Below are 71,742 nucleotides of genomic sequence, written 5' to 3'. Positions count from 1 at the left end.
TGCCAAGACAATTCAATGGGGAAAGAATAATCTTTTCAACAAGTTGCACAGGAACAGCTGGATGACCCCTCCCTCACACCATACACAAAAATTAACTCCCAGTGGATCACAGACCTAAATGTAAGAGCTAAAACTACAAAACGATTAGAAGAAAACATAGGAGTAACTCTCCATAACCTTGGGTTAGGCAAATCCGTAGATATGGATTCAAATAGCATAAGTGACAAAAGAAAAAATAGATAAATTGGACTTCATCAAAATTAAAAACTTTTCTGCTTCATAGGACACCATCAAGAGAGTGAAAAGCCAATCCACAGACTGGGTGAAAATACTGACAAATTGTCTATCTGATAAGGGACTTGCATCCAGAACATATAAACTCTTACAATTCAATAAGAAGAAGACAAATAACAGAATTTTTAAATGGGCAAAAGATCTGAATAAACATTTCTCCAAAGAAGATATACAAATGGCCATTAAGCACAGAAAACATGCTCAAAAATGTCTCGTTAGTCATTGGGGAAATGCAAATTAAAACCACAGCAAGATATGACTTCACATCCACTCAACAAGTTTAATCAAAAAGACAGATAACGGGGCCAGCTCCAGGGACCTAGTGGTTAAGTTTGGCACGCTCCCCTTCGGTGGCCCAGGTTCAGTTCCCCGGGCACAGACCTATAGCACTCGTCTCTCAGTGTCCATGCTGTAGTGGTGACCCACACACAAAAAGAGGAAGATTGGCAGTGGATGTTCACTCAGGGTGAATCTTCCTCAGTAAAAAAAAAAAAGACGGATAACAAATGTTGGGGAGGAGGTGGAGAAATTGGAACCCTCATACACTGCTGGTGAGAATGTAAAAATGGTGCAGCCACTTTGGAGAACAGTTTGGCAGTTCCTCAAAATGTTAAACCTAGAGTTACCACATGACCCAGTGATTCCACTTGTAGATACATACCCAAGAGAACTGAAAACATGTCCACACAAACACATGTACATGAATGTCCATAACAGCATTATTCATAATAGCCAAAAACTGGAAACAACCCCCAACGTCTATCAACTGATGAATGGATAAATGAAATGTGAGTATATATACAATAATACCTGCTGCAACATGGATGAACCTTAAAAACTTTGTGCTAAGTGAAAGAAGCCAGACAAAAAAGACCTCTTATTGTATGATTCTATTTGTTTGAAATGTCCAGAATAGGCAAATCTATAACGACAGAAAGCAGATGGTGATTGCTGAGGGTTTAAGGAATGGAAGAGGGAAGAGACTGCTAGTTCACACGGGGAGTTCTCTGGGGTTTTGAAAATGATTATGGTGATGGTTGCACAACACTGTGAATACACTGATGCCATTGAGTTGTACACTTTAAATGGGGAATCATGTGGTCTGTAACTTATATCTTGACAAAGCTGTTAAAAAACAAACAGAAAATTCAGTCAGTGGGATCACAACTGTGAGTGTTGAATGACTGTCTGCGCCAGCCAGGACCTGGACTCTTCCAGCAGGACCCAGACTCTTCCTGCCAGGACCCGGACTCTTCCAGCAGGACCCGGACTCTTCCGGCCAGGACCTGGACTCTTCCGGCTGGCCGGACTCTTCCGGCCAGGACCCGGACTCTTCCAGCAGGACCCACACTCTTCCAGCCAGGACCCACACTCTTCCAGCCAGGACCCGGACTCTTCCGGCCAGGACCCACACTCTTCTGGCCAAGACCCGGACTCTTCCTCCAGGACCCACACTCTTCCGGCCAGGACCCACACTCTTCCGGCCAGGACCCGGACTCTTCCTCCAGGACCCACACTCTTCCAGCCAGGACCCAGACTCTTCCAGCCAGGACCCAGACTCTTCCAGCCAGGACCCACACTCTTCTAGCCAGGACCCAGACTCTTCCAGCAGGACCCACACTCTTCCAGCCAGGACCCACACTCTTCCAGCCAGGACCCGGACTCTTCCGGCCAGGACCCACACTCTTCTGGCCAAGACCCGGACTCTTCCTCCAGGACCCACACTCTTCCGGCCAGGACCCACACTCTTCCGGCCAGGACCCGGACTCTTCCTCCAGGACCCACACTCTTCCAGCCAGGACCCAGACTCTTCCAGCCAGGACCCAGACTCTTCCAGCCAGGACCCACACTCTTCTAGCCAGGACCCAGACTCTTCCAGCAGGACCCAGACTCTTCCAGCAGGACCCACACTCTTCCAGCCAGGACCCACACTCTTCCGGCCAGGACCCGGACTCTTCCAGCCAAGACCCGGACTCTTCCGGCCAAGACCCGGACTCTTCCTCCAGGACCCACACTCTTCCGGCCAGGACCCACACTCTTCTGGCCAGGACCCACACTCTTCCTCCAGCACCCACACTCTTCCAGCCAGGACCCACACTCTTCCAGCCAGGACCCACACTCTTCCAGCAGGACCCACCACTCTTCCAGCCAGGACCCACACTCTTCCAGCAGGACCCACACTCTTCCAGCCAGGACCCACACTCTTCCAGCAGGACCCACACTCTTCCAGCCAGGACCCACACTCTTCCAGCCAGGACCCACACTCTTCCAGTAGGACCCACACTCTTCCAGCCAGGACCTAGACTCTTCCAGCCAGGCCGGACTCTTCCTCTTCACCCTGTGGAGGGTGGACCCGCAGCATCTCAGGCCTCATTCCAGACCTGTTAGATCCAAATCTGCATATTCAAACATCCCAGATGATTCACATGTGCACTAAAGTTTGAGAGACATTAAAAGGCTTCAAACTCTAAGGAAACAAGATCTAGAATGAGTTAGGAATTGATAAAAACTGAGAGGATGTACTTAACTTGAACTTAGTTTTTCTATTTCTTTATTACTTTCATCTTTTTTACTTATTTTGTGAATCAAGGACAGTGCTTTGAGATAGTTAAATGTCTGCACTGTTATTCAAACATAATAGACATACTCCTATCTGACCTCCATTTAACCAATCCATCTGGCCCCCTGCTCTCCATTCCTGCTGCAGTGTGCACCATCTGGGTTCGGAGCACCTTGAACCTCTCTGTTGCAAGGTTTGCTCTTCTGGACACCATTGCATATCTGTTCCCATCAGCTAGGAGAAGCATCCTTGGCTGATGTAAATTATTTGCTTGCAAACATCCAATTTTGGGGCCGGCCCCGTGGCTTAGCAGTTAAGTTCTCGCGCTCCGCTGCTGGCAGCCCGTGACGCACGGCTTCTCCAGCCATGCTGAGGCCGCGTCCCACATACAGCAACTAGAAGAATGTGCAGCTATGACATACAACTATCTACTGGGGCTTTGGGGGGAAAAATAAATAAATAAATAAAATTATTAAAAAAAAACATCCAATTTTGTTGCTCACAAATTTATTTATACTAATTTCACTTGTTATTACTATGTAACCTAAAAAATGTATGTAAACAAATAAAACAAAGGCAAAAAATTTCTATGTAGACTAAGTGGAAAGCTTTGGAAAGACTAGATATAGATGAGTTACTTCTTTAAAAAAAAATGCTATCTCTGGGAAAGAAACCTGTCAAAAATTAGAGGAAGAAATTGTGATAATCTGCAAGGATTTGGCACTCAGATTGTTTACCATCTGTCTAAACTCTTGCTCCACTTGTGTAACCAAAACTGGACACTGTTCACAATGAATTACAAGTGTGGTTTACACAAGCCCACTCATACAGAGCTCCAATCACTGATCCATACTCAGAGAGACGGCCTGCCCTGCACTGAGACCAGCAAAGCGATGTTTGCCTCGTGTTTGAGGTTAAAATGTTTGCTATAGATCTTTTTCTTTTTAATTCACACTTTGACTTGATCAACTCAACAACTACGATCCCGGTTGTATTGGAGAAGAGGGCTTCTCCTGCAGCTGTATTTACTTTAAAAGAAATCATTAGCTGGCTCTTACATTTTCTTGTTTTTCTCAAATTTGTCTGCCTCAAGAAGCCTCTGAGGGCACCTCAGTCTTGTTAAAAGACATCACCATTCACAGAGGCAGGTACAGAGGGGAAACTAGCCTTCACAGGATGGGCTTCAGAGTTTTCAAAATTAATTCTGTGGTATTAGTTAAAAAGAAGCTCACACCCCTATTCATAGCAGCATTACTCACAGTAGCTGAAATGTGGAAACAAACCCAAGTGTCCGCAGACCGATGAATGGATGAACAAAAAGTGGTATATCCATACAATGGAGTACTATTCAGCCTTAAAAAGGAAGAAAAGTCTGACACATGCTACAACATGAGCGAACCTTGAAGACATTATGCTAAGTGAAATAAGCCAGTCACAAAAAGACAAATACTGTATGATTCCACTTAAATGTGGTATCTAAAGTAGTCAAGCACGTAAATACAGAAAGTAGGATGGTGGTTGCCAGGGGCTGAGGAGAGGGGAAATGAGTTGTTTAATGAGTATAGAGTTTCAGTTTTACCAGATGAAAAAGTTCTGGAGATCAGTTGCACAACAATGTGTATATACTTATCACTGCTGAACTGTACACTTAAAAATGGTTAAGATGGTAAATCTTATGTATATTTTACCACAATTCAAAATAAAAATAATAAAATAAAAGAAACTCACTTGAAAAACTGTACTGCCAACTTAAGGCCACCATATCACACGTAGCGACCACGAAAACTTTTCCAAAGGCCACTGACAGCTCATGATCCCTTCGAGCTCATCTTATCTACCTCTAGGGTCCAGGAGTTTAACACTAAAATTACGTTGGTGGTATCATAATTTCCCTGAAATGAATGAACATGAACTCAGACGCTAACACCAGAATGTGCCCAATGTGACTCTGAAAAGGAGTATGATGGAATCCAATATGAACAGCAGCAACGGCAAAGTGTAACATCCAGTTCAGATAGTGGAATGCGTAAAATCAGGCAATGCTGAGAATTGGAAATGACTCTCAAATATTTTGTTTACAGATGAAAAGTCAGAGGCCCATATGGGGAAGATTATAAAACTTTGAAAGGCTTAAAAAATACCTAAGTAGGGGCCAGCCCAGTGGTGTAGTGGTTAAGTTCACACGCTCCGCTTCTGGTAGCCCGGGGTTCACAGGTTTGGATCCCTGGCGTGGACCTACGCACCGCTCATCAAGCCATGCTGTGGCAGCATCCCACACAAAGTAGAGGAAGATGGGCATGGATGTTAGCCCAGGGCCAGTCTTTCTCAGCAAAAAGAGGAGGATTGGCAACAGGTGTTAGCTCAGGGCTAATCTTCCTCACCATTAAAAAAAAAAAAAAAGGACAAATAACTTAGTAGGGGAAAAAAGGGGCAAAAGACATGAGCAGGCATTTCAGAGAAGAGGAAACACACATGGCCAATAAACATGAAGAAATGTTCACCCTCATTAACAATCAAGGAAATGCAAATCAAGACCACAATGTAGGGCCGGCCCCGTGGCTTAGCGGTTAAGTGCATGTGCTCCACTGCTGGTGGCCCGGGTTCGGATCCTGGGCGTGCTCCGACACACCACTTGTCTGGCCATGCTGAGCCCGTGTCCCACATACAGCAACCAGAAGGATGTGCAACTATGACATATAACTATCTACTGGGGCTTTGGGGGAAAAAAGGAGGAGGATTGGCGCTAGATGTTAGCTCAGAGCTGGTCTTCCTCAGCAAAAAGAGGAGGATTAGCAGGGATGTTAGCTCAGGGCTGATCTTCCTCACAAAAAAAAAAAAAAAAAAGACCACAATGTGATAAATTTTAACTGTATTCAAAGGACAAAAATTATAACTGACAATGCTAAGCGTCAGAGAGGATGTGGACCAACCGTGTTAGTCATTGCTAGAGGAGCCGGTATCGGTAGAGCCATTTTGGTAAACCATTTAAGATAATCTTGTAAAGCTAAACATTAATGTATCCCGAAACCCAACCATTCCACCTTTAGATATATACTCATGGAAACTCTTGTACTTGTACACCAAGAGGCAGGTACAAAAATGTCCCTAATAGCAAAACTATGGAAACAACCCAAAAGCCCACTAACAGGAGAATGAATAAGTAGTCTGTGCTGTGTTCACACAATGGAATAGCAGTATACCAACTTCATGCATCAGTATTTTCCAGTTATTTATTGCTGTGTAACAAACCACCCCAGAACTTAATTGGCTTAAAATGTAATGGCTTAAAACAGCCATTTTATTATATTTCATGATTTTGTGTGTCAAGAATTCAGACAGGGCTCAGCTCCACGTGCTACTGACTAAGGTCACTCAGTGGCATTCAGCAGTGGGTAGGCTGATCTGGAGGATCCAAGGCGGCTCCATTCACATGCCTGGCACCGTGGCAGGGAAGGTTGGAAGATGGGGCTCAGCTGGGAGCCTACATGGGGCCTCTTCAGCACAGTGGCCTCAGAGCAGTGGGATGCCTTCCTCATATGAGGGTCCCTGAGTGCTCAAAGAGACAGGAAGTAAAAGTTGCCAGTTTCTTAAGGGCTGGACCCAAAACTGGCATGGCATCACATCCACCATATTTTGTTGGTCAAAGCAGGCACAGAGCCCGCCCAGATTCAAGGAGAGGGGCCACAGACGTCCCCTCTCAACGGGAGAAGTCTTAAAGAATTAGTGACCATCTTTTATCTTCTGCAAATATAGACAAATCTTTACATTAATTATGAGTGAAAAATAAGTACTAAAAGATCTCCCACACAGGATGCCCTTTTTATAAAATTAAAAACAACTAGAACAAAAAATATATACTTTTTAGGGATAAATGTAAATGCGATAAAGCTATATAAAAAGGAAAGTGAGAGAATGATATATGTGAGATTTAGAACGGTAGTTTCCCAAGCTGGTGGGAAGCAGAGAGAAGGGAGAAAAGGTGGGGGAGATTGGCAAGGTAATTGTAGGCAAATGTCAATGACCTGGTTTTTGTGTTGGGTGGTGTTTTCATAGATGGTAAAATAGAAATGAACTAATGAATGAACGAAAAAGAGCCTCGCAGGGACGAATGACTAAAGTATGTCATGAACAAGGATTATGATTAAGCCAATTCTGTGCACGCGAAGGACATTTTTTCTTTTTAAAGGAAGAAGAAACCACAGCAACCGAGGCCCAGGGAAGTTATTTGGTTCATCTTCCATCACACAACCAGTTGGAGGTAGAGCTGAGACTAGAAGCCAGGTTCCCTGTCTCTGACTGTCCAGTTTTGTTTCCTTTGAGCCATAAGACCTAGTAGAGAATCCAGCTGAAAGCAGGATGGGGCCAGGATCTAGGGTGTGGTTTCCTGTGGTGCTTTTTGCCCTGTGCCCTGTTCAGAGTCAGAACTGGGGAAGGACATTGTGGATTTGCCTCAGGGCACAGAAATTTGACCAGAGCAAACATTTTCAATAATCATCTTAAAAGACTGAGTAGAACTTAAAATATTCTCCCCACTCAGCAAAAGCCTTCCCCACCTCTCAAACCAAGTTGGCCCTTAGCCTCTTGGACAGAGATGGACAGAGCCCAGCATCCACAGTCAGCTGCCAGGCTCAGGCCCTTGGGATTCTCCTCTCTCCCATACTCCTGACCCTAGCCAAGGAGCAGGTCCTAGTTACGGGTGTAGCCACTAACTGGTAGAATGCCAACATAAAGGGTATAAGCAAATTTTCACTCCAAGTTACATCAAGAACATCGCCTATCTTTGTAAGTGAATACGGAAATGTTGACACTAAATCAAAATGACATGCCTTGAGTATTACTGACACTTTATGCTGCTAAGATAGATGAGTGATCACAGAATCATTGGTCAGTCACCAGTTCGTGGATGCCATGAACATAAATGACATGCAAGTAGGCTATTTGACCTTGCAAAGGTCAAGACCAAACCAAAGCCAATTAGCAGATTTGGGCCAGATGCTGAAACCAAAGCCCAACTTGCACACATCTCTAACCTTTTGACCTAGAGATCCCATTTGAAGGAGTTCATTCTAACTGGAGTGGGCAAACGTTGACGCTCTCAGCATTCATCCTTGGGGACAGCACTTCCTTCCCTGGGTGAATCTTCCCTCCTCCTCTTCAGCCACATGGTTCTGGTGGAAGCTGCTAATTATAGTGCCCACCGCCTGGACACAGAGGTTAGTCCAAAGTGGATGTCTACACATACCCCAAGCCAGGGAATCAGAGCCCTTTCCAGGGATTTTTATGTACTGAGGTGGAGATCAAGTATTTTCTTCCCTCTGGGGTTTATGATTTGGATGACTTAACCTGGAGCTGCCTCAGGGCATATCCCTGAATCTATAGGAAGATGATATAGAATAGGAGAAAAGGAGACCAAGCTCAGAGGGAAATGCAGAGGACAGAGAGGGGACCAGACAGTCATCCCTGGGGCAGCTCTCCTCTGTCCATTTTGTAGCAAATATATTCTGTGTTTTGGCTTAAGCTGGTTTGAGCTCCCACTTACAACTGAGAGGTTCCTATTAATATACTAAGGAAATTATCAGACATGCATGCAAAAAATGTTCATGAATGTGGTATATATAATTGCAAAAAAAGCAAAAGAAAAGCTAAGCCCTTGATAAGGGGAACAGTTAAACAAATTATGGTTTATCCATTGATGGAATATTATGAAATCTTTAAATATTGTGTTTTTCAAAAATATTCAATGACATGGAAATGCTTATGATGTGAAGTAAAAAGCAAGGTACAAAACTGAGACAATAAATATGAGTCTAACTTACATGTATGGATGTTACACACATGTAGATGAAAGTGGAATATTGCTGGTGATTTTCATTTTATTCTTTACCCTTTTGTGTCTTGTCACAATTTTTAAATGTTAGTATATACTATCTTTATAAAATTTAAAAATAAACAAGTTCTTTTTCAAAGCAGCAGTAAATGCTTGCAGTTCATTTTCACATTCTCCAGCATGTACATTATCTCTGAACCCAAAAGGGGTGTACGTGACTCATACGATCTGAAATGGCTGAGTAGAAACCACGGCTGCTTCTGAGACTGGTGTGATCTCTCTAAGACATCACTGAGTCAATAACAATTGTTTCAAGCCGGGAAGAAATAGCAAAACATTACACCACTTACCCGCGGTGTTCCAGCAGCAAGAAATAGGACTTGAGGAAGCAAGTCAGAAGCTAGAGGTCCTGTTTCTTGTAACCAGCCAGTTGCAAAGTCAGTTTTCATCTAGAGGTAGCAACAGCTGGAGCCACTGAGGAAGTGACAGCCTTAGAGACAAACTGACAATCTTCCTCTCCTCCCTCCTGCTTCCCGACTGAATCCACCCTCCACACAAATGAGCAAGACAAGATCGCTCATCTTCAGGGGTCTCCTCTGACACACCTGTCCCTGCCTGTCTCTGGATCTTCCTGTATCTGATCCCCTCCTTCTGGAAGGCCCTTTTTTTCCCCTCCCATCTGAGTCCACTGCCCTCAGAAGGAGCTTTCTCTATATCCTGCCACCATAGCTCTGGCCCTCCCATGACAACTTCTGATGGTACGTGGGGGACACTGTGATGTCCCCACTGGATCCTCAAGGGCAACTCATTATCCCAACTCTGCTCAAGTGCTGTGGGACTCTGCCACAGAGAGCCTCCTAGTCCAAGATGAAAACTCCCCAAGGGATGGGGGCGCTGTCCCCACAAGGATGGATGCAGGACAGAGTCCACAACTGTCCACTTCAGTTATAGACTCTGCTAGGGTTTCTAGATCAAAAAGTTAGAGATGTATGCAAGTTGGGCTTTGGTTTCAGCATCTGGCCCAAATCTGCTAACTGGCTTTGGTTTGGTCTTGACCTTTGCAAGGTCAAATAGCCTACTTCCATGTCATTTATGTTCATGGCATCCACGAACTGGTGACTGATCAATGATTCTGTGATCACTCATCTGTCTTAGCAGCATAAAATGTCAGTAATACTCAAGGCATTTTGATTTAGTGTTAACATTTCCATATTCGCTTTTAAATATTTTTTAAATATTCACCTCTTTTCTGGGATGGCCCACATCCGCTGCTGAAAAATGCAGGAGTGTAGAGGTCTACCCATCTCGGCCCAACTCAAGAAACCTCTGAAGGGCCTTTCTAGTGCCAGAGCTCCCATGGTGTCGGCCGAGGCTGTCGGTGGACCTACATCCCAGCTTGACTTCTCCCTCTGCCCAATCCAGCTTCTGACCCCTCCCTTTCGTAGACGTTGATTCCAAGGGCACTCCTTAATGAATATTCTGCACATCAAATTCTGTCTCAGAAGTCGGCTCTCCATGGAACCCAGCCTTCAACACAGTCTGTATGATCTGAAGTCATTTGGGTCCTGGATCCTAAGTTGCCTTGTATACCTGGTTTTCACAAGGGTATTTTTATCTCCATGGGTAGACTGTAAGCTTCTTGAAAATAGAAACTGCCTTACGTCTCTTTAGCATCCATCCCACATTTCCCCCACCCTCCATCTTAGTACTCTTTGTTTTGAATTAAACTCAAGTATTTAGTAATCCAAAAGTAATGTGTAAAGAGCCTTTAAAAAAATTTGTATCTACTTTATTTGAAAATCACAATGGGGAAAGTATGATGAATACTTGTCTTAGTCAGCTCAGGCCCATATAACAAAATACCATAGACTGAGTGGCTTAAACAGTATGAATTTATTTCTTACAGGCTGGGAAGTCGAAGGTCAAGGTGCCACCCAATTCATCTCCTGGGGAGAGCTCCCTTACAGCTGGCTGCCTTCCCGCTGTGACCTCACAGGGCAGAGGGAGAGAAACATCTCACAACCCTTCCTCTTTCTATGCAAGCATTAGTCGCATCATGAGAGCCTCACCCTCACCACCTGGTCTAATCCTAATCACCTCCCAAAGGCCCCGCCTCCAAATACCACCATTGGGGATTAGGGATGCAAAAAATGAATTTGGGGGGACACAAACATTCAGTCCATAGCAAATCTTTTTCTAAAAAGAATTATAGCAACCAAGGTCAAGCATCTGCCTTCCTCTCATACGTAAAGCCAACTGCAGACTAGAAAAATATTCCCTCTCACCACGGTTCCTGTTTCATTGGTCTCCTCACACATCGCCCTCTTCACTTTTTTAATCCTCATTATGCTCTTTGGGCTGTTTCGAGCTGCATGATACACTTATTTAAAATTAGCTGAAATATCAACCCTTGGAGAATTTCATGTCTCTAATTCACAGTGTGAATGTACTGGGGCGACACCTGGTGGTGAGATGTGCAACAACACCAAGAGCCTCCTGTAATGGCGGACTCCTGGTGTGGATGGAGACTTGGAGAACCATTCTGTAGAGTTAGCGACAAGAACAGGTGTCTGTGTGAACACGCATGTGTGTGTGTGAATTTCTCCTTGTGCATCACAGAGAGAAATGATCCATGACAGGTCCACAAAGATGACAGCTTGACCCAGAACGTGTCATTTATTCTGCTGCTTCCTGCTCTTCTGACCTCATACAAGATACTGGGCCACTTTGGACCTCACTTTCTGGTCTACAGAATAGAGAGATTTAGGGCCTGGCCCATGGCTGAATGGTTAAGATTCTGTATGTTCTTCAGAGGCCCGGGTTCGCAGCCCGGATCCTGGGCACAGACCTACTCCACACACCAGCCATGTTGTGGCAGTGACCCACATACAAAATAGAGGAAGACTGGCACAGATGTTAGCTCAGGGCTAATCCTCCTCAGGTAAAAAAAAGAGGAGGATTAGCAAGGGATGTTAGCTCAGAGCAAATCTTCCTCAAAAAAAAAAAAGGAAGATTTAATAATCCCTACAGAGTTCACTAGACAGTGTAAGTGCAAAGTGTTGTCTGAATTGCATGAATATTTTGCTATACAAATGTTAGCTATTAATATAATGGAGGTAATTATTACAAAGTTAGCTCTCAGCCACAAATTGTCCTTTCAAGAAATTTTAATATTGCCTAAAGATGAGACAGCATTGGGGCCGGCCCCGTGGCTTAGCTGTTAAGTGCATGCGCTCCACTACTGGCGGCCCGGGTTAGGATCCCAGGCACGCACGGATGCACCACTTGTCTGGCCATGCTGAGGTGGCGTCCCACATACAGCAACTAGAAGGATGTGCAACTATGACATACAACTATCTACTGGGGCTTTGGGGGGAAAAAGGGAAAAAGAGGAGGAGGATTGGCAATAGATGTTAGCTCAGGGCTGGTCTTCTTCAGCAAAAAGAGGAGGATTGGCATGGATGTTAGCTCAGGGCTGATCTTCCTCACAAAAAAAAAAAAAAGATGACAGCATTATTCTGGGCTTCATACTTACTTTCACTCAGGGGTTAACTGCTTAAAATTACAGTGTGCCCAATTCATGAGGGTCAAAACAGCAATTCCTTGGGCAGTGTTTCTTCACCAGGGGTGATTTTTCCCCCAGGGGACACTTGGCAATGTCTGTAGACATTTTTGGTTGTCACAACCCCGGGGAGGGGGGGTAGGCAGGGACAATGTTACTGGCGTCTAGTGAGTAGAGGCCAGGGATGCTGCTGAACATCCTACAAGGCACACGATAGCCCCCCAAGCAAAGAGTGAGTATAACTCCTAATGGCCATGTGCTCTGACAATGTAGATATAGTACAGCTGTTTTTTTTAATGGGCAAAGAACAGGGTGAGGAGGCATACAAAAAAATGTATTTTTTTAAACTATTTTTAGTAACCATATTGGCAATGGTAGTATTAGTATTGTTGCTTTGAGACTGTAGCGTGAGTAATATAGGATAAAGCAAATGAGTAACTATGGAATATTCTAATCCTATTATCTATTTGTGTGTGTGTGTGTGGGTGTGTGTGGGTGTGTGTGTGTGTGAGGAAGATCAGCCCTGAGCTAACATCCAACGCCAATCCTCCTCTTTTTGTTGAGGAAGATTGGCCCTGGGCTAACGTCTGTGCCCATCTTCCTCTACTTTATATGGGACGCCACCACAGCAGGGCTTGACAATTGGTGCATCGGTCCACACCAGGGATCCGAAACTGCAAACCCCGGGCTGCCAAAGCAGAGCACGTGAACTTAACAGCTACGCCACCAGGCTGGCCCCTATCTATCTTGTTTTTGAGGATCATATTCTCAATTTGGAAGAAAAGGTATACAGGTGTAAGATAGAAGAGGTTAAGTAAAACCTTGTAGTCCTGAGTTGTCTATATCAGTTATGAACACATGGGGTGTTTATCTTATATTATGTTACATGTTATATCATATCATTATATATAATCTCCACTGAAAAGGCCCAGAAACAGAACAATGACCAACACAGTATCAATGAACATCTTTAGTACCAATTATTATTTTGAAAAACCATTTCCCACTAAAGGAAACCAAAGCTTCTTGAAGAAATGGCTGACTCCTGGTTCGGGGCAGGAAATGTACACATTGACCCTTGTCATATCAGATCGCAATGAAGCTATGGAAGACCACTAGGTCTTGTAAAAAAGATTCAGGAGGCAATGGGAAGAGGTATCCACTTGCCAAAGATGGGGCAATTTCTGTCTCAATAATTCCAAGGCATTGAAATTGTTTAAATCTATAAGTTTATAATTATATTTTTTTAAAAAACTATATCATCACATTTGGAGTATGTTAGGAAACCAACCTTTTATCTTGGAAAACTGGTACATAATGGGAAAGAATCAAGCATTTTTCCTGCCTTTCCTACATGAATTGTACCATGGGGAAACCAAATGGTAGATGAAGGGAGGCATCTCTTTATGAAAGTATTATAACTAATAAGGGAAAAGGAGTGATAGAATATTACCATTTTGCAATCCCCAGTGAATTAATGGATTTAGGCATTAACCATCAACGGTCCCTAAATCACAAAAGGGAGTCAACCAGACGTTTTGTGCCTCCTGATTCAAGACCACGTCACCACCTACAGTCTTGTCAAAGGGATCGAACCTAAGTCTCCTCAAGCCTCACCTTGATCCAGCTGCCAAATGGTGGGAAATCTGGAACATGTTGAACTGCACCGAGAGTGTGTCATCAGCAACACCCAGACTGGAGGAAATCTCACAAGTCAAAGGGTTCAGGTGTTTCAACAGATAAATTGTAAGGCTGAGCAAGGGCTTGAGGGGAAACTTGAGGATTTAGAGACAAAATCATATCAAAATTTTTAAATGGGGGCCAGCCCAGTGGTATGGCAGTTAAGTTCACGCATTCCGCTTCAGGGGCCAGGGTTCACTAGTTTGGATCCTGGCCGCGGACCTACTCACCACTCATCAAGCCATGCTGAGGCGGCATCCCACATAGAAGAGCTACAACTCTACAACTATGATACACAACTATGCACTGGGGCTTTGGGGAAAAAAAGAAAAAAGAGGAAGATTGGCAACAGATGTTAGCACGGGGCCAATCTTCCTCAAAAAAAAAATTTTTTTTTAATGGACAACTACAGAGTCCCAGGGTATTTATTTGGGTGAAAGAAAGATAAAGAAACACAGGCAAGTCGCTGTCTTACCTGTTCCTTGTGGGGGAAGGAGATTATTGGAAGGGGGCACGTGGAGGGTCTTCTCAGTGGCTGGCAAAATTCTATTTCTTGACCTGGGTGCTAGTTATAAGGATGTTATAATAATTCATTAATATATGCCTTATAATTAAATATTAAAACATTAAATATTAATATAATATAGCAATATTAAATTAAGTGTTAATTTAATAACAATACTGAATTTAATATAAATATTAAACTAAATATCAATATATACCTTATAATGCTTCATTAAGGTATACATTCGTTTTTGTGTGATTTTCTGTATCTGTGTTTTATTTTCCAATAAAAAGTTTTAAAATAGAGTAAAGAAATTGAATGGCAGAGATTTGTGGAATCTTCTCACAGAGACACAAATACACACTGGGGTTTTCAACTGTTTTGACGCTTACCTTTCGAGTTAATAATGTCAGGATAATTGCTCGGGTCGGCCACAAGGGTGCGCTATTTGTCGCCCACAACACCTGCGCCTGCGCAGATAGAAGCGGGTTTTAAATGTCACGAAAAGCCGCGTGAGCGTTGGGAAAGGCAAGCGATCCTTCATCTTCCTTTGATCCTGATCTGCAGAAGTATCAGCGCCGGCAAATTCCACTGGAAAGTTAGATCCCACGTGTACATACAGTGCACATACTGAAGATGCTGCGGCTCTCTCCCCCTTTACAATGTTTTAATTTATTCAAAGCTGTTATAATAAAACCTCATAAGCCATCGTAACAGGAGAGCGGGACCCGGAATGTGGCGAGTGAGAGGTGACGAGTTCTCGGGGTGGTCTTCTGATGAGAGTGGACGGAGAGCCCACCGGTGGCGGGAGGGGAACCCTGGAGGCTGTCCAGACCCCCCGTCCCCGGAGTGTCCCCTCGGGAGGACGGAGGGCGACGGCACAGGCAGCCGTGGAGGGCAGCGAGGGCGGGCGGCGGCCCCTGAAGCAGAGGGCGCGGCGGGGGCGGGGACCCCCGCGCCGTGGCGGCCTCCCCGCTGCACGGCCGCCCGTCGGGGGGCGGCCCTCCTGCCCTCGCGCTCGTCCTCCTCGCCGGGACCGGCCGCACGACCTCCTTCTAGCAAACCTCGGCCCGGGTGCCCCACTGCTCGGGAAACGAGGGGCTGGGCAGTGGTTCACGGCTGACGGACAGCCCGACGGGGAAGCTTGACCACGAGCCGTTGTGTCCTTCGCCACGCCTCTCCGGCCATGCCGGGGCGTGAGCCAGTCCGCGGGTACACACGTGTCACACTTGTCACAGTGGGTTAGGCACTCCGCGTTGCTCTTTGGGACCTCACGCGTCCGCCCATCGGAGGCACGGCGGGGTGCCCCTTGCTCGCCGCGGTGGCGGCGTCTGGCGGAGGGGACGTGGGACGCGGAGGGGCAGTGCGGGAAGGGAGGCTGGGGAGTCTCCCCCGGGGCGGACGCCCGGGCTTGTCTCTGATCCCTAGCGCTCTCTGGGGACCCGGGCCTCACCCCCAGAGCCAGAGCCAGGCTCTCTGATCCTAGGGCACCCCCGGAGCCTCAGGGACACGCCTTGTTCCGGGCCTGCCCCTGGTTCAGTGACCCCGGAGCCCCAGCTCGGGGCGCCCTCCCGCCGCGCCAGCCGCACGCCGCGGGGCCCCTCGGCCTCCAGGCGCCGCCCTGCGCCCCTCGTCCCTGCACACGCGCCTCGCGGGGACCCGAGTCAGAAGCCCCGTGCAGCCACTTTTACGTGACCCCGGGCAAATTCTGTCACCTCCCTAAGCCTCGGTTTCTTTTTCCATTAAATAAGGACGGTAAGGATGATAATATTGACCGAATGCTGGTTGTTTACAAAGCAAACACCGCCCTGTAACCAACACCCCAGTCGAGACCAGAAGAGCCGGCTGCCAGCGCGGCCGCCGCCTGCGTTCGCGGACCCCGCCCCCCAGCCGCTACACCCTGGGTTTATTCCGTCTTTGAACTTTATATAAACGGTAACCTGCAGCGCTTTTCCGTCCTGCTTTTCCCGCTCAACCTTTTGTTGCTGAGATTCACCCAAGTGGTCCCACTAGTAGTAATTCCTTCGTTCTCCTTCTCCGGCTGATGAGCGCTTGGGCTGTTTCCAGTTTGGCTTGTTACCAAGAGGGCTGCGGGGACCACCCCGGATGTCGCCTTAAGCAGGAGAAAACAAACATGCGAAGCCTCTTGTGAACAGGGGGAACAAAGTTCTAGATTTAAATGTTACACATGTTACAGAGTTGTTACTGACGGGTAGCAAGGCAGAATGGAAAAGAATATAGGGTTTTAGACAAGACCCACTTGTGATTGAATTCTGGGCTTTCCACTTAGTAATTGTGTGACTTCGGCAGTTACTTGACGTGAGAATCAGTTGCTTCATCTGCAAAATAGTAATAAAAATATCTCCCTCCTTTGGCAGCAGAGATGGTTACACAAGAAGGGGTCCGCAAAGGCCCTGGCGCGGCGCCTGGCACGCAGAGGGGTGGGTTGAGCATGGCCTCACAGCATGGCAGGGCCAGGAGGCCAGAACAGGGGCAGAGGGAGGATCCTCTTCCTCCTGGATGCATTCACTCAGGTGTTTATTCAAACATAGCTCCTGGAAATATTTTTACTATAAAATTAACAAAGGGCACAGAAATTTTTAAAATTTCAAAATGTTTGAGTGACTGAAACAAAAGAATTTAACTGCATCTCAAGTTGGTGGCATATCCCCACAGAAAGACTAAAACAGTGTTGACTGCACACCTAGCAGAGTATACTCTATAGACAAAAAGTAGATAGATGATAGATGGATAGATAGATGATTGACAGATAGATACATACATAGATATAGATGATAGATAAAAAGATGATAGGTATAGATAGATGATTGATACATAGATATAGATGATAGAAAGATGTCAGATGATAGATAAATACGTAGGTAGATAGATGAAGCAAATCAATGTAGTAACATCTTAGGAACCAAGATTTTTAGCACAAAAGAAAAGAGACAGGAGTATAAAATCCAGAAAAGTTAAGTAAAACCCTGTAACCCATTATGTACTATCATTTAGTAAACAGTAACCGTCTACTGAAAAGGCCGAGAGGCAATGACACCTAATAGCAATGAGCAGCTCTGTGCCCAGACTGTAAACGTCCTACTTTGAATATCAATATGAATTCATGATTTAACAAAACTTCTTTCCACCTCTGCCCACTGAAAAAGCCTAGGAGAAAAGGTACCCCCAGAACAGTGAGGTCACCTAGCAATCAGTTCTTGGTTTTCAAATACTACACCCAATGGAAAAAAAAACAACAAAAAATAACAGCCAAACAGGGCTCTTTGGAGAAACGGTGGAGCACTGGTCCCTGGCAGAAAGTGTACCAGATGTTGCAGGGACGTCTTCTGTGTCAGAAGGTAGGAAACTATCAAAGACCTCTGGGATCTTACCAAAGATACAGGAACCAACTTACCAGCCAAAAGCGGAGCAATCTGAATGTCAAAAAGAATAATGGCTACAATGGATTGAAAAACAACAAAATTATAAAAATCCAAGTGTTCGTAATGACACTAATCATCCTCTCTCCCCCCTCAAAAATTTGCTTGTCTTTGGAGGTTACTGTGGTTCCAACGCATTTTCTAAAAAATGGTAAATGAAGGAAAAGAGCCAAGCATTTATCCTGTCTTCCTATTCAGCCTATACCTCAAGGTAACCAAACAGTTGATAAAGGAAAATTCTTTATTAAAAGAAGTCAGTTAATAACTCCAGAAGGAATGAATGATGTATTTTGGCCACAATTATCAATAGCTACTAAAACCATCAGCTGGAAAGTTGATGAGAAACTTCAAAATGGAGGGATCAAACTGACACCACTTCAACCACTTGACCCATCTTTGAAGAGAGAAAGAGGAGGTACAGGGCACTGTACGGAGTGTTCTTGGCAGCAAACCTGAATCTAATCAAGCTACAGAGCTCCCTACAAGTTTACAGGAAACAGGAGGGTAGAGGAACAAGTTAGATGACACAACAGAAACCAGTCAGCCACACCCAACACAGGGGGAATTCTACAGGCAAATGACCCGGGCTCTTCAGCAAATAAAGGTCATGCGGGAAAAAAAGGCAGGTAAGAGGGGTGATTAAAATAGACTGAAAAGAGAGAGCAACCAAAGGCAGTCTGTGAAACTTGTTTGGGTCCTGACTTGAACAAATCAACTGTAAAAAGACATTTTTGAGACATTCGGGAAAATGTGAATATGGACTGCATTCTAGTTGATGTTACTGGTAATTTTATTACACGTAATAATCCCATAGGAGTTATACATATACGTATATATATGTATATATATATTTAATGCCCTTATCTCTCAGAGATAGCTACTGAAATACTCATGGTAAAATAATACAATGTCTCTGATTTCCTTTAAAATATTGTAGCCAAAAAAGGGGGAAGTGATATAAATGAAATGAGATAGGTCAAAGATTGATTGTTTTTTTATAGAGATATAATTGACATAACATTATTTTAGTTCCAAGCGTACAACATAATAATTCGATATTTGTATATGTTGCAAAATGATCACAAGTCTAGTTAACACCTACTATCATACATAGTTACAAATTTTGTTTTCTTGTGATGAGAACTTTTAAGATCTATTCTCAGCAACTTTTGAATACACAATACAGTATTATTAGCTATAGTCACCATCTGTATTGAAGCTAGATGAAGGATACTTGAGAACTCATTATGTTATTCCCTCTATTTTGGGGTATATTTGAAATATTCCAAAATAAAAAAAATTTTTAATTTTATCTAGAATTTAAATTCATGCCACTGGTGTAAATTACATTAAATCTCATTAATTTGGACTAATGGAAATCAAGGCCAGACTAAAGTATTTTTTTTACTCTAATTTTAGAATAATTATATCTCATTTTAACAGACTGTATCTTTATTACTTATAAATTGATGTAGTAACTTGGACTGGAAAAGTTTCAAAGCATTTGTAAACAAAATATCAATTCTTTTTTTTTTTAATAATTTTATTTATTTATTTATTCATTTCCCCAAAGCCCCAGTAGATAGTTGTATGTCATAGCTGCACATCCTTCTAGTTGCTGTATGTGGGACGCAGCCTCAGCATGGCCGGAGAAGCAGAGCGTTGGTGCATGCCCGGGATCCGAACCCGGGCTGCCAGCAGCGGAACGCGCTCACTTAACCGCTAAGCCATGGGGCCAGCCCCAAAATATCAATTCTTGTACCCAGATGTTAAATGTAATCCTTTTCATTGTCAGAGTTTCAGCAAGGCCCCCAAAGGCCACATAGTAAACAATAGGTACCAAGTTCCCCACTTTGTCAGTTGAGAAGTATCTGGAGAGACTAGACTGTCTACACCAGACTTGAGGAGGGGTAAATCCAGGCCAGTTCCAGCAGCATTAGATGACCACCCTCTTCCAACCTTATGAAAGCTCTAGAGACTTTCTTTGGAGCTGTGCTGTGTGTCCCCTCCCCATTCCACCACGGGGGGTTGGTTCCTCCTCAATCAAGCCTATGAAGGGGGCCCCCAAAGGCCCTTGAGAGAACTTAGAGTTGGGGGGACATGAAGGTGGGCATTTGGAAGGTGAGAGGCCATGCAGAACTGCCCTTGTCTACAGGCAGGGCGAGGAGAATCACTTGGGAATAAGCTGTACTTCCCCTGATGGCAGGGCAAAGGGAAATGTTTCCAGGGACCATCCGTGGACCCCGGGATGGAGTGTTCCCTGGAGTCATCTGAGGACTTCATCTAAGGAGGCGGAGTCAGAAGGTCATCTAAGAGTACCAGGAGGTGGGACCACCTAGAGGCGGGGTCAGAAGATCATGTAACAGCACCACCTATAGGTGGGGTCAGAAGGTCATCTAACAGCACCACCTAGAGGTGGGATCAGAAAGTCATCTAAGAGCACCTGGAGGTGGGGCCACCTAGAGGCAGGGTCAGAAGGTCATCTAACAGCACCACGTAGAGGTGGGGTCAGAAGGGCCCCATTCATGCCCAGCGCCTCCACACACGTCCATTGCCAGGTTACACCCCTCCAGCCATGCGACACGCTGCTCTTGCCCTCCTTCCACTCTCCCCTTGACCCCACCCCAGGGGGGTCAGAAACTGCTGCTAGTTTCCCAGCCTGAAGTAGGCCCAAGCTTGGGAAGAGGGGAAATTTAGAATTTAAGTAAATTCAGTGTTTCAATATAATTCTTAATGGGACTTTAAAAATTTCTGAAATGAGGCTATTCATATGACAGGTATAGAAACCAAGAGAGCAATGAGACATAGCCATAATTTTACCCAAGAGAGAGACAGAATGAGTCCACAGAGTAAGTTTAACAATTAAATTTCTTTTATACTTACCTACTAAGTCCAGCTTTCTCATAAACCAATGAAAATACTTCTACAATCTTGGCAATAACGTAGAGAGCAAAGAGGGAAATGGGGCCAGATGTTACTGGAGAATCAGGGGGCCAGGTGATAAGGGGCTCCCAGGGCCTTGTTAAGGATTTGGGTCTTTATCCTAAAACAGTGAAGAGCCACTGAAAGGTTTTAGGTAGTGGATTACAGGATAGGATTTTGTATGTTGTGGCTGCAGTGGGGGAAATGGTTTAGGGTGGGGTAGATGGGAGGGGGCTGGAAGTTAGGAAACTATGGTTACTATGGAAATCCAGCTGACTGAGGATGGTGGCTCTGATGGAGATAGGGAAGACAGAAAGTGAGTAGATACTAGATTTATTTAGATGATCAAATCCATAGGGCGGGCCGGCCCTGTGGCTTAACAGTTAAGTGCGCGTGCTCCGCTGCTGGCCACCCGGGGTTCGGATCCCGGGCGCGCACCGACGCACTGCTTCTCCAGCCATGCTGAGGCCGCGTCCCACATACAGCAACTAGAAGGATGTGCAGCTTATGACATACAACTATCTACTGGGGCTTTGGGGAGAAAAAATAAATAAATAAAATCTTCAAAAAAAAAAAATCCATAGGTCTGGTTGGTGGTTAGCTATAGGGTAGGGGTGGGGGAAATAAGGGGGAAAAGAGAGGATTCCTGTGTTTCTGGATTGAGCACGTGGGTGGGTGTTGTGCCTTTTAATAAGGAAGAACACAACAGGCGAGGTTGGGGGGAAAGATGATGAGCTCAGTTCTAAGTGTGTGAAGTCGAAGTACCCGTGAGGTCCAGGGAAGCGGTCAGGCAGGGAGGTGGTCGCAGAGCCTGGAGTTCAGAACAAAGGATGGGCCCCAGGCCTACCCTGGAAGTGGATGGTGAGTGCAGCCTTGGGAGGCAGTATGTGAAGTGGCATGAGGGCCAAGGGAAGAGCCCCAAGGGGATGCGGAGAGAGTGGGTGGGACACCTGACTGGCCACGAGCTGTTAACCAAGGAAGCTGGGTACTCAGCTCGGGAGGGTCCCTGCGCTGTGCTTTCTACTTATGCATGTGTTTGAATTTCCCAAAACAAAAAGTTTTTATTATTTTCCCCTAATAAAATGTAGCCTTTGGACTCATCATCACGGAGATCACGAGTAACCTCTGCATAAATAGTTTTCGTGAAGGCAGAAGCCAGGCCCAGTGGTTCAAGCGGTAACTGAAGGTTTGGCTATCAAGACTGTGTGTAGACGACAGACAACTTACTGAAGAAATCTAGCTGTGGAGGGGAGAAGGAGAAAGGGAGGAGACAGAGAGGGGTGTGGGTTTGAAGGAGGGTTTTTCCTTTTTCAGACTGGAGCTTGCTTATATCCTGAAAGGGCTGGGCCAGCAGACAAGGAAGAGCCGCTGAATAAGGAAGGAGCCTGAGAAGGTTGGAGGAGAGGGAGTGAAGGTTCCAGCTGAAGAAACTGACCTTAGATTTCAGAGAGAACGGCTTTTCCTCCAGGGCAGAAGGAAAGGAGACGTGGGGGAGGGTGCAGGCCAGAGATGACTGACAGGAGGCATCTGGCTTCCATTCTCCCTCAACTAGATGGCAAGGGCACTACTGAGAGTGGGAGTGGAGGCGAAGGGCTCTGAGGTTTAAAAACAGAATGATTGGGGGCCAGCCCCATGGTGTAGCGGTTAAGTGCTTGCGCTTGGCTGCTGGCAGCCCGGGTTTGGATCCTAGGAGCGAACCGAGGCACTGCTTGTCATGCCATGCTGTGGCGGCGTCCCACATAAAGTAGAGGAAGATGGGCATGGATGTTAGCCCAGGGCCAGTCTTCCTCAGCAAAAAGAGGAGGATCAGCGTGGATGTTAGCTCAGAGCTGATCTTACCAAAAAAAAAATAAAAATTAAAAAAAACAGAATGATTGAAAATGAGAGCATTCCCTAGGAAAACCTCGTAGGTCAGTGTTGAGGGTCCAAATGACATTGATGAGCATGAAAGCTGTGTGCCCTGTTTTGTGGGGTTTTTCAGCAACGTCAGCCAGGTTCTGAGCTCACAAAAGAAGAATGTTCAGGTTCGTCCAGTTGTTGGAGGTTGGCCAAGGTTGCAAACAGAAGAACAATTGACCACGCGAGTTTAGGACTGCAGTAGTTAACTATTGTTGCAGAGCAAATGACCCCAAGACTTAGCGGCTTAAAACCACAAGCGTTTATTATCTCACACAGTTTGTGAGAGGCAGGAATCCGGGAGCAGCTAGGCCAGGTGGCTCTGGCCGCAGGTCTCTCACGGGGGTGGCAGCCATCTTCAGACCGATGGGCTGGAGAGTCTGCCTCCCGGCTCACTCATGTGGTTGCTGACAAACTTCTGTTTACTGCGGACCTGGCTCCAACCTCTCACCTCTTGGTCCTCTCCATAGGGCTGCTTATAACATGGCACTTTGCTTCCCCCAGAGCAAAAGGTCTGAGAAAGAGAGAGAGAGTGCTAGAGAGGGCGCCAGCCTGAGACAGTGGCATTCCATAGCACTTGGCACTGTCTCAAATTATTTTACTTGCTGTTGCTGTCTCCCCTCACTAAAAGTGATACTGAACCTCTTAATCTCAAGTTCGTGTGCCCCATGCACAGTAAGCCAATCACTGAGACATCAGTGCTTGGAGGTAGAGAAAGGTTTATCCAAATTGGCCAAAACGAGAAGGTGGGAGGATAGGTTCTCTCAAATCTGCCTTAACAAAAAAAGAAAGCCGGGGGTTTATAGAGCTAAGGGGCTTGGGAGGAGGAGTTTCAGAGAAACAAAGGGGTAATCCATGTTTCTTTCACTTTAGATAAGCCCTTGGGCAACCAGACTTCTGGGCGTCCACAGCTGGGGGCTGGTTATCTAGTGGTCTGGTTGTAACGTCCTTAAAGGTGTTCTTTTTCTTCTGCAAAACAAGCTCATAAATCCTTATGACCCTTGAGTCACCCCTCAGGTTAAACAAGAAAACAGCAAATTAACAAGTTTATAATGAGGCATGGATTAACTCCTTTCCATCAGTGTCTGTGCTGGGAACAAGGTCGAAGGTCAATTATGTTCTTATTGAACATTTACAGTAACCCTCAGATACCCAGCTTCAGAAGTAAGCTTCCTGAGAGAGGGACCAGGTCTGGCTTGCTCAGGGCTGTATCTTCTGGGCCTAGAGGAGTCCCAGGCCCAGAGCAGATGATCAAAAGGAAAATGAGTGAGGGAGTGAAACCCACCGGAGAAAATTTTAGTTTCAACTTAGTGACAAACTTTTTTTTCTGGGGCCAGCCCAGTGGTGCAAGCGGTTAAGAGCATGTGTTCCGCTGCGGCAGCCCGGGGTTTGCCAGTTCGGATCCTGGGCGCGCACCGACGCACCGCTTGTCAAGCCATGCTGTGGTGGCGTCCCATATAAAGTGGAGGAAGATGGACATGGATGTTAGCCCAGGGCCAGTCTTCCTCAGCAAAAAGAGGAGGATTGGCAGATGTTAGCTGAGGGCTGATCTTCCTCACAAAAAAAAAAAACACAACTTTTTTTCTGAGGGAGAACTGGAGTTTCCAAGGGCTGGTTTCACAGTTTGCACAGAAGTTCCAGGGCTCTCTAAACGCTGCTATGTTTTAGCCTTGTCTCCTTTTGTCTTTCTGTTTTCAAATGTAGTTATATTGCTGCCAGTGAAACCGTTCTCAGAGTTATGACCTAACATCTTCTGCCTTTGAGAAATCACCCTCAAATCCAAATACAAATATCCCCTGGGCCGGCCCGTGGCTTAGCAGTTAAGTGCGCATGCTCCGCCGCTGGCGGCCCGGGTTCGGATCCCGGGCGCACACCAATGCACCGCTTCTCCGGCCATGCTGAGGCCGCGTCCCACATACAGCAACTAGAAGGATGTGCAGCTATGACATACAACTATCTACTGGGGCTTTGGGGGAAAAAGAAAAAAGAAGAGGATTGGCAATAGATGTTAGCTCAGAGCCGGCCTTCCTCAGCAAAAAGAAGAGGAGGATTAGCATGGATGTTAGTTCAGGGCTGATCTTCCTCACACACACACACACAAAATACAAATATCCCACTCTACATGTAAAAGATAAGTTCCAGGTTCCACAAAAGATTGCTGTAAAGAAAATGTCCACTTAAAATCCTCCTTTTCAATTTAAAATTAGAAATGTCTTGACAGGGCCGGCCCCGTGGCTTAGCGGTTGAGTGTGCGCACTCCGCTGCTGGCGGCCCGGGTTCGGGTCCCGGGCGCGCACCGACGCGCCGCTTCTCCGGCCATGCTGGGGCTGCGTCCCACATACAGCAGCTGGAAGGCTGTGCAACTGTGACATGCAACTATCTACTGGGGCTTTGGGGGAAAAATAAATAAATAAAATTATAAAAAAAAAAAAAAGAAATGTCTTGACAAAAATAAATGTTGGCCCCTGGATGAATAAAAGTATACTTAATGATTCCAACAAACTTTTCGAAAACTACATATCTTAAGGGAAAACTCCTTTTTGAAATATTAACATTCAAAATGTTAACCCTAGTGGAAAGAAAAAGTAATACTTTACATTTTATTAGCACTGGGGTTTATACACTCCTGCCACCACACAGCGTTGTTTGGGACGGCAGGTGGTGAGGCCACCGAGGGGCTGGGGGCTTACAGTCCCAGCTCGTTCTAGCTGTGTGATCCTGAGCCAGTCACTTGACCTCTCTGGGCCTCAGTTTCCTCCTCTGTAAAGTGAGGTATTAATGTCTCCCTCACAGGATTGTGAGGGTTAAATGACAAGCCCATAGAACACCTGAGATGTGGAGTTGGCTGATATTGGACATTGTCTCTATTTCTACAGATTAGAAAACTGAGAGTCAGAAAAGTTCAGAGATTTGCTGAAGGTTACACCACCAGTAGGCATCAGAGTTTTGACTCATCCCCAGAATTTCTGACTCCAAATTGAGTGCTCTTTCCGCCTTACGACAATTATCTCCCATTTTAACAATGAGAGTGTACGGCTGTGCTTAGAAAAGGTCAAAAATAAGAATACTAAAATTGTAGCGTGCAGAGATTGGCAGTAAGAATAGCTTTTTTTACACGCCCCGTGTCCCCCTTCTAGACAGAGCCATCACTAAAGCTTTAGAGATCTCACTAAGGTTCTCCCAGCAACAAAATACCGGAATACTTTTAAATTACAGCTGAGCAGCTCTCTTGGGATTGGGCTTTTTACTTCCTTTTTTTTCCTGACATCCCTCCTCTTACTGGCCTCTGTAAGCAGATGCAACTCCACGGCATGTTACAAAAACAGTCGATTCTCACTATTCAGAGTTTTGTTCTGTACAGTCTCTGTGAACGCGGAGCTAGCCAATTCCGAGGGGAAATACAGGTGAGGTTCCTGCGAGCCTCTGGTGACATTTTTGTCAGCCAATCAATACACAACCTTATTTTACGTGTGTTTCTGTTTACAGTCACCTTGTTTCATATATGCTGTTGACATACTAACATTGAACTCACGGCCGCAGCACCTTAACTCACGCCTGCAGGAAGCTCGTCTAACACACGTATTTTCTCTGCAAGGCACGTCACAGCCTTCTTGTGCTCAGGGACAGTAGGCAGCATGCCAGCACTGGCTTGGGGGGCATTCTAAACAGCAAAATCACCAACAAAAAGCACAAAATGCAAAAAAACATGGCATTGAAGAGACCACAGGGCGGGCCTGAGGGCGTAGTGGTTAAGTTCCTGTGCTCCACTTTGGTGCCCCAGGGTTTGCAGGTTTGCCCAGGCACAGGCCCACGCACTGCTCATCAAGCCGTGCTGTGGCAACAACTCACATACAAAATAGAGGAAGATGGGCACAGATGCTGGCTCAGGGCCAATCTTCCTCAGCACAAAAGGAAAAGAAAAAAAGAGACCACGAAAGGGACACTTATTTACAGTTTTAGAGCTAACACAAGAAGGCAGAGCGCCACCTTGATCAACCTCCATTGGGAATGTGCGTGTTGGGCAACTCAAAATTTTTGCCACCCTGTGTATAGCTGTAAATGACCATAAAAGTGCCATGGTTATTGATTTGGGAGCTACAAATAAATTTTAACAAGGGGGTGAATTCGCAAATATGGAATCTGCAAATAACTCTAGGAAAGGCTGTACATACTTGGAACAGAAAGAGGCAGAGTGCCACGAGCTTTGAGACTGGCTCTCCGGGGGTAGCTGAGAGGACAAGCACCCTAGTCAATCTTAGTTCTCTGGCCTGTGGAGGGAGAAGGCTGGGTTAAATGACGTCTAAATTTCCTCCCAGCACTAACATTCAATGATCCATTCAATGACTCTCATATAAGCGTGGAATAGACAACTTTATGTAGACTATAACACTGCATGGATTATAAAACCAACTTTGTGACTCTAAACAAATACTTAACCTCTCTGAACCTCAGATTTTTTCTTTTTAAAATGAAAATATCTATCTCATAGAGTTGCTAGAGTGAAAAATGAAATGGAATAATAAAGGAAATCACAATATATGCAAAGTGCCTAGAACAGAGTGAGCACTAAAATTCTTGTTTCCTAAAAATGTATAAACTCTGCTTATTAATACAAACTCATTCAACTGTGTGCTGGGAAAAAGGGCTATTTAATAACTTTATAATGTCCAAGAATGATCAATGACCAACACGTTTTATCAAGTACCGATTGGTTTCTAAACTGGTAATAAAGTATGTCAAGGTTATTTCTGAGTTATTGCCAACTAATAGGTTAAATGTGGCAGCCAGCCACAGCAGGTCGTCAACATTCCCTGGCTTGCTCACTCACTGATTCACTCATCCATTTATCCCACAACCATTTATGGACTACCTACTATGTGCCAGGCACTGTTCTAGGTCCTGGAGATAACACAGAGAACAAAACAGTTAAAATATTTAAGTCCCTGCTCTCCAAGAGCTTATGGTCAAGCATATGTGGGGGCAGACAACAAACCAATATCTAATGTAATGTCTGGTGACAATCAGGGTTAGGAAGAAAAATAAAGTGGGCTAAAGGGATAGGGAGTAATGGAAGGGGGAGTGCTTCCTTAGATAGGGTGGTCAGAGAAGGCCTCTTTAAGGAGGGACATTGGAGTGGAGACCTGCATGATGGGAAGGAGAAAACCAAGAGAAGATCCAGGCAGGGGAAGGGCATTCCAGGCCTTGAAATAAGAATGAGCTTGTGTGTTGCATAAACAATATGGAGGCTGGTGGGGCCCGGGTGTGGGGCCAAGAGGGGAGAGCAGTAGATGAGATCAGAGCACCAAGAGAGGCCAGCTCATGGGGGCCAGTACGCCACACCAAGGACTTTGGACTTCATTCTAAATGCTGTCGTGAGCCAGCCACTGGCGGTTGGGAGTAGGTGAATGACTTTTCTGGTTTGTTTTGAAAGAATAACTCTGGCTGTTGTGCAGGAAAAAGACCATATGAGGATCAAGAGTGGAAGCAGAAAAGACCAACCAGGAGGCTGCCCAGTGACCTAGGCTGGAGACGGTGTGGCCTGTACCAGGGCAGTCAGCTGAAGGGGAGGAAGAGTATCCTCTACCCACTCTGGGTCCTTTCTGGCTGGGCTACAAATTAAATTGAATAAGAGGCCGAATAACAGGAGAAAATCAAACAAAGCTTTATAACATGTATACATGGGAGAGACCCACTGGATAACTCAACAAGATGGCGGAGGTTCTCCCCTTAAATACTACCTTCAGCTAAAGACAAAGGAGGATGCTGGGGGTGGGGGAGTCAGCTATGGGAGATGACCAGAAAGCACAGTAAACAAGAGTATGTAGATTTAAGTCCTCGCCTTCTGCACTGATAAGAGTTTCTAGAGATGAGATCATCCCCCCTTCTTCCTGGTACAGAGAGGGAGATACCTTTACAAATGGAGATTTCCCTTATAAATGTAAATGTCTCTTACAAACAGTAACTTCTACTTTTACTTCCAATGGGCTTAGCAAGGACCCTCCCAGTCTCTCTAGACCCAGAGTTAAATTCTTTTAGGCAGTTAGTTGAGGGGGGAGGTGAGGTCAAAGTTTCTTTCAGAGAAAATAAGGTAAACAGACATATTTTGAGGTGGCCCATTCTGATCTCCCACACAGCTCATGTGCAGTAGAACCGGTGCTAGATTAACCACACTCATTAAGGGCATGGTGCATGAATTATTTAGTAGCAGCTGGTATGGTGATTAGGAACCCTGTACCCGAGTTTCACTGTAACTGGCCCTATACAAATCTGAGGGAGGAAACAAAGCACAAGTTCTCAAAATCACCCATTTTTCTCTTTCAGATCTCTTTTCCCAATTTAAAGGAGCTCTTCTCCTTCTCCACTATGCCCTCACCCCACAAGACTTTGAAAAAGTATAGAATATGGGGCTGACCCATGGCCGAGCGGTTACAGTTCCAGTGCTCTGCTGCAGCGGCCCAGGTTCACAGGTTCAGATCCTGGGCATGGACATACTCCACTCATCAGCCATGCTGTGGTGGCATCCCACATATAAAATAGAGGAAGATTGGCATAGATGTTAGCTCAGGGCTAATCTTCCTCAATCAAAAAAAAAAGGATAGAATATATTTGAGACTTATTTCATGAATTCTTTTAAATTGGGTAAACATATTGGATAAATTTAAATTGCCTTTTATTTTCTTTTTTTATTGAGGTAACGTTGGTTTATAACATTATATAAATTTCAGGTGTACGTCATTATATACATTTTTTTCTTTTTTGTGAGGAAGATCAGCCCTGAGCTAACATCCATGCTAATCCTCCTCTTTTTGCTGGGGAAGCCCGGCTCTGAGCTAACATCTATTGCCAATCCTCCTCCTTTTTTTCCCCAGAGCCCCAGTAGATAGTTGTATGTCATAGTTGCACATCCTTCTAGTTGCTGTATGTGGCACACGGCCTCAACATGGCCGGGATCTGAACCCGGGCTGCCAGTAGCGGAGCGCGCTCACTTAACCGCCAAGCCACGGGGCCGGCCCCGTCATTATATTTTGATTTCCGTGTAGACTACATCATTTTCACCACTCAAAGACTAATTACCATCCATCACCACACACATGTGCCCTGTCACCCCTTTCACCCTCCCCCCTCCCCCCTTCCCCTCTGGTAATCACCAATCTATTCTCTATATCTATGTGTTTGTTGTTGTTGTTTTTTTTCCACGTTTGAGTGAAATCATACAGTATTTGTCTTTCTCCCTCTGACTTATTTCACTTAGCATAATGCCCTCAAGGTCCATCCATGTTGTCACAAATGGCAAGATTTCATCTTTTTTATGGCTGAATAATATTCCATTGTGTATATATATATATATATATATATATATATATATATATATATACCACATCTTCTTTAGCCACTCATCCCTTGATGAGCACTTAGGTTATTTCCAAGTCTTGGCTATTGTGAATAATGCTGCATAAACTGCTTTATTTTGTGATTGTGAAATATTTAAAACCTTTGAAAAATGTAAACTACAATTACCTATTTATCACCCAGCTTAGGTAATAAACTATAAAGTAGAAAGAATCCTCTTAGTTGCCTCTCCCCAGTCACACACCCCTCCCTCCCCATAAGAGGAACTTGCCTGAATTTCGTATGTATCATTTCTAGGTGTATCTTTTTTTTTTTTTTTCCTGAGGAAGATGGGCCCTGAGCTAACATCCATGCCTATGTCCCTCTATTTTGTATGTGGAATGCTGCCACAGCATGGCTTGATGAGTGGTGTGTAGGGCCAGACCCGGGATCCGAACCCATGAACCCCGTGCCACTGAAGTGAAGTGCGCAAACTTAACCACTATGCCACTGGGCCTGCCCAGAGGAGGTATTTCTTAAGAAGCTCTACTGGTTTCTTTGCTGAAATCTAGGTATCTAGAAAACCTCTCTGGTTTGTGGCATCCCTTATTCCCTGCCCCCATCCCTAACCCACGCTCCACAAAGCAGCCAGAATCATCATTTTCAGATATAAATCTCACCATGTCACCTAGCTCCTAAGGCCCTTCCGTGGCTATCACACTTTGAACAACATCCAGACTCCCTGCCTGTGGTCCTTGCCCTCCCACCTCTCCAACTACATTCTCTACACGCACTCTTACCCACTTTGCTCTCACAACACCAGTCCCCTCTATTCCTCAACACAGCCAGTTTATTCCCACACAGGGCCTCTGTAGCAATTTTTCCTCTCTCTGCTTTTTTTTTCTGCAACCAATTTTCTAAGGCTGGCTCCTTCTTGTTATCTGTACCTTCAAAGCCACCTCCTCAGAGTGGCCTTCTCTTACCACACAATAAGAAGTCACCATGAAGCGCTGTAATTTACAACCACATTTTAATACTACGCAAGCCCTCAGATCTTTTTTTTTTTGTGAGGAAGATCAGCCCTGAGCTAACATCCATGCCAATCCTCCTCTTTTTGCTGAGGAAGACTGGCCCTGGGCTAACATCTGTGCCTATCTTCCTCCACTTTACATGGGACACCACCATAGCATGGCCTGACAAGTGGTGCCTCGGTGCACCCGTGGGATCTGAACCCAGGCCAGCAACAGAGCGCACGCACGTAACCGCTATGTCACGGGGCCGGCCCCAAGCCCTCATATCTTATTAGATTAACTTGCTTATTGTCCAACTGCCCACACCAGCAGATACGCCCCGTGAAAGTGAGGACCTTGTCTGTATTGCTCAGTGCTGTATCCTCATGTCTGACACTGCCAGACTCAAAGGTGGCACTCAGTACATGTTGTATTGATAGTGTAGCACTGTTTGAGTTTCTAGAGGTACTCAACCACCTAAACAAAACAGCATTGCATTGGATGTATGTTGAAGAAAAAGGCAAAGATATGGTTCCTGCCCTCAAGACAACTGGGAGATGACAAATTCATGGTAAGCAAACTAACAATTCAAACTAGCAAATAATCCCCAAGTCAGTGTTCAGACAGTAAGTACTATGGGAGTTGAGACAATAATTTATTGAACATTTAGCTAACACTGGGCACTCTGCTGGACACTTTATATCATTTGATCCTCACAATAATTATAGAAAAGGAATTATTATTATCCTCATTTTACAGCCAGAAGCATCAAGAGATTCAAAAAGTTCAAAGTCAAAGAGCTGGTAACTTGTAGTCACCAGAGTGCCCACTCTCTACTACTGCTCAGGAAGAGAAGGGCTCACTCCAACTTAAGTGATCTGGGAGGCTTCCTGGAGGAGGGTGATAGAGCTTGCCCTGGAGACTGGGCAGGATTAAGTGTAACAGGAGGTAGGCGTCTGCCTGAGGAAAGATGGCGGAGCAGGTAACATTTGTCAATCACCCATTGCAGAAGCAGTTTTCAGGAAACTTGTAACTGATGAACACGTTTCAGATAATTGGAGGGGAGACAGTGCAGCAAAGTCCACATGTGAAATAGGGAAGTTACAAAAGAAGGCTTTGCCTCATTTGATTATATACTATGTATGGATGAAAGCAATCTGAAAGATTTGAGTAGAAAAAGTAATCAAGTTAAAACCAGTAAAAGGAAAATTGAACTACGTGGGAGCTATGATCCACAAAAACAGCATATTACTGAAGATCTCTACTATGGGAAGGACAGCAGTGGTTTTGGTGCCTCTGCATCCATCCACTCACTGCCGAAGCCAACAGCGATCAGAGCCCAAGTGCAGCTCTTCATTTATCAGCCCCGGTGTTCAACTGCGATAATGTTCCACAGCTCAAGGCCACAGATGTTTCTTCAGTTGACTTACTGTTTCTTATCTTAAAAAATAATTGTATATGGAAGTCAGTTGTCATGTTTGACAGAAGAATAAATGAAAATCTTTGACTCAGACAGTTTATGGAGAACAGTAAGTGTTCTTGGACCAGCTGAACCTCCCACTTTGCCCCAGTTATAAAAACACTGGAACAAACTGCAGGGGAGAAAGAACTATTCCTCTACCTTCTAGGTCCTTCTGGCTGGCCCAAGAATTAAATTGATGTGAGACAGAAGAATAAGGAGAAAATCAAACAAAGTTTAATAACATGTATACATGGGAGAACCCCTGAAAAACTGAGAAACTCGCCAAAATGGCCAAAGCCACCACCTTAAATACCATCCTCAGCTAAAGACAAAAGAGGATGTTGGGGGCAGTGGTTTGGGACTTCAAGGAGGAAGAAGGTAATTTACATGGAGATGGAAATGTAAATGTTTGGTAAACAAAGGTTTGCTGGGCCATGTATAGACAAGGTGATCCAGAGAGAACTGATAAAAATGGGCCTAACAAGGTTCCTCCCAGTCTACCACACCTAGAGTTATCTATGGTGATTGCTCCTTCCTGGGACAGGCTTTCTATTTTAAATCCTTTCAGGCAGTTAGGGGGAAGGTCAAAGTTTCTTTCTGAGTCTTCTTAATAATCATGCCAGAGAGACACATTTTGGGGTGACAAATTCTGATCCCCCACAAAACAAAATAGTAGACCAACAAAATAGAACACAATGAAATAAAACAGCATGTTAAGGCCCAGGACAACTTCTGAGCCCACTGAGACAAATAATCTCCTCCAAATAATTTACCTCTTCAGTAAATGTACATAGATAACTTCATGAAGAACAAATGCCTTCTATTCACCTATACTACTTCTCACCTCTTTACCTCAGGGCCTTTTACTGAATAAGAACAGCCCCCTCCATAGGAGCTCATTATCTAGATTAGAAGCATTCTAATTCACACACACCCTTGTCTGTTAAAAGGATAGGAAAGAGACAAAGATTTATGGGATTAATCCTTAGCACCTTTAATACTTCTTAAATTTCACTTGTCTAGTTTATTTCCTAAGGAAATCACCTTATTTGCTGCCATTTGAACCACTTTACCTGTGAAAATTTAATATATCCAGAAAGAAGGACACTGTATGCTGGCTTATCTTGTGGTCAGATGTACACATAAACCAAATGTAAATGTATATTGGCTTAGGTAGGAAAAAATAATTTAAAAAGTTGAAAAAGGAATTATATTATGTTGAAGCACTTAAATATCGATATAAGAAGTTAATAACTATTCTTTCATTGGTGTTTAATAAACTTATAGGAGAATATGGATAATTTCTCTGCACTTTGAGATAACTGATCTCAAATTCATATGGATATACAGCAGAAAAGATTATTTTAACAATAAACCAGAGAGTTATAAAAATACGACTGAGATTTTTTAAAAAGGGAGATGGGAATTGGGGCAGACGCTGGTGAGGGAGGGAGCAGAAGGCCCCGGGACAAGTAGGGTTCCTAGCACACAGTAACAAGAATGAACCCAGAACTCTGCACATTCTGTTTCTTGCCCTCATTTCCAGAGACGTATTTTAACCTCAATTTTGCAAACATGAAACCTAAGGCTATCCAAGATTTAGTTTTAACATGCATTGAAGAAGATAATGGTTCGAGGAGTAATGCTTTAATTCTATGATCAGCAATATAGATGGAATTAACAAGTGCATATAAAGCATTAGTAACTATCTTGAAAAAAATTGTATTGATGTTTTTCGTATACTTAAGAAAAAGATTCACCTCAAGTGGCTTTAAGAATCAAATTTAATCCCCACTGAAAGGAACAAGAGGTCTTTGAAGAAATGGTTGATTACAGGTCTGGGGCAGGGAATGTACAAAGGAAGTGCTTTAAGCATCAAAAAGAATGACTGTAATTAATTGTAACACATAATAAATCAACCAATGTTATACTGATATACAGACATAAACACAGATGTATGACAAGGGGAGGAGTGAGGAACTCTTCTTTACAGACCAATGCCAGCTAATAAACACAGATGGATTGACAAAATAAGAAAGTCACCATTTGGCAACCTCCAATGTAATCATTGATTCAAGGCAAAAATCATCAAAAAATGCTAAAACCATTAGGTGAATGGTTTTTTGGTAACAGGATATTTGCATGGATTTTTAATTGCAAAGAGGGAAGTGTATCTTTACAATGGAGAGTTCTGGCAGTCTCCATCTTAACCGAGGGACAAAAGTTAGCACCACTAATAGTGGGACAATCTGACATGTGCCACCTGATGTGATGCAATGTGAAATACACAGCATCATCTACAAGTATTCTTGCCAAAAATGTTTAACCTGAATTTAATCAGGCTGCCAGGCCAGTACATATCAAGAGAAATATAACGTGAGCCACATATGTAATATTAAGTTTTCTGGTAGGCACATAAAAAAAGTAAAAACAAAACCAAAACCCACAGGTGATACTAATTTAATAATATACTTTAACCCACTATATCCAAAATATTAGTATTTCAACATGTAATCATATAAAAATTAATATTTTACTTTTTTTTGTAGTGAGTCTTCATAATTCAGTGTTTTTACACTTAAAGCACATTTCAATTCAGATGCTAAATTTTCCTTGAAAATACTCGATCTGTGTTTAAATTTCATAAAATTTACAGTTGAAAAAGTAGATTTGCATACCCAAGTTGTTCCAAACCTATTTAACATTCTTCCAATAACAGAACTGAGTACGAACTTTTAAAGCTAAATTCAAATTAAATTAAATTAAAAATTCAGTCTCTCAGGTGCATTAGCCACATTTCAAGTGCTCAACAGCCACATGAAGCTAGTGTCCATACTGGACAGTGCAACCTCAGACTGACTTAACTTCTAGTTTATAGGAAATAAAGGGGATAGTAGATAGATAAGGTAAATGACACCAACCGACAATCCAGAATATGGGACATTCTACAAAACAACTGTCTTAGAGCTTCCAAAAAGTCAACATCATAAGAAAAGAGGAGGTGAGGAGACTATCTTAGCCTGAGAGACTAAAGAGACATAACAACCAAATGCAGTGTTGGATCCTTGCTTGAAAACAGAAACAAAAGCATGGACAACTGGGGAAACTTCTTTGAACTGGGGAACTGTGAATATGCACTACATTCTAGATGAATTATGGAACTATTGCTTATTTTCTTAGGTGTGATAATGGCATTATGATTATGTAGGAGACTGCTATTTCCAGGAGGGATCATAATTCTAGTAGGAGAATAATTTTAGAAATGCAATTTTAACCAAATATTAATCAAAGTTAACAGGAGAGAAGATATTTCGGGGCATGATGATCTCAAAATATTTACCTTCTATGCAACTTTTTTCCAGGAAGGCACTGGAGGATACACTCCTCCAAGATGAGAGAGTAAACCAAGAAAGAAGAAGATGAGGAATTGAGGAAGCAGGTGATCCAGCACAGGCATGAGTGATGAGAAGCCCCAGGATGATGGTTGGGAATCAGTCTTAGAAAGCAACCATTGGGCCGGCCCCGTGGCTTAGCGGTTAAGTGCTCGCGCTCCACTGCTGGCAGCCCGGGTTCGGATCCCGGGCGCGCACCGATGCACTGCTTCTCCGGCCGTGCTGAGGCCGCACCCCACATACAGCAACTAGAAGGATGTGCAACTATGACATACAACTATCTACTGGGGCTTTGGGTGAAAATAAATAAATAAATAAAGGAAAGCAACCATTATGGGGGCCGGCGCAGTGGCGTATCGGTTAGGTTTGCACGCTCTGCTTCAGCAGCCCAGGGTTCGCAGGTTCAGGATCCCGGGTGCAGACCTACACACCGCTCATCAAGCCATGCTGAGGCAGTGTCCCACACAGAAGAGCTAGAAAGATGTACAACTACGATACACAACTATGCACTGGGGCTTTGGGGGAAAAAAGAAGAAAAGAAAGCCACCATTATAGACTGGACCAAGAGAGAAAAGCTCCGGGAGTGATGTCTTCAAAGAAAAAAATTGACAGGTGACAATGTTGTCCCATGAGCCAAATAAGTATTACATGCTAAAATTCAGATAATCTCTTATGCTAAAAAAAAAAAAAAGCCAATAAGAGCTAGCTCCAACAAAATTAAGCAAAAAAGCAAATAAAGCAATTATTTACTCCAGGAAAAATAAAAACTTTTACAAGAAATGGAATTATAGTATTCCATATTGGGCCGGCCCCGTGGCTTAGTGGTTAAGTGAGCGCGCTCCACTGCTGGCAACCTGGGTTCGGATCCCGGGCTCGCACCGATGCGCTGCTTCTCTGGCCATGCTGAGGCCGCGTCCCACATACAGCAACTAGAAGGATGTGCAGCTATGACACACAACTATCTACTGGGGCTTTGGGGGGAAAGAAAAAAGTAAAAAAAAAAAAAATTTTTTTAGTATTCCGTATGGCTCAGCTATGAACACTTACACTGTCATAACAACGTACACACTGAATGCCGGTTAAACTTTTTAAAATGTGATGCAACCATATTGAGAGGATGAGGGGAGGGGAAGGGGGTGGAAAATAGTTAAATTTTCATTATCAATAGATAATGCCTAAAATTGAAACATCAAGAAATAGAAAAATGAGCATTTTAGAAATATGAAAGTAAACGACCAGAAGAAAGGGTCAAAAGAGATACAAGTTGTTGCCTGTGGGGTGCAGAACTCCAGAGTGGAGAGAGGTGTGACAGGAAACAGCTGGTTTTCTTTATAAGTCCTGAGTACCATTAGGCTTAAATACTCGCTCGTGTGTGTGCGTGCGCGCACACGCGCGCACGCACACACACACACACACACACACAGGAAAGAAGCGAGGACAATTCAGACAATTATAGAGGGCTGACTGAACACAACTTTTTATCACTCCTTCCTCAAAAACCTATTGAAATGACAGAGGGAATATAAAAATAAAAATAAATCGATACCTCTGCTAGGAAGACAGGAGAATGCACCACAGCAGACCAGGACAGGCAGGAGTTTCTGATGATACAGAGGAGTTGTGATAATGATCCGATTGATCATTAAACCCATACAATATATCTAACTAAAAACAACCCTACACAAGCCTAAGAGAGAACCTCCAAAAATGAGCTTTGCCAGCACAGCCCCACCAAACCCCTAAAATGATACCCCCAGTTCCCTCCCCCGATCCTGCTGCCAGCAGATGAGGATAGCTCTCTAGGATGGGATGACCCATACTGCGGAGAAGGAAAGCAGAGACTTCGGGCAGTGTGCCAGGGGACTGACAGCTACCGTGAGGGAAGGAAACCCTGGAGAAGAGCTTTTCCGAGCCCACGCCACCCACTATGCTAAACCACCACCTCCTTCCATGCACCTGCATCCACTGCCAGACAAACGGGGAGTCTTATGATAGACAGCACGGTTGAAACGCAAAGCACAGTAGTAGGAATAAGACTGAACAGGTCCCTTATCATGATTCGTTGCTGTCACTGTCATCCTGAAAAGCCACTCCTTTCTGGAGACCCCGGAACTGTCCCTGATGCTGTTCTTTTCAAGACCTGGCTCTAGAACTTTCTGTCAAGTCAGTGAGTTTCTCCACATCTTCCCAATAAATTTCTTCTTGTTTAAGCTAACTAGATTCAGTCTGTTGCTTGCAATGAAAAAACTCTTACCATACAAAAAGATGGTTGAAGGACAATAAACTTAATTTAATGCTATTATTACATTGTTTATATATGTATATATATTTAATATATACATTATACTATTATAATTAATAAGCCTAACTTAATGCTAATATAGGGAATGTACATTCCTTTTCAAATGCCTATGGAACATGTACAAAATCTCTTAGGTAACACACACACACAAAAACCAATAATTCCAAAAAATAGAAATACATGGCCACAGTGTAAAACAAAACAAAAAAAAACTAAAAATTAATACCAAAAGCATATCCAAACCTATTCACTTGGAAACAAATAAAGGCTTAAGTATAGAAAATTTAGAAAAGAATGGTAATAAGAACATTACTTGTCAAAATCTACGATATATCCTCAGATATGATTCTCAGAGGAAAGTTTATAGCCTTAAATACATTCATTAGAAACCAAGAAAGATGGACAATAAGTGAACTAAGTAGTCAGTTCAAAAATCTAGACAAAAGACAACAAAATGGAAACCAGGTAAATAGAAAAAAATGTAAAATATAAAATGAAATAGAAAAAATAGACTTGGTCAATAATACCAAAAGTTGATCTTTTAAGAAATAGTAAAAGAGATAAATAATCAAAATTATTAATGAGAAAGGGAGCATATGAAGATTATTTTTTCTTTTTTTTTTTTTGTGAGGAAGATCAGCCCTGAGCTAACATCCATGCCAATCCTCCTCTTTTTGCTGAGGAAGACTGGCCCTGGGCTAACATCCGTACCCATCTTCCTCCACTTTATGTGGGACACTGCCACAGCATGGCCAGACAAGTGGTGTGTTGGTGCGAGCCGGGGAAACCAGCAAACCCCAGGCCACTGAAGTGGAGAGTGCTCACTTAACTGCTCGCCACCGGGCCGGCCCCTGAAGATTATTTTCAAAATTATTAGAGTATTCTTTATTATGGTAGCCAAGAAGCCTACTTAGGCAAGACACAAGATCAAAAGTCATAAAAGAAAACACTGATAGATTGGGTTTCATGAAAAAAAAAGTTAAATGTTTGAGAAATGAAGGACGCCATAAACAAAACTAACAAATAAGTGAATTACAAGAAAATGTTACATATATAAGAATTAAAAGCCACAACTGTAAAGAGTTGCTGTAAACTGATAAGAAAATCACATACCCAACCACATTTGGGGGAGGCGGTGCTCAATCCCATTATCAATTTATTATTCCAAAAGAGCACATGGTGGCTTAGCATAACATTCTGATGTTAAGATGTCAAATTAAATATTCAAGACATAGCACCTAAACAGTCTTTTCCTAGGGAGCACTGTACTATTTCTAAATATTTGATGAACTCAATGGAGTCAGTCAGTCCTTCAAGTTTGATTTTTATTTTTCTTTCCCAACCAAATTTTTTAATGCACAAAAGCTATACAAAATGAATTCTTAGAAAATGACCAATAAACATTTGAAAGAAGGCTCAACGACACTAGTAATCAGGAAAATTCAAAGCAGTAAGACACCATTTTTCACCCATCAGATCAGCAAAACTTTTAAAACTTGTTAACACGCAGTCTTAAAAAGGTTGTGAGGAAACAGGCACTCTCAAACACTGTTAATGGGGAATGTAAATTGGTAGTATTTTTGGAGGACAATTTAGCAGTATGTATTAAATTTTTTAAACTGCATATGCTTTTGAATCAGGCCACTTCCAGAAATCTATACTACAGAAATACTTGAACACGTGCACAAAGATATATGCATAAAGATGCTCACTGAAGCATTTCTTTGGATTAGTGAAAAAACTGACACTTTCTATATGTCAACCAGAAGGAAAATGATTAAAGAATTGCTGAGCAGGCTTTAAAATGAATGAGTAAATCTACAGGTACTTACATGAAAAAATTCCCAAGATATAGAGTTACATGGTAAAAAGTAAATTACTGAATGCAAACTGCATCGTGCAGCCATTTACATATGTGTGTATCATTACAGACACAGGCACACATATGTATGGGGGCAGGTATGGCATAGAGATTTTCATTTTTACTCTCTATTCCCGGGTTGTTTTAATGAAGAAAAAAGAAAACAGTTTGGAAAGAGACACATCAAACTGTTAGTTGTGTTTACCTTAGAGAGGAGAGAAACAAGGGTGAAAGCGAAAGGGATTTGTGCTTTCACTTCACACACTATGAAAATCAAAAACAAAAAATCAAACATGCAAGTATTATGCAATTTTTGTGAAATTAAATTTTTTAATATAAAGGTATAACACATGTAAATACTTCTCAAAGACAAATGAAATGGACCCCAACTAAGTTTACCCTAGCAATTTTTCCAAGTCTCGATAAAAAATAAAATAGGACGGCATTGTGGTGGTTTACCTGGTACTTTTCCAGTTTTCCTTCCTTTACAACATAACTAGCAATTCCTTCAAAAGACTTCCTCACTCCTTTACGGAATATTACTACCTTAAACATTACCTTCCAAACCAAGAGTTCAAAGCAGCGTTAGCTCAAGAATTTCAGAGAATCCCAAACTGGCAGGATGTCACTGGTGGGGCGACTTTTTTTTCCTCTTTCCTAATGTATATTAGAGCAGTATGTTGGAGCAGTATGTAGTCTGTCTGTAACCGTCCACTTTCCCCAAAAGTTACCCATGTAAATAAAATAACCGTCATACATAAGTCTCAAGTCGTGTCTTTCACTGGGATTGCGGACAGGAGCTGGGAGATCAGGAGAGCCGGGTCCTCGCTGGGGCGAGAGGACGCCCAGCTCCGCCTCCTCCAGGCCCCTGCCCAGCATCCTAACTGCGCGGCGACGCGCTCGCGGGCCTCGGCGTCCTCCCGGGAGGGCACGTTCCACACATCAGAGCCGAACGTCTAATGTAAAGGCGCACGAATCAAGGAGGCCGAGGCCACGATGGGGACTTCACCTCAGGGCGGGCAGAGAACGTACTGGAAAAGGACCTGCTCTGTGTTTATGGAGACTGCCGGGGGGGCGTGTGGACCCCAAGACCCCGGCCAGCACGCGTCCCTCGGGCTCCACGGATAACAGGGACGGCTGCCTGACACGAGGGATCAAGCCGCAGACCGCCCCCCACTCCCCCGACCCTCGGCCCGCGGGCGGACGGCCCGCGCATGCTCAGTAGGGGCCGCCTCCATTTTGTCCGCGGTCTCCTCCAGGCCGACCGACCGGCGCCGTTAGAGAAGCGGGGCGTGCGGGCGGGCGTGGGGCCGCCGTGTGCTGGACGCTGGCGCTTGGGCAAACGGGGCTAGTGTGGGGGCGCTCCCGGGGTCGCCGGGGCCGAAGCACAAAGGACACGGGGACACGCGAGCTGGGCCTGTTTGGTGGCCGCGGGGCGCGCTCGCAGGACAAAGCGGCGGCGGCGGCGCGCCGGCCCCCACCCCGCCCCGCGGCGCGCGCCCGGCGGCCGTGCGCGAGCGCGAGCACGGGCGACGGTTGGAAATGGCGGTTCGGGCGGGGGGCGGGGCGAGGTCCTGAGGAGCCCTTTTCGCCCACCCCTTCCCGCCGCGCTGCCCGCGCGCCCTCCTCCTCCCGCCGCCCCGGCCCTGGGCCGGGAGGGCCCCTGACGGGGAAGGGTGACCTGCTCCGGCGAACAAAGGGGGCGGCGGCCCGGGCCCGCGCACTGCGGGCGCCGAGCCCTGCCCTAAGATGGCGGCCGGCGCGGGCGGGCGGGGCCTCCGCGGCGGGCGGGGCGAGCCGGCGCCGACTCGTCCTCATGGCCGCCGCGCCGGAGCCCGGCGAGCCCGCCAAGGGGAAGGTAACCGGGGCGCGGGGCGCGGGGCGCTTGTCCTTCCGCCGCCCGTGCGCTCGGACTGTCCCCGCCTCCCGGGGTTCTGTCCTAGCGCCTGAGGCGGGTGACCACGGCCGCGGGAGGGGGCCGGCGCCGGTCAGGACTGCCGCGGGTCACCGCAGGTCAGGAACTCCACCTGTCGTGCGGCGGGAGGGCGCCGCTGACGGGGGCGACGGAGGGTGACTCAGCGCCCCCAGGACGGGGCCGCTGTGGCGCGTCGCACGCCCACGGCGCTGAGCGCGGAGGGTCGGTGAGCGCGGGGGTGGAGGCCGCTTACACCCCGGGCATCGCTCCACACAGGGGGGTCCGGGGAAGGGCTGGGTTTCCCGGTGGGCACGCGGGGTGGCACGTGGCCCGCGGCCTCCCCGCCACTGTCGCGTCTCCCTGCTCTGCCCTCCCCGGCCCCTTCCCACAGTGGTCAGCGTGCGCCAGCCGGGGAACTGGACTTCCCCTCGGCCTCAAGTCCAGTCGTAGCAGCCCCCTGCTGTCAGGATGAAATCCCAGTCCCCGCACCAGGCCCCCGGCTGTGGAGCCTGTGTCTGCCTCTTCTGGGCCTTTGCTCTCCAGGGGAACTAACGCTCAACTAGCTCTCTGGTCGCCCCGGAAGGAGCTCCCGACTCCCCAGCGGACTGAGGCCCTTCTGTCCCCGTCTCCCGGGTACCTGGTACACAGCCCTGTCCTTACAGCATTGGGGATACCGGAAGTTAATGCTTTATGTCTTGTCTTCCTCTCGGGCCCCTTAAGAGCAGGAAACCCAATTTATATCCTCGGTGCTGAAAAAATAACAGATATTCAAAAAAAAGATTTAAAAAATGTTTTCAATAGTGAGCTATGGAGATATTAACATTGGATCAGTCATGAGTGTTTACTGAAGACCCACTGTGTGCCAGATTGCTCCTAATCCATTGTTTTAGGATATACTCTGCTCAGCTTGGAAATTCTGCTCAATTCTTCAAAGTTCTTGCTTTTCTGGGGACTTTTCCATCTAAATTTGGCCAAGATAGCAGATCATCAAATGGTTTATATGAACAAATGTCAGATAAATTGTTTCCATATTTAATAGCAAAAACAGTCTGTCAATTTATGCACCACTGGTGGCGCATTTCTGTTTTTTAATGTCTCATATACTATTTGGAATATGCTCAGTGTAACAAAAATGTACCCTTGTTTGAAACTTGCATATTTCAAGGGGCACCATAACTACGAACACAAAATTCTAGATTGTTTTGTGAGAACACTGGGATCTTGAATGTGGCTTTTCTCTCTCTCGTATCTTATTGTTCATCTTTGATTGGAGATAACTCGTCATTTAAGGGTCCTAGGGTGGTTTAATCCATTGAGAATCAGAATTCAATGAAAAAAAAAATCGATCTATTTAATTGGTCCTTCATTGGCAAAAAAAAAATACTGTAGTCAGTGAAATGAAGGATAGGTACAAGCCCTAAAACTGAGCAATGCCAGATTTGTGGGGTAAGGTTAAAAAAAAAAAAAAAGGCCTGTAAATTGCTCATGAAACACTGGTACCTATCAATGCTCATCAAAGAGACTGTAATAAAATTATATTAACACAAGCTATGCTTGAATTAGCAGCCCAAGGTATTGAAAAAAAGTCTGAAGTTTTTTAAAAAATAATTTTTCAGTGATCATTCCAGTACAATCCAGGGATTGTTTATGAGAATCAGCAAACCTGGGAAACTTATCAAGCTAGCATACCTGATAGAACTAGCCGTTAAAAACTCTTTCCTCTCCTCTCCCTTCTTCGCTCTTCAAGAAACTTTAAAATATGAAATTTGGCATATGCCTATCAGGAAAAGTGCTCTAGGTAAATTCTAAATTTATTAATTCACCCATTCAAAAAATATTTACAGGGTACCTCCAGACTATTAAGCACTAAACTCAGTGCTAAAGATATAGCGTTGATCAAAACAGGCAAATCCTCTTCCTTATGAACTCACGTTCTACTGGGGGAATCAAACAAAAAAGGACTAAGAATTTCATTTACTGAGCCATCCTGCAAAGATCCAGGAGAACGGCAGTGTGTGCTACGCAATCCACCTAGAATTGTTAAAGGAATACCAGCTGGTGTGCCCAGACCAGGGGACGAGACAAAGTGGGATACGGAAGGAGGGTAGGTGCCACATTAGGTAGGGTCTGCACTGCAGTAGTGAGGCGTACTTATGTTATCTGAGCATAACTGAAGGCCATGGAGGGCTTAAAACAGAGAATGGTATAGTCATCGGAGTGGAATCAACATCTTTGAAGGTACTAGGGCAGACGGCAGCTTGGTGGTAGCAGCAGTGAAGGTGGAAGTGGTTTGGTTCATGATGTATTTGGTTCAGGTACATCCTTCTAGACTTGCTGATACACTGGACAAGTGTTTGATGAACAGAATCAAGGATGACTCCTAGATTTTTGGTCTGAAATTTGGTTGAGGAGTGATGCCTGAAAAATAATTGATCTGGAAATATTAAGTCCAAGGTGCTTATTAGACATAGAAGAGGTGTCAATAGGCAGATGAATATGAGACTAAAGCTTGGAAGAGATCAGGGTTTGATTTATAAATCTGGGAGTCATCATATAAATGGCATTTAATTGAAAGCCTTGAGACACCTAGGAAGAGACTAGATTCCACCGGGGCGGAAGGAGGCATTTCAACACTTAGAGGTCATCAGAGCAGAGGACAGCAGCAAAGCTGCCAGGAATGGCCAGGGAGATAGGAAACCAGGAGACATTGTCATATTTCAAGCCAAGTAAAGAAAATGTTTCAAAAACATGATTATTTGCCACATGTGCTGATGTAGAGTATGATGGATTTTGCAAAATGGATGTCTTTTAGAACGGTGCTGTTTCAGTGGAGTGCAAAGAAATGCCTCATTGACGTGAGTTAAAGGAAGGAAAGGAGATTTTTAAGTGGAGCAGCAAGCACCGGTAACTTGAGTTTTGCAGTGAAAGGGAACAGAAGAATGGGATGGTAGCTTAGGAGGCTTGGGAGGAAGGGGTGTCAAGAGAGATTTGTATGTTCCTGGGCTGGAGATTATGGTAGAGAGGAAAAACTGATGATACTAATGAAAGGGGTAACTATAGGAGCAAAATCCTTGAGTAGTTGAGAGGAATCAACTGCAGTTAGGACTGGTTTTAAATAGGGCCAGGCCCAGTTCCTCCTTTGCAGCAAGAAGAATATAGGCGCTGATCAGATACATTTGGCAGTGATGAGGTGGCTCTAATCTGATCTATTTCCTATAAATTCTTTTGGCATTCTGGCTTAGAAGTCTCTTCTGAGGGCCAGCCCCAGTGGCCTAGTGGTTAAGGTCAGTACCTTCTGCTTCAGTGGCCGGGTTTTAGTTCCCGGGCTGCAGACCTATACTGCTCTGTTAGCTGTTATGCTGTGCTGGCAGCCCACATACTAAAAAATAGAGGAAGACTGGCATGGATGTTACCTCAGGACAAATCTTCCTCAGCAAAAAAAAAAAAACTTTTGAGCTTCCCTTAGTTCCATCAAGATGAGCTGGTAAAACTGCTTTTCTAAATCAAAGCTTAAAAATATTAGTTTACAAAAAAAATTAATGTAAAAGTTACTTAGTTTATGTTTAAGGGCTTAAATTTGTTAATGGCAGAAGTTAAACCTTAAGTTTGCAAAGTACTAGGGAATAAGAGAGACATGCTTTCACATTATAAACACAACTACTTCAAAGGGACTTAAGGCTTGGACCCTTTAATTTCCATTTCTGAGAATCTCCCAGCTCAGTGCACTCTCTACAGAAGACTGGGTCTTCATTACAGTGTCCCATACGTGCTTTTAAGTCATCAGTAATCAGTAGTCTAAGCTCCAGCTTTACCGGGGGGCTGAGAATTCTCTACTAGGAAAGGGAAAGCTGTGGTCCTAACATGTCTTTGTACATCCTTACCCAATTTTGAGCCACATCGCAGACATAAAATCACGTACTTAATGTTACTCCCTAGACGTGTGACCTCTGGGAAATGACTCCTCCCTGAGTTTTGGTTTTTTCATGTATAAAAACCCAAAGGGGTAAACGATGCCACGGAAATGACAGGCTTTGGGGTGAGGCTGACTTCACCTCCACTCTGGCAGCACTTAACAGCCTTCTGCTTACAGACCCTGAGCCTGTGTCAGAGGTAATCTCAGCGAGGTTGTGGGAATTACAAATGGGGCTGGGGGGGGGGGGGTAGTGCGGTAAAGCGCCTGGCACTGCTAGCCCCCTGCTGGCTCCACATTATGACTGTTTAAATTAGACTAGTGTTGGTTTCTCAGCCCCGGCACTGACAGACCAGATTTGTTGGAGGGGCTGATACGTGTATTATAGCATGCTTAACAGCATCCTTGGTCTCTATCCACACTGGTTTTAGAAGGTACCATTTTAAATAGGATATTTGTCTTTAAAAAGCAGCTAACATTATCCCATTATTTACAATTTTTTTTTAAATTTATACTTTTCCAAACAGTATCTAAAAGCAGTGTTTTCCCCAATCTGATCGATTCATCAGGGGGGAAAAAAAACTTGAAGGTTTCTAAACAGATTCCAATGGCTTATCCCAGATCTGAATCAGAATCTGAGGGTGGGATTTGAAAATCTCAAACTCAACGAGGTAGGTACCTAGCTGACTTAAGCAGCACTATTTCAGGTACTTGATAAAGAACTGGGGTTGACAGCATTTTGTCCAAGTGGCCCAAGAAATATTTGTCTGCAGATTCTGGTGTATCCTGGGGTCACACTATGGCTCCAGTATGGGAGGGATCCCAATGAAAAAGCCCAGAAGCCTTAAAGGAACTGGTGCTGCCTTTCGTCAAGTGTGCAGTGCTTGGTGTGCTGTGGCCAAGCCCTGATGGTTCCTTTTGTTCTGCTTAGGACCTCTGTGCCCAAATGTGGAAGCCATCCTAACATTCCACCCCGCGGTACAAGCTGCTGGTCTGACTTGCAGATTAGACCTGATACAACTGGCACTAACCACCACCACCACCCTCTGGCCCTAGGACCCTTCCCCCAGGGAAACAGGCTGGTTTGGAGGTGGGAGCATTAGTCTTGGACTGGAATGCAGGAGTCCAACAGTCCCTGTCTGCATAGCAGCTCACACCCTGTCCCCATGGCCACATTTCACTGGGCTTTTGAGCTGAGAGGGTGAGAAACAAGTTTTTTGCTAAATGAAATGAAAAGCCAGAAACAATTAAATCCCCCAACCTCGTTGTAGGTGAAGATTTGTACCGAAGCGCTTTTAAAATTCAAGTCTGCAACATTACTGAGCACCTGCTGTGTTCATGAAGTAATGTGTGTTAGGTGTGTAGGGGGAGGGTAGCAGGGAGAGAGAAAGAAAAAAATGGCACAGAATGATCCGAGTATGTTATTTTTGCTTTATTGTGAACCAAGTCTTTTCTGGCAGAAGCTTGAGCCAAAAAAGCAAACACAGGAAGAAATACAATCAAGAATATCTTCATGTTTCAACCTTTAATCTGACTTGCCTTGTTACTGTCCCTTCCCCATTTCTTCCGGTTTTTTCCCTTGTATTACACCTTCTAGGTATCACCTCATCCTATAGAATCCCCCTTTAGCTTAAGGTCCTGCCTCACAGCGTACTACCATTTAAAAAGTGAAACCTTTAAATGGACAAGTAGCTTCCTTCTAAAAGCTGAAGGAAGTTTTCATTACTGAAAACTTGCATTTAATCAAGTTTAGAAAACAGTTACCGTAAGTTTTCTGAGACTTGTGTATTAACAAGAATGCCTTAGTGAAACGTTTAAGTGACTTTTTAAAAATGTCTGTCCTGCCCTCCCCAGACTAACATACAGAGTTAGCAGAGTGACAGACATTCAAGTAAACATGCTAAGCTTAAGAACAAGTCCATAAATTCAGTGAAGACTGTAGAAAAATAATTTAAAAATTATTGGTTTTAGCACTTTAAGGAACTTAAATTACCTAGCCCAACCCCTTCATTACAGATTGAGGGCCACAGAGATAAAAAAATATATATATATATCTATCTCCTGCAGATTACAGAAGTTAGGGGCAGAGCTGAGACAAAAATCCCACTCTGGATCTCCAGCTTTTTTCATCACACTAAGTGTGATTACCTCGTACTATCAACAAAGAATCAAATATGATCAAGTGCAACTTCATTATCATAGGCAAGGAAACAGACCAGAAGAGAGAGACTGCCCATGTGTATCTTTACATGAAGTATTTATTATGAACACAACTGATGTTCACCTAGTAAACACCAATAAAATCTGAAGTCATTGTTAAAGGAATTTAAAACAAACAGCACTATACTATTATTATAAGCAAACATGGTTAGAATTTTACTTTTTCCATTTATGCTTCCCCCAAAATTATGCTGTTTTTCAATTTCAGTAATAGCCAAACTCCCAAAATCATAGATGTTTAAAGAGCTCATAAAATAATGTATGCTCTTATTTCCCAACCAGCCAATTAGCAAATTATGGCATAACACCATAATTTAATTAATTTAGGTCTAAGTTATCCCACTGCTTGGGGCTTTCTGGTCAAATTCTTAAGTTTCACATTGTATACCAAAGGAAGATGACTAAAGACAATGTAAATGGATTCATGGTTCTCACATAGTACATATTCCAGTTTAATCTTTGCCAAACCGCCCTGAAATAAAATTTTCTTGTTCAATTTAGGTTTTGTTTTTTTTTTTATTTTATCCTAGCCGTTTAAGCTCCTAGGAATTTTAGATGTCGAAAACATTCCCTGTGCACGGGACTCAATACTCTATGGTTCTTTAGGATCTGTTGTGGCTGGCTTTGGACATTTTTTGTTAACTAGTGAGTATCTGTTTTTACATACATTTCTCTATGTGTGGTGAACAACTTTCTTCTAGATTGAGTAACATAATTAATTATAGTGGTTATGTTTCCTTTTGACAGGCAGAATTAGAAGATCATGTGATGTTGGAGTAGGAGGATTTATCTTGGTGACTTTAGGATGCTGGTATGTATACTAAGTGTTCAAGAAGACCCATGATTGTAATAGGTTTATCTAATTCCTAAGTATACGCTCTTTTCAGACCAGTCTTCCATTGGGAGATTCCCACCCCCAGTGAAGAATCTTGATTTTTATTGTTTAAAAAAAGGACTTGTTAATGGAAATTTGTCTTACAACATGGTATTGCTGGAATGCCTTTAAATATGTCCACATTTTATACACTATTTATCAAATGAACAGACAAATGCATGACATTAGACATTCTATTAATGTCAAGTTATGGTCTATATTAGGAAGGCCTCAATCTTTTACCTTACCGTAGTGCTGATTTCTTCCCTGCTTATGGCATCACCTGAAAATGCTACTTGAAGAAGAATGTTCACAACTACTGGTACAACATGGATGAATCTCAAATATATTTTCTTAATCAAAAAAAAAGCCAAACCTAAAGAGTACATCCTACATGGTTCCCTTTATGTGAGGTTCTACAACAAATAAAACTAAGCTAAGGTGATAGAAATCCTCATTTTATGTAAAATAGACCTTAATAATAATAAAAAGAATGTGTTCATAGGTTAGTTGACACCAAACCACCCAGAAAAAGCACACCAAATTAGAACGGTTAAATTTTCAGTCTTAGGGTAGTCATCTGTAAGCATTTTTAAATTTTGTTATTATAAATTTCAAATTAGTTTTTATATATTAATGACTTATTCCTGTTCTTTTCTTACAAGGTTCCATTGTAGGTATAATTATGCAAAGCTAAGAATCCAGGAAAGAATTGCCAGAGAAGGAATTAAAAATAAGATTTTATATGAAAGTACCCACCTTGATCCTGAAAGAAAACAAACCAATGGCAACAGCAGCAACTGAGCCGAGTCTTGAGCACAGAAAACCCAAAGACAACTCACTGTAGTGTGAACAAAGCTGAGACCAGCTGGTAAATTGCTGTATGTACCACAAGGCTTTCAATCAAGTCAATAAAGTCTGCGTCAGTCATAGTCTTTTTTTTTTTTTTACACTTGTGTGAGTACTTACAAACTTGTTCGGGCCCTCTGTCTACTGCCAACATAGCATATAGTGGACCTGTTGTACTTAAAAAGAGTTTCCTTGTAATAAGGAGTGAGTATAAACAACGGCATTTCAAGAAATAAAATCTCTCCCAGATGGATTTTAAAACTTGCCTTAAAAACAAAAAACATAACTATTACTGTACCCTGTTAAAAATGAGGGAATACTTCCTGGTTTCTAAAGCCAATGCTATTTTTTTTTTTAAAGATTTTATTTATTTATTTTCCCCCCAAAGCCCCAGTAGATAGTTGTATGTCACAGCTGCACATCCTTCTAGTTGCTGTATGTGGGAAGCGGCCTCAGCATGGTCGGAGAAGCGGTGTGTTGGTGCGCGCCCGGGATCCGAACCCGGGCCGCCAGCAGCGGAGCTTGCGCACTTAACCGCTAAGCCACGGGGCCGGCCCAAGCCAATGCTATTTTAAGACAAACGAATGGATGTCATCACTTTGTAAATTGTTATTTAAAAAAATGTACCCCTTGCTTGACACTATTCTTCCATTTCTTAGAACAGGTAGGTCATCTCCGAAGAAAATGTTTTTAACTGCTCTAAATATTTTTTGGAAGTATACAGGGTTTTAATTTTTTAAATAGAATTTAAATATGCACACAGGATACATAAAAATATTTTCAGAACTTTGGTACAAAGGAAAAAGAACTGCAGGATTACACTCATATTACTACATGACTGTAAATAAGATATTGATAATTCAGTCGGCTGTCATAAAAACAGCAACAACAATGCACCCAACATCCAAGTCCACAGCATTTATTTATTCAGGAAAAAATTCTCCCCTGCCAAAGCAATGAAATTATTTTTGGTTTTAATAAATACTACTTTTCAAGAAAATCTTTTAAATATAACAAACACAAGCTGGAGGTCTTCCTGGTTAAGAAACGATAAATATGAAAAGACACTGGTGGACAGGATTATGGCATTATTATGGGTTCTATTTCTTAATATGGTAAGCTAAAGAAACAGCAAGGAGGAGATGTCTGGAAACTTTATTTTGTTGTGTTTCCCTTTTCAGAAGGTGAGTGGGGGCGTGCTCCAGGTCAGTTCACAAGACAAGTGGCATTTTCCTCCACGTCCACCTTCTCGTGGCTGTCATCATGAGGGTTGGGGCGCACAGGCCATGTCCTTTACCAAATGCCCCAACCACCAGTGAATGACACTGTCAGGCACATCGTAAGAGACTTATTAATGCTAATCATCTGGCAGCCACCAAGGGCAGGACTTGGACATTGATCAGGGAAAGTTAATGGCAAGTCAAATGCAGTGTGCAAGAACACTGCCCACTCTTACCAACAGACTCCAGCTGAGTGCAGTCTATGCTATTCAAATCATGACCAAATAATGATGTTAAAATACCACTCGTTATAACAGGGAGCACTGCGTGAGTAGGGGAAAAATTGATGAGTACTAATCAATAATCAAATCTCATATTTAACAAGCTATTTGTGCAGGTCACTTATGTTCTCGGCTTCCATTTACTGGCATACGTAAGTAACAGAATGTCGGGCAACTGGACTAAGTCAGGTCTCTTCTAGCCCAAGCACACTACCATCACATCTTACCCTGAGTAAGAGAGAAACCTCTTTCGGCTGAAAAAATTTCCAAGGCCTTCACAAGTAACAAGGTTAGTTCGTTTTCACAGCAGAAGGACTGCATAAATTGGAGACCTGGATAAAAACAAAGTTGTGACATACTCATTTCATTTGATTACTTTTTAAACGTCATTCTGTAAGTTTATCTGATCAATACCTTTTATTTTCTTCTTGAACTATTAAGATGTTACAAAAAATATATTGAATTACTGAACTATGTAACATAGTCCAGGCCCTTATCACATGGCTACTAGACACCTTTGATAAGGCCTCCCTGTGGATCTTGACACTTCCCCTGCAGTCTCTCCAATCCAGTCTAGTTCCACTCTGCCACTCACCTTCACGCCCAAACTGTCTGAAATTTTCTGGTCCTGTCTCCCGTGTACCTCTGGCCACCCTGACCTGAATGCAAGCCTCTGCTCAAACTTTCCACTTGGAATGCCTTTTTTTGTTGTTTGTTTTTGTGAGGAAGATCAGCCCTGAGCTAACATCTGATGCCAATCCTCCTCTTTTTGCTGAGGGAGATTGACCCTGGGCTAACATCCGTGCCCATCTTCCTCTACATTACATGGGACACCACCACAGCATGGCTTGACAAGCGGTGCCATCAGTGCATGCCCAGGATCCCAACCTTCGAACCCTCAGGCCCCTGAAGCGGAGCACGCGCACTTGACCACTGTGCCACCACACCGGCCCCTCTGCTCCCTTTATGATGCTCACTGACCTCTGGGAATGGGAATCACCTTCTCATTCAGGTTCTCACACTACCTTGTGTCTCATGTTACAGCACTTTCACTGGTCACTGACTGTGCTTCAAGTAGAGCCTCAAGAACCCTATCAATCTGTATCTTTGCTTCCCAACCAAATGGCTGGCAGCAAATAGTCTGTACATGCTTGTTAAACTGAACTACTAAACGTTCACTAGAGTAGCCCGAGTCCCCCCTCATCCAAACGTTTCAACACTTTCCAAATTTAAGCTGAAAGAGTAACCTACCTTCCATGCCCACTTGGAGCCTGCAGCTTCACTGCTTCCTTCATCGTTCCATTAATTCCGAAAATTCACACTAGGTGATATAGCAGTAGGTACCAGCTAAATAGCTGATTAAAATAGAATTGCAGTTATTAGTAGTTTTAAAAACTTTTTGTGGCTTATCTAACAAACTGACTGTTAAACCTTCTAGTGTTTTATGCATTTCCCCCTTCCCTCACCCATCCCTTTGTTTTTCCTTGACTGCTTCTTTTACATCTCAGTAAAAGGACCTCAGGAAATTTAAAATTAACTGGAAGTTTTTCTCTACTTCTGATTTATATTGACCAAGTTTGCCAACATGAAATTTTTGACTATCCCTAGTACCGATTTGATTTGCAAGTATCTCTTCAGTCTACGTACCTCTACTCCATCGCTGGTTTCCCTTTGCTTCGCTTATATAATGCGAGGAGGTCTATATAATAAATTCAGGATTCCTGTTTATGCACTTTTCAGCAAAGAGCTAGGAATCAAATAGGGTTTGAATCCTTCTATTCCTAGATAAAAATCTGGTGGATGGGGGTCAAGGCACCCCTTTAAAAGTCATGTTAATATACACACTATACTTTGGGTAAGCAGAAAACTTTAATGAGTAAAGTAGGAAAATTAAAACGACTGCTGTAATTCTCATTTTTAACGGTGCTCTAGAATAAATTATTTTTTGGAAGCATCTTAAAATATGGTCCAGTGGTCATCAAATCAGGTCAGATTAATATACTATCTTCTACCACCCAAATACTCGTATCTTACACACCTTGTGCATTAACTTCCATCTTTAAATTTTCTCTTAAAAGGGAAGCTTTAGGGACAAAACCTGATCACAAAGTATTTTTCAAAGTATTACATTTTAAAGTTTGTAACATGAGTACTACAGATTAACATGTTGCAAATACGTGTCTTTTCAACCACTGCATTCACCTTGCTCTTCATTTTCTACAATAAGGGATGACATTTTCCCCAAGTATTTCTATCTTGAGAAACCTACATTATCAGCAAGTACTAATTTAAAGAGGCTTTTACTGTTCAGTTTAAAAGTTTAGATCAACTTAACAGGTGATATCTGCTGTACCTTTTTTCTGGAAGTAACTTCCACTAAGTTCTGTATGCTATAAACCACCTATGGCATGGCCTGACCTCAGGGGTTCAGAGTAAACATCTGCATGTACTGGTTTCTTAAAAGATGAGTTTCCATAGAAATGTTTCTCCCCCTTAGACTCTGAGAACAAGTCACATGAAATGAAACATGCTTTACTATCTAAATTCAAAGCTTATTTTTGAAATAAATTTTTTCAGTTTTATGGTTTTTTCCCTCAAACGAACAGAAATGTTTATGATTTTGACCTTTTACTCTGAAACTGAGTTAGCTGTCTGCTCTTCAGAAGCCATTAGATTGTTTTTAGTTGAGAGAGTAGAGCTGTATTTCATTGAGCAAACCCTGATAGCTACATTTCAAATCAGAATAGCACCCAAGTCCTCTCATTTCACCAAAATACATTATTCTAGAGTATGCAGTGGGAAAAATAAATTTCTTCTAAGCTTTTTATCAAGTCTTTAACTTCAGGTCAATGAGAAATTACATGCTCTGGACTGGTACCAAGTTCACACTGACCCTTCTTATTCCTTCTGTCTGTACAATTTAACTTCACTTCCTAGCTGATTTTATGTACTTCGATATGAATTTATATCACCTTATTTAGCCAAAAGGACCTCAACTTTCAAGATTTTTTATAAGCTAACAAAAAATATTTGTGCATTTAGTACAGATGCAGAAAGATTTGGGGAAACCAAGAACATAGGTATCCTAGACTCACTTTTTTGCATTTAGAACATTGTAAAAGTATTAAACTCTGCAAGTCGGGGTGGGGCATTAAAATGTCTTGCAACAAGTTAAACAGAAGGAATTTGAACCATCAGATTAAGGATCTAACCTTGAAAGGACCTGGCAATATTTGCGCATACTACCTTAAACCTATGCAAGAGGACCACCAATTGCTAACACACCCAATACTTCACTTCAGGTATGCAAAGGAGATTAGAAAACCTTTTTTGCCTATTATAGAATCCATCCAGGTTACCTATTTCTCCCTTTCACCTGTCTTTTTAAAATAAGAGTCATAACTAATTAAGGTGGTCCTGGAAGCCCAATATAACAAGTGTTAAATGTACAAGCAGCAATTAATTTGGAATACCTATTGGAATCACTGGAACACATTTAGTTGGGCCCTTTTACTCTTCCACACAGCACATTCACATGGACAGACTAAGGAAAAGGAGATGAAATTTAAATCAGCATTTTTTTTTTTGCTTTATTACTCTTCAAAAAAAAAAAAAATAGTAAGTTGGAACCTTTTACTGTACTTGACCATGACTCTCCCATCTCCCTTTACAAATGAGAGACAAGGATACCTTATTAATAGCTACCTTAAAAGACTGTTAGTTGTCATTCAAATAAGCCCCAATCATTCTTCTGACTTATGTATGGATTTTATCTATCTTCTCTGTATGCCTCAATACTTGAAAAGCTTTTATGTCCCCAAGTTAGACTATACTTATACTGGCCATCTCACTGCTCTTGGTGGCTTTATTTTTAGATATTGTTTGGTGGATACTAATTTGTGGTACTGCCTCTCAAGTGCTTAGCAAGTATAGAATATTTTACTGGAAAAAACTGATTTTACTTCCTGTAAGATCATGGACTGTTAAAGGAATGGCAGGAAAGAACACACCAGAAACAGTTCAGTGTTTTATCAGTTAGATGCTATGTTAGCTCCCCAGCCGGTAAGCCCTGCATAACCTCCAGCAGTGCAGACACTCACACTGGACACGTCCACGAGTAACTGCTATGCTGGGTACAGCACTTGACTGGAACAGTGCAACCAGCAAGGAACTGAACCTTTCTATAACACATCTCTCCATTTGCCTACACTGTTACTACCTCATCACTTTCAACTACAGTACAGTTTCTCATACCCACAGATCCAGCTTTGTTTAAAAGCAAAACCCCTGCTCCTTGTCAAGATGCAAGTATATGTTGAATCCTGGCATGAAAAGGGAAGAAAAAAAAAAATCATACCATTCCTAGGCAATAATTAGAAAATTACAAATGAAACATATGGGTAAGTTCCTTGTTCCAGTAACTCACCTAACCTAACCAGTGATTGCTGATGTCTTGGCCTATCAGGTGTCTGCAGCATTTGTTCCCCTGTAACACTGGATCTACAATCCCAACTGAAATTATCCATGGTCTGCATAATGCCAAAAAATTGTACTTATTCAGCTTTCCACGTGGACAGCACATTCCCAACCTAACTGCACAAGATATATACAAATATATATGTTACATTTTAAAAGTAATTCTAGGTTAACAACATTATGAATACACTTCTATTCCCAATCTACTATCCCTTATAGACTAAATTAAGTTCTTTGGGCAAACTACTTAAACATATTCAATCACCTGTATTTTTGGTCAGTTGGCTAGGATATAAAAGTATTATCCTTACTTCATGTTAAGTGCATAGTCTGTTAGCCATTTACAAACCTATCTAAAACTCGCTTATTTTCTGAGCTCCAGCTGTGGGCATGGTTGAAACCTTGACAGCCAAATAAAGTAGCATATTCAGCAACACATAATAAAAATTACCTATTAAGGTAGATTACTTCAACTGTTCAATTTCACACACATAGATAATTTAAACTTTGCAATGTTAAGATACTTTGGGATCCTGGTTTTTCATTTTTTTTCCCTACCCCAACACTCAAGGGATACATATTTCACCAATCCGCACTGTATTTCACTTCCAAAATAACTCTCAAGTGTTTATTTTAAATAGCAAGGTTAGTAAAAAGGGTTAATAAGACAAAGATCACTTCAACACGAGTTAGCTGGACAAAGTATTTTTAACATTCATCTTATAAACACATACTTGTAGTACTAGCACTAGGTAAAACACTGGGGATTCCAGCAGCCTCAATAAAGACTCAAGCTCTAACCTGGCTAGACCTGGCACCTGTACGTTTTAGGGCAGAAGGTGAGGAATGACATGGCCAAAACCAAAACTCAAATCTAAAAATTATCCAACACTCTCCACATCAGAAGGGTATTGTAGTTTACTTTTAGATAAGTTTAGGCAAGTAAGATTTGAAGAGACTGTGGTTTACGTTGACAAATTCAAATTGCTGTTTAGAGATCTGAGGTAATTGATAATATTCTTACTCAAAGCACTAATAGTCCCTTAAAAATTATGCATGCATTCCAATGCATAAATATTGCAACCTATTACCAGGCCATGACATATATCTTTGCTTTTATTAACTATTACTAAAATGTTGAAACAAACCCTATTTTTCTCAGAGCCGCAGAAATAGTAACAATGACAAAGTTTAGGCTCAAACCATTTCAAGAGTTCTAGGGAAAAATGGCTTTAGAAAGAATGTTGTGTTCATCTTTCCAGGAGCGTCTTTCAGTGAGTACTCTGGAGGGCTGGGAGTAAATAATTATTCTCTGCCACAAGTTCCATCCATTTTTAAAAATAGACATTTTATAGTTATGTGTAGGAAAGGAATTATGGAAACCAATGTTTTTAAGACGTGCATTTATATGTCTAACTAATAACAGAAACTAACACTTGGGCTATAAAGGATGTAAGTTTATGCCTTCCTTAGTAGAATAAGCTTATTCTGGTTTTGGCTTTTTAAAAACATCAGATACACTCTTAGAGATCTACAATCAGTTATTGGTATGTGAGAGACGTCTGTACCCACTGCCTAAAAACCTATTAAAATATTTCATCATTTTTATTTGTGCAATCGGACCTATTACAATCCTAGAATAAAAGCCAATTTATATGAAGTTTACAGAAACATGTCAATTCCAACAACTGAGGCAAATCTTAAATACAGAACACAATCTGTCCACGAATGTAAACTCCCCAAGTGAAAAACATACTTAAAATACTATTAGCTACCTTTCCTGAAAAACCTTTAGCACTTTTTCAAAAACGACTGTCTTTGAGCTTTAAATACCTTGTTGCTAATGCTCAGGACAGCTAGTTTCATTCCTTCTTTTCAGACGGGATCTACCCTAGGCAAATATTGGCTTATCGTTTCATGGATTTAGTACGGCTTCCTTTTTTGAATTTCAATGTCAGATTGATTTGACTTGGACTTCACCTTATGATTTCATCTTGCTGTCTGGACCTTAGGGCCAGAAGCTGGTCCTGGTCTTTTAGGTCAGAGCCAGAGCTCTCCATCAAAGACTAGATATTGAGTAACAAAACGTGACTCATTTCTATCTTGCAGCATTTTTTGTCTTCTTTCCTCATTCACCTCTTTGTGCTGTTTTCATACCACTGTAGCTGACCAATCTGATCCGATTCTCTACTCAGGATGACAGTTACAGGTAACTGCAAACTTTCTAGTCAGAGCACCCCTTAAACCAACAGCAATCTCAAAAGAGTTTTCTCTGGGTATAGTTGCAACAGTTGTTCTCAACTATATCTGTTATGTTTTTGTTATTCAGTGTTTTGCTTGCCATAGAGGGGAGGTAGGCAAGGGGAGGGGCTCACGATAAACCAAGTTTCTCATTCACAGATCTTATTCTGCCAAACTTGGCATTTAACTTATTCTTCTCGCTTTTGGTTGCTTTTTGGTGCACCCCCTCTTCTCAATTTCTTAAATACTTCCTAAGATTATTTCTTTTCATATAAATATAGACATTACCATTAATTCTGATCTTGACTGCTCCTTAAAATTTTAACATTTTCTGAGCAATTTTTTATCTATTTTCTCTCTCTTCCCCAAGTTTTCTGGGCTACACAGGCATGACAGTCTACCAAATAGTGTTATTTGACCATTATTCTCCCATTACAATGATTAGAATGAGAGCCTTAATAAGCCACTTTAAACTGGAAGGTATATCCAAGAAGTTTTAAAGGCACCTAAACATTTAGAACACCTGAATACCAATTAGCAACGAAGTTTGACTTTTTCCCCCCTGGGTAAGTCTACGCAATCCTAGTAATAATGTCTACTGAAAAGTAGCTCATGCTAGTGGTTGCCAGCAGTAAGCTAAGTGCTAAAAAGACAAAATCACTTGAGACACTACCTTGTACTGCTAACCATTCTTATGGTAATTAAAGGATTAGCCTTTGTTCCAAAAATTTCTCAACTGAACCTACACCATAATCTAAAACTCAACTCCAGCTCACCTTTTAGCAAGAAAATTCCTAGGAGTATGAACAAATTAAAAATCTGATTTAAAATGGCTAAAACAAGAATCTAAGCAATCAGAAATATAGACAAACCTAAACTTACCAGAAGCAACCTGAAACACCAACAAAACGCTAGACTGAAGTCAAAGTTTAGTTCTACAGTTTGACTCCTGATCCCTCACTTCACATCAGTGAGAGTCCTTTAGATGATTAAGTGTTCTGTGCAAACCCAATAAAATTACAGTTCGGGGATCTAATGTTATCACATAGCTACAGTCAAGTTAGCAGTGTTGTGTAGCAGTGAAATCAACAACTGGCTCGTATGACGGCTTCTAAAAGCATCTGTTCCCAGAGTTTCATGTATTATACATATGTATATAAATAATCAGTTGAGGACAGCCATTAGAATCATTTTGTAAAGATGATAAACTGCGTGATAACTTCTCCCAGCCAGTACCTTTTCCCCTCATTAAATGTTAAAAGTCATCTGGGGGGGAGGGGAAGGGAAGAATTCAACTTTACTTCATCATTAAAATCAATTATCAGTATACATTTAAGTTTTTAAAACCTAAATGTTCCGAGTACAGAGTAAAGAATAAGCTGTCCAGAAAGCACACACTTAAATTTTCTCCTCTTGGGAGTTTTATAAAGGGATTTTGAACCTTGATGGCGAGAATCCCAAAACAAGAGTAAAATGAATTCTTTTTATTGCAAACAAACGTCTAAATTAATTTCTCCACCCACTTTCTTTAGAAAGAAAAAGAAATCAGCAGGCTAAGGAGATACCCATTCAAGAACTGACATGATTAAAAATTAAGATATAAATGGGTGACTCACAATTTCATTAGCTTACAAAGATGGTGGAGTTAACTACTACAAGCACACTAGTTATACAGTATTTTGTGGGAGAAGGGCATACAGACATAGCTAACTTCATATAGATCCCATTAGACAACTGGATTTACAACAAGTTTTTTAATAAGAAATGGGCAAAGCCAGCTTTCTTTTCAGAATCAAAATGCAGAACAAATGGAAAAATTATGGTATTTAACCTTCACAAGTTTGAGCCTCCACAAATAATGCAACCAAGTTTTACATTTTTAACAGCCCTTCTACATACACTCCATCTTCTCTATCTTGTTTCCAAGTTTTATCTTCAGTTCCAATTATGCCAATTCCATTGTTATTTAAAAAGAACAAGCCTTCCCAGTTATTGTCAGAAATTACTATTTAGCTCACCCCCTCCACTACTCAGCAAGCTACAGAGAGGATGGAGTGTAATATGAGCAGTACAGAGTCTTATGCAATTCATGAGGACCATGTGGTCCTTACATGAATCTGGCTGCTAACATTTCTATCATATTGAGACAATGGCTCCCGACTGTTCTCTCTGTGAGAAATGGGGGAGTAAATTCTTAATAAAAGACACCAGGTACAAAGCAACATTTTACTTTTGTTGTGATAAAAAAAAAAAGTCACATTTTACAGATAAAATGTAGAACCCTGAAATACTGACACATTCTCTTATCGTGCACAATGCTGAGGTTCTCTTACGATTCACTTTAAAACTGCAATTAAAAATGTACAAAAAAGAAAAGAAAAAAAATCAACCCACAAAGCTTCTAAAAAAGGAACCCGCAGGCACTTCCTCTTGTGGAATGTTTAAAAAGTTAGCCTACTAAAGAAAACAGTCGACTTCTTGTGAAGGTTTTGGAGAAATATGTATCAGTTCGTTTTATTTGGGTATTCAATAATATCCTTGGTGATAATGCTGACTCCATGGCTTCTGACCCCAGAATTGCTGTAAGAGAAAATTTTTTTTTTAAAGAAAAAACATCAATAAGCCACTCAAACTGCTTTTAGGAAATGACAATGAATCTAATTCAGAGTAATTGCTGGAAACAAATTTATACCTGTCATACCTCTGATTTCTATCAAACCAGATTTAGTTAGTATTAACATCCCATTATCAATAAACACATTACAAAAGGAAACACATCATAACTTGGTTAGTTTATACAATTAAAGCTAGTAGTACAAAGAACCATATGTATTAAATAATATTACTTTACTAAAAAAATATTAAGTTACAGCAAACTCCAACCTATATTGCCTTCAAAAAATAAGATTATAGCTACAACTCCAACACAATTCACACCTTGCCCTGAAACATTTATAAACACTTCAATGCCTGGACAAAATCTTTTTCAAGACTGATTCTTATGAACTCAAAATACAATTGATGCACATAAGAAATTACTTACACCCTGCTGCCACTGGTTGTAGCCCTGAGATTGATTTTTGTAGCCACGATTGTTTCCTCGTCCTCTGAAGTTCTTAAAAAAAAAAAAAAGAAAAAAATCTTTAAGAACTCAGAGCACAACTTGTTAGGTTTGTATGTGAGGGGGAGACAGGGCACAGCACAGAAGTGGACAGTCTGCTAGCCATTCAACTCGGCACCCTCTGCTGGTTTGTTGTGAGGTGTTTAATTTATTCATTACAAGACATCGCCTGACTTGTTGCTAGTTAGTGCACCTGGAAATTAAAATTAATTAAGTGAACTCATTTTACCATCACTAGTTTAATTTCACTTACGTCCATGCATACACACTATGTTCCTTACAATTCTCACTGAGGCTATGCAACCTAAGCTTAGAACTTCCCAGGCTAAATTATACAAAAAAATCAGTGCTTGCAGAGACCTTAAATCATTACCTGGTTGTAGTTCCCTCTGTTGGGCATTCCACCTCTGTTGTAGTTCCCTCTGTTTGAATAACCGCCTCGGCTGGGAAAAACAGGGCCACGAGGGTATGGATAGCCAATTCCACCACTTCCTCCGCCACCACCACCTCTCTGTGGCATGTTGCCCCTTCTATTATATCCACCACGATTCCCAGGAGCTAAAAACAAGAGACATTTAGTTTAACAGTGTATTGTACCTCCTTTACATATGACTTAGGGTTCTTCTGGACCATTCCTTTACTTTAGGGGAAAAATTAATGTTTAATAAGACAAAAGTAACGTTTAATTTGTCCCTTCACATAACCTAGGTGTATGTCTACTATCAAATCACACTAAGATTTTAAACTAGTTACTAAGGCAGCTAGGATCAATATGAGAATCAAACTTCCTATGTTAAATTCAGCTCAATCACATATAGACCCAAACTAGAAGATTATCACTTGTTTCAATCTTAAACCAAATAAACAGAATACTCAAAATTAACTTGCCTCCTCCTCTGAAATTTCCACCACGCATATTGAACCCGCCACGTCCTCTATGGCCACCACCTCTGTTAAACTGGTTCTTGCCACTCTTATTTTTATTGCTCTTCTTTGAGCCAGTGTTCTGTTTCTTTTCTGGTGGAAGAGCCTTTTTGCTTTCTTCCTTATATTGCTCCAAAAGTTTTTGGGCTTCCTCCTTCTGAAGTTCAACATAGGTTATTTCATCAAAGCACTCAGCTACCTCTGGCAGAGTAAAGTTTCCTATGAGGAATAAGATCAGATTAACTTAAAAACCCACTAAACAAACTCACAATCCTAAGTCTATAATTCTTGAATGGCTTTAATTCCTTCAACACACACTACAGTATCTACTCACAGTTTACTAACATTTTTCTGAAAATAGAAATAAGCCAAAGACACTCATTTACAAAGAGTTAATATAACTCCTGAAACAGTATTACTGGCAGAAAATGTTAATTTAAGTTTGCAGATATAAATCATAAGGAGATTTAACATAGTATGTTAACAGCAGAATTAAATTCCGTGCCTTTCATCTTCAGGACCGCATGCTCTGGTAGGTCTTTCCCCTCTACTTCTGCTTTCTTCTGTGTTCTTTGCTTGTAGTCTTCATCTTTTGGGCAAACTACGACGGCTTTTCGTTGGAAGCCTGCAAACAGGCACATTTTTCTCCTCTGGGCAGCAGCAGACACATTTGTCTTAAAAAAAAAAAAAAAAAAAAAAAAAGTTAAGTTTATAACCCTGAACATTAATTCTACGCCAAACCCAATTATCAGTTACATCTTTTAACTTCAAAACTACAGCTTACCTGGTCCAGAATGAAATTGCGCTTCTTACGTGCAGCAATCTCAATAAACTTTCCAAGACACTGTGGAGCTCTCTGCAATAGAGTGTTCAGTTTTCCAGTATCTGCCATTTGCTTCTTAAAACCGGCCACCTATTTTTGAAAGTCAAAAAAAATTTCCTTTGAACTTATGAATCTCAGGCTAAGCTTTTAATATCAGCGTAGAGCTATAGGGAATGCAGGCAACATTCTAAAGTTTAAATATTGCCTTTTCTCATTATTCCTACACCAAAAAACACTTTACCATGTAACAAGACCCTCTACTATTCTATCTTCTGGATGTTAAGAGTTCAAAAAATTCTATAGAAAAGAATTAAAAGACAATTAAGATTAGCCACCAGAAGGCAGTTTACCTTACAGATAAAGACCCTACTTAAGTAACCAATTTAACTTTCCCCACACTCCTATCTCTAAGATGATCATGCTTTAAATATTATACTTACCATCATTTTATCCATGATGGTATTTGTTCCAAGAATGTTGTATTTACCAGGATTTTCTGCTGCATGTTTAGTAACCCAAGTTGTTTTTCCAGCTCCTGGCAAGCCAATCATCATAACCACCTACAGTGGAGAAAACGTTATTTCATTATCTCATCATTAGAAGCCACTTAGTAATTCTTTAAATATATTTTTAATACACAAGAACCCACTTTACCTAAAATTTCACAGCCTTTATAACAAGGAAATTTGTGTTTGTGGAATATCTAACATTCCATATAAAGAGAAAAGATAGCTACTGAAGAAAAAAAAATCACTGGCTGAGAGCAACAGGTATGGCAGAAAGTAAATGAAAACAGACCACTCACAGCTCTTCTAAATGTCATTTTTGCCAAGCAGAAGGAATCTTTTCAACTGCTTTTAAAAAGAAAATCACTTACTTCACAATCTTTCTTCTCTTCAGGCCCCTTTGGTCCTCTAACTCGATCCTCCAAGGGGACATTCTGGATAAAAGTATAGTCTTCAGGTATTGGAAAATATGGCTTTTCCTTCTGACCAAAATTAAATTCAACTGCACAGTTGTGGCAGAGAACATGCGGGAAGAGTGGCCGTCCAGCAAGAACTTCCTTACTGATTTTGAATGCAATGCCAAGATCCTGACCATTCTTTGCATAGGAGAGTTCTACTTCATCACTTTCAAAGTTCTGTTAATTGGAAAAAAAAAATCAAGTTTTAATCTGCTTCCTATAAGCCTTCTATAAAAAACTTGAAAATTCAAATTAGGAGTGAAGCTTATCCTGTGGAAAACATATTTAGGTTACCTATTAAGAGCTTTCTGGTTATAAACCATAAAACACCTATATCCAAAAGCAAAAACAGTATTGCCTTAGAAAATAGACTGGATTTTTAGATCAACTTCATATTAAGTCGTTTTCAGTCAAAATGAGTTGGTATTGAAGGCTGACATTGATACAGCTTAAGAAGAAAAATTCTAGCTAATAACTTGCCATTTATACATACAAATTTAGCTATGACTTACAGCAAAACATGTAATCACATCATTTTCATCAAACTTCTCTCCATAATCTTCAGTCTCACAGTTGCATGTTTTTATTCCTTTCAGAGAATATCCATAAGAAAATTCTTCCTCACCTAAGAAAATAATTAACTTTCATGAAGCTGATTTCTCAAAACAGTCCAATGACCCACATATTTTAATATTCAAGAGAAAGAATAAGTATATAATCTAATGTTCTCTCACTTACACTGACTTTATACTAGATATAAAATTAATGAGCTAGATGGATTATATAATTAGTTGATAAATTGCATGCCATGGATAACATTCTATTTTAACCATTAGTCATAAAACAAGTAACCATAAAAGAAAAACTAAAATTCAGCCTGTGCCTACTACATGCTAATATTTTTCATCTCTATACTATTAACAGACTGTATAAAAACAGGCAAAAAGTTTAGAATCCTTTCTTGTCTAACTACTGAAATCAGACCCTAAACACCCATGAGCAAAATACTCAAATGGAAATTTTACCAAGCAACATTCCACTTGTGGTTAGTGACCAGCCAATACGAACTTCATGTATGTCAATATCTTTTGTATATAAATGCCTTACTGGGATCTTCTCTGTAACCTGAAAATCAAATCATAAGTGATTAAACCATAAACCAAGGAACATAAACCCCTGAACTCTTGCTTATTTCATTTGGGCCATGGGCTAATTCTTCTCTGGCTCCTAATCAAAAAACACCCTCTCCACCTCATTTCCCCCAACATTTACGAGAACTTTAAAAACTGACATAAAGAGCTTATAAATTGCAATTGAGAACAGTTGAGGTTAAGTACTTGGTTGATTCACACGTATAAGAACAGTTAAGGGGATGGCCGGGTGGCGCAAGCAGTTAAGTGCTGGAGCTCCACTGTGGCAGCCCGGGGTTCGCTGGTTCGGATCCCGAGAGCGCACGGAAGCACCGCTTGGCAAGCCATGCTGTGGCGGCGTCCCATATAAAGTGGAGGAAGATGGGCACGGATGTTAGCCCAGGGCCATTCTTCCTCAGCAAAAAAAGAGGAGGATTGGCAAATGTTAGCACAGGGCTGATCTCCTCACAAAAAAAAAAAAAAACAGTTAATATTTAGAAATTACACATTCTAAATTCTCAATTTAAAACCATTTAAGGTATACCTTTACTATGCTTTTCTCCGGAACAAAAGCAGGCGCCTAACCAAATTTTTAAATTTTTAAACCGTTGGTGGGCCTTTCAAGTGCCCAATAAAAAAAAGGAGCACCCTAAGTAAACAGGCTGGGACTATATCATAAATTCTGATATAACAAACATGTTCAACCAGTACAAAACAAAGGTTCCAAGCCCCTCTTCTAATCCAAAGAAACTTCAAAAATAAAAAGTTCCACTGACACTTAATAATGTCAGGCAAATGAAAACTCAAAGGCTCTTAAAATAAAAAAACAAATCACAAAACTGCATTTACCTTCATCTCAAAACAGACTTTGCCCTTTGACACACCGTAAGATGCCCTTCCTCCAGCCCAGAGAAAAGCAAAACTCTCCATAGTAAGGGAAGAAGCACTGAGGCGATCTCTTGATATTTTAAAATGTAGATCACAATTATCTGTAATTATATCAAATACCATATTATTTCTTTTGACATCCAACGTAAATATATCTGCTATGTAAACAAAACTTGGTTATTAAATTTTTGCACTCTACCTTAATTCTGAATAAAAGTTTTTACAGATCATGCTGTTGTAATTTTCAATTTAAGCCCCACCCCCACCAAGTCACTCTTGCCAAATTAAGAATTAAAGTGTAAACTATCTATAAAACTAAGGTTTAACGTGTATATTTTACATACATAAAATAATCAAGACAATGTGACATCAATACATACCTGCTCTGCTCTTTACCTTGATTTAGAGGCAAGCAGTAGAGGATAGCAGGAAATCAAAGTGAAGCATGCCAGAACCAGGTAGAATTTACCAGTGCCACAATAAAACTGAAGGGAGGCCATGACCAAATACTTCAAAATAGGAGTATGAGCTGTTGATCCTGCATTTTTTAATTTTAAAACACCAGAAGCTCTAGATCCTAAATTCTTTTCTAAAATTTGTGAAGGTGGCAGCCTCAATCTACAAAGAACAAACCTGGTGGTCCAAGGCTGTTAATATTACAGCATTTGAGGTCCCCTTTCCCCAGGCTTGCCTGTTACTCAACCACCACAGGAGATTACCCACTTCTGGGATTATCCAAATCCCAAATATCTCTACCCTAGCTACCTTTGGGTCACTGGGTATTAGCATGCACCTTCCCTGAGTTCTCACTTGAGGGAGAGCTAAAGTTAAGTTAGAAAGCTGTTCTCTTAAGCTTTTATTGATGAGAGAAAATTATACCTACAGTTTGGAATTTTCCTTAAATTAGCTCTGCTCCTCAAATTCCTGATCATCATTGATAAAATTTTCAATTCAACAAACTGTTTGAACCCAATACGGCACTTAACAAATTGATATTCCTAAGTGATCAGCTAATAGTCTACTTTGTAATAATAGCATTATTTTCTTGAATTATTGTTTCAGTATCTCGCCAATCCCTACTGACTTTAAGCAACTGAATCTAACAAAGCTTTCAACTTAACTACTTTTCCATGCACAGTTTTTTCTTTTATAAAGACTCCATTATCTCAACTACTTCGTAAAAGGTACTCAATAAGAAATCAAAAGTTTTACACTTACACTCTTACAAACCTCAATAAAAACAATTTGTTTTCAAAAAGGTGAAAATCTAAGCTGCAACTCCCTTAGACCTACAGGGCAAGCTAACACCTTACCTCATCTTTCAAGCAATTATTTCTACCCTTTGTTCTGTTTATCACACTAAAGAACTGTGCATTCCGCTCAAATACTAAACCAACAAAAATTTTTTGTAATTAAAAAATTACAAATCTGACAGCCAAGGCCCATTTAAAGGTTTGTAATACTTCCTCATACTCAATTGCAACCCAACTGGGTAAAGTAGCAGTTTTTACAGCGCTGCCATTGATACCATTCGCTGCTGAAGAAAGCTAGTGGCCCAGTGATAGCCCACTGCTGCTGCCCCAGGTCTTTGGAAGAAATCAACTTATGTTAAAGCAGCAGCTACTGAACTGGAATTAAGAACAAAAGAGCAGTTATTGAGAAAATAATATTACAATCTTTTAGAATAGGGAATATACTTCTGTACTAATGGGAAAAATCATTACGAAATATTTAACTAGCCCAAATAGCTCAATATAATACCACCAAAAAATGAAATTACTTTATTGCAGAAGCCTGTAAGGACAAATTATACGTAGTCTTACAAGTTTCCATTAACTAGTCAAAAATTGGCATTAATTTTACATTCCTACAAACGAGAACTTTCCAGTCACATAAAAAAGTTACCAAATTGCTAAAACCTGTAAAACTATCAATACAACACAACTGATACCGCGCTAGACATTACGCTACCGGAATCTGAATACAAGCCATCTTCCTGCCTTTAAGAAAACTTACGCTAAGTGCTCCGCGTAAGTTCAATGCGCTGCATTCAGTTTTCTAACATTTTGGAACCAAAAACCACCACCACTGATCACTGGGGAGCAGGGGGATGAAGAGCTCCACTTACAAGTATCGAGACAAACCACCGTGTCATCGAAGTGCTCATCTTCTTCCTCCACCGGCGGCTGCGGGGACTTGGCTCTGAAAGACACAAGCGCCTCCTGAAGCGGCTGTTCCGCCCGCGTCGGAGCGGGGGACACGCAAGGCCGGGCCGGCCGCCTCTACCTGCTGTACTTGTTCTCCTCAATGTACTCGAAATATCCGCGGCCGTGATCTTCGCGAGGGCGCTTGACGCCTCTTTTCTTATCTCCGCCCTTCTGCTCTGTTTTGCCGTCTCCTACAACACACAACACCCCGTGCGTGAGGCCACGCCGCGACACCCCCAACGGGAAAACCCTTTTCTACTTCCAGGCGCAGCAGAGCTAGCCCCTTTCCTGTTTTTTCTGCAAGCGTTTTCAATCGACGCGTCAAACGCGGAATTCAAAGAGCGATCAGCTTGGAACTGGCTCGGCGCGAGTGACGCAGTCTAAAGACATCACTAATCGTGCCCGTCTGCTCGAAGGTTCGAGAAGGCTAATGAACACTGGCGCGGCCTAGGCGCGGAGCCCACGTGCCAGCGCGGGCAGCCCGGGGAGGGGGAGGGGCCGCCCGCCTCCCCTCCCCCACCGCGCGCCGCATTGTGCTCGCCTTCCGCCCCGCCCGCCGCCGGAAGTGACGTCAGCGGGCCCCGCGCCCTTGCACAATGCGCGCCCCGCGCCACCCCAGCGCGCCCGCCGGCCTCCCCTCCCCCCGACATGTGCCGCCCGCGGCTGCAGCGCCCCCGGCGCCCGCGCCCGTCATGGCGGCGCCGCGGCCCGGGCCCCCCCACGCCCGCGGCCCCCGGGGCTCCGGCGCCGGCGCGTCCCCCCGCCGCGCGGCGCGCACGCAGCACTCACCCGCCGCCGGAGCCCCGGGGCGCCCGCCGCCGCCGCCTTCCGCCTTCTTCTTACCTCCCGCCGGCGGCTGGCCCGGCCGCGCCCCGGGCGGCGCCACGGTCACGGCGAACAGCGAGGTGGGGCCGCCCTTGCCCGCCGCCTCCTTGGGCGCCCCGCGCGCCTGCGGGGGCTGCGGCTGCGGCGCGGCCGGCGGTTGGGGCTGCGCGCCGTGCCCGTTCTCGCCGCCCGCGGCCTCCTCGTCGTCGCCCAGCTCATCCTCGCCCTCCTGGAAGCCCTGGTCGTCGCCGTTCTCGTCCTCCGAGGCGGCCTCCTCCGCCGCCGCGCCCGCGCCCGCGCCGTTCTCCTCGCCCAGCTCCATCTGGTCGCCGTCCAGCGCGGCGATGCCCTCCTCCTCCTCCTCGTCCTCCTCCTCGTCGTCGTCGCCGCCCGCCGCGGCCTCGGGGCCCAGGCCCGCGCCCGAGCGCCCGGCCGCGTCGCCGCCCAGCTCCAGGCTGCCGTTCCCGGGCTCCGCGGCGGGCCGGCCCGCCTCCTCGTCGTCCAGCGCGGCCTGCAGCCGCTCCATGAGCTCGGCCTTGAGGCCCTTGTCGGACAGGCGCCGCTTCTTGAGCTCCTCCTTCAGCTCCGACACCTTCAGCTTCTTCACGTTCACGGGCGAGGAACTCATGGTGAGGCCCGGCTCCGCGCTGGCGTGGCTCACTCTCGGCGCGGCGGCGGCGGCGGCGGCGGCGGCTGGGGTTCGCGCTGCAGAGCGGACCGCCTGGACGCGAACGGCGCCAATTCCTTTCACCGAGCTCGCGAGGCAGACACGGACACCCGCCCGGCGCGCGCGAGCACGCAACGTCCTCTCGCGGGGCGGCGCCGCGCACGTCACAGGCGCCCGCCCCGCCCCGCCCCTGCGCGGGAGCGCGCGCGCCCGCCTCCCCGCCCCCACCGCACCCAGCGCCGCCTCCCGGGCTCCCCGACCCCGCCCCCACCCCGGGCCCGGGCCGCCAGGCGGCTGCCAGTGGAGGCAGAGCAGTGGGCGGACGGAGACCGCCTTTCGGTTAAATCGACCCGCCGGCCTCCCCGGCTGTCTGGTGGCCGAGCCCCTGCTGCTCTGCGTGTCTGCAGCCCGCGGGCGGCTTCTGTGTAGACCCTTGAGGCCTCGGCCTGGCACTTTCAACGCAAGCCTCCGCCTTTTCTTCCATCTTAGGTTTGCCTTGGTATCCGTTTTTCCACACAGTTGTTTAAAACGCCTTAGATTTTTATTTCAGCTTTGGTTTGTACAACACAAGCTGACGATTATTGTACGCACAGGGTCTCCTGCCGCCTGGTCTCGGGTTCCCTTCTCCGCGCCCCGCCCGCGCGGCGGGCTCTGAGCGGCAGGGCGAGCCGGGCCTGCCTTTGTCTCCGCCGGCCCGGAGCGCGGGCCCTGCCGCTGCCGCAGAGCCTCTGCAGCGCCTCGGCGGGCGGCCGTGCTGCGGGCGGCCGCTGGCCGGGGCGGTGGAGCCTCAGATCTGCGTGTCTCGGTTCTCTCTGCCTACCAAAGGGGGGGACCACCTGTAAGAATTATTCCGGCCAGTTTAGGACCTGGTCATCCAGTTACGGGGTCCCGGTAGCTAACGATGAGGATGAGACCCAGCTAGACCATACACTTTGATTCTGTTGCTGTTCCTGTAGACACACTCTTGGCCAAATCATGCTGAAACGCTAATAAAAGCTTATGAAAAGTAATGGGCTATGATTTTGTAAAAAGAAAAATAGACCAATTTCCGAAAAAACCTATTATTTTGGTATATTTTAGAAGTTTAGTCTTTACTAAATAAAAGGTGTGTGATGATCTTGAGGTTTCAGATGGGGTGCCAGAATTTAGGTTTATGATAGAGGTGAACATCTGAAACCTCGGAGAATCTGCACAATGACGAACCAGTGTTCCACTCTCTCTGACTGAGGAGGTCAGTTATGCCCACTGGTTGGTGCTTTGGCTGGCACAATAATGCTGCCCCGAGGTTAATTTGAAATTTGGAAAATACACGTGAACTTTCGCCCATAGGCTAGTCAGATTTAACTGATTAATTTTATTTTTAAAGTTTCTTTTCCATAGATTTTAAGAAGCATGTATTTTACCATGCAGCCATTATGAAAATGAAATATTAACATTTGTGAAATGATTTGAGCTAAAATTAATGGATTTTGTACAGTACTGATAATGCTCAGTCCAAATTAATGGAGGTGGAACGGATAGCACCCAGAATGGGAACCTCCAAATAGTGCCAAAAACTCATTTTAGTCTTTGATTATGATGTCCTTGGAGCTTATAAACAAGTCACAAAATGGAATTTGAACTTTTCAAGTTCTTTCCCCTTGTTCAAAAATGGGAAGAAGCTACAGGGGGCTTACAGGTTCACAAACTGGAGAATTAGTCCCTTAATGAATCAGAGTTAAATATAGTTATTGTGATAGTCCTTTAAGTTTATGTGTCCTTAGATATTTTTGCATTTTCAAATAGTGATACGAAAACAATGTCCATTTAACTGGGAAAACTGAACTGTGAAATAAAGTTTATAATATCGAGTTGTAACAATCGTTCTCAGTGTGTTGAATCAGTTGTAATAATAAACATGAAATATAACATTCGATGCACATGAGAAAGTTCCATGGCTTTACCTGCAAGAGCTTTGCAGGCTTTTAGAGTCCCCTGGAGCCGGGAGATCACCTTAGTCTGCTCATTGTACAGCCCAGGAAGCTGAGACCCTTGCTCCTGCCCAGGGCTCCTTCGTTACGTTGGGCCTTACACAACATTTGAAAGAAAGACAGCTTTTATAAACGCTCAAAGAGCCAGCCTCTTGCTGTTTGTCCTTTTTACAAACAGGTGAAATCTGCTGTTGG

General features: G+C 43.1%; 2 protein-coding genes across 6 annotated transcripts; one reads left to right on the top strand and one right to left on the bottom strand.

The window, feature by feature from the left end:
- The first annotated feature begins 41,656 nt into the window (after positions 1–41,656).
- LOC131399356 (cytochrome c oxidase assembly protein COX20, mitochondrial) lies at positions 41,657–49,893 on the top strand. Of its 2 annotated transcripts, XM_058533518.1 has the most exons (4): positions 41,657–41,900; positions 48,618–48,732; positions 48,835–48,898; positions 49,627–49,893. In XM_058533518.1, exons 1-4 carry the CDS (start codon positions 41,859–41,861, stop codon positions 49,763–49,765), a joined length of 360 nt encoding a protein of 119 aa, XP_058389501.1. In that variant the 5' UTR covers positions 41,657–41,858; the 3' UTR covers positions 49,766–49,893. The 2 variants fall into 2 exon arrangements, with proteins under 2 accessions (XP_058389501.1, XP_058389500.1); XM_058533517.1 differs by lacking the exon at positions 48,618–48,732 and having other exon boundaries at positions 41,736–41,900.
- An 820-nt stretch (positions 49,894–50,713) lies between these two features.
- On the bottom strand, positions 50,714–69,655 carry HNRNPU (heterogeneous nuclear ribonucleoprotein U). Of its 4 annotated transcripts, XR_009217119.1 has the most exons (16): positions 68,875–69,655; positions 68,165–68,276; positions 68,007–68,080; positions 65,840–65,979; positions 64,886–64,985; positions 64,373–64,485; positions 63,774–64,037; positions 63,337–63,456; positions 62,858–62,986; positions 62,579–62,747; positions 62,038–62,292; positions 61,523–61,707; positions 61,072–61,143; positions 54,785–54,855; positions 52,563–52,666; positions 50,714–51,643 (listed from the first exon to the last, which is right to left on the bottom strand). XR_009217119.1 is itself a non-coding variant. In XM_058533515.1 (14 exons), exons 1-14 carry the CDS (start codon positions 69,536–69,538, stop codon positions 54,808–54,810), a joined length of 2,445 nt encoding a protein of 814 aa, XP_058389498.1. In that variant the 5' UTR covers positions 69,539–69,655; the 3' UTR covers positions 53,162–54,807. The 4 variants fall into 4 exon arrangements, 3 of the variants coding, with proteins under 3 accessions (XP_058389498.1, XP_058389496.1, XP_058389499.1); XM_058533515.1 differs by lacking the exons at positions 50,714–51,643; positions 52,563–52,666 and having other exon boundaries at positions 53,162–54,855; XM_058533513.1 differs by lacking the exons at positions 50,714–51,643; positions 52,563–52,666; positions 54,785–54,855 and adding an exon at positions 60,241–60,608 and having other exon boundaries at positions 68,875–69,654.
- Positions 69,656–71,742: the final 2,087 nt, after the last annotated feature.

This window comes from Diceros bicornis, chromosome 38 (assembly GCF_020826845.1).
Source record: "Diceros bicornis minor isolate mBicDic1 chromosome 38, mDicBic1.mat.cur, whole genome shotgun sequence".
Classification (NCBI taxonomy): domain Eukaryota; kingdom Metazoa; phylum Chordata; class Mammalia; order Perissodactyla; family Rhinocerotidae; genus Diceros; species Diceros bicornis.
This window is presented reverse-complemented; position numbering and strand designations above follow the sequence as displayed.

Excerpts from the sequence above, each read along its gene's own strand:
- LOC131399356 (XM_058533518.1), top strand. The coding sequence starts at position 41,859 with ATGGCCGCCGCGCCGGAGCCCGGCGAGCCCGCCAAGGGGAAG. Across the intron at positions 41,901-48,617 it reads GCGAGCCCGCCAAGGGGAAG|CCGTTTAAGCTCCTAGGAAT; the intron begins GTAACCGGGGCG and ends ATTTTATCCTAG. Across the intron at positions 48,899-49,626 it reads TTGGTGACTTTAGGATGCTG|GTTCCATTGTAGGTATAATT; the intron begins GTATGTATACTA and ends TTTTCTTACAAG.
- HNRNPU (XM_058533513.1), bottom strand. The coding sequence starts at position 69,538 with ATGAGTTCCTCGCCCGTGAACGTGAAGAAGCTGAAGGTGTCGGAGCTG. Across the intron at positions 68,081-68,164 it reads GAGGAGAACAAGTACAGCAG|AGCCAAGTCCCCGCAGCCGC; the intron begins GTAGAGGCGGCC and ends TGTGTCTTTCAG. Across the intron at positions 60,609-61,071 it reads ACAACCAGTGGCAGCAGGGT|CAATTCTGGGGTCAGAAGCC; the intron begins GTAAGTAATTTC and ends TTTCTCTTACAG.